The sequence below is a fragment of the Panthera onca genome, chromosome C1 (assembly GCF_046562875.1).
Source record: "Panthera onca isolate mPanOnc1 chromosome C1, mPanOnc1 haplotype 2, whole genome shotgun sequence".
In the NCBI taxonomy this organism is placed as follows: Eukaryota; Metazoa; Chordata; class Mammalia; order Carnivora; family Felidae; genus Panthera; species Panthera onca.
This window is the reverse complement of record NC_138346.1, coordinates 123,118,287-123,189,789: the sequence shown is the minus strand read 5'-3', so window position 1 is coordinate 123,189,789 and position 71,503 is coordinate 123,118,287. Positions and strand designations below refer to the sequence as shown.

At 48.6% G+C, this 71,503-nt stretch overlaps 1 protein-coding gene across 2 annotated transcripts; it reads right to left on the bottom strand.

Moving 5' to 3' along the window:
• Positions 1 to 11,911: 11,911 nt before the first annotated feature.
• NGF (nerve growth factor) lies at positions 11,912 to 68,436 on the bottom strand. 2 transcript variants are annotated; one of them, XM_060625706.3, is made up of 3 exons: positions 68,223 to 68,436; positions 22,558 to 22,681; positions 11,912 to 15,326 (listed from the first exon to the last, which is right to left on the bottom strand). In XM_060625706.3, exon 3 carries the CDS (start codon positions 15,312 to 15,314, stop codon positions 14,589 to 14,591), a length of 726 nt encoding a protein of 241 aa, XP_060481689.1. In that variant the 5' UTR covers positions 15,315 to 15,326; positions 22,558 to 22,681; positions 68,223 to 68,436; the 3' UTR covers positions 11,912 to 14,588. The 2 variants fall into 2 exon arrangements, with proteins under 2 accessions (XP_060481689.1, XP_060481690.1); XM_060625707.3 differs by lacking the exon at positions 68,223 to 68,436 and adding an exon at positions 68,062 to 68,134.
• Between the last annotated feature and the right edge of the window lie 3,067 nt (positions 68,437 to 71,503).

The window sequence follows — 71,503 nt, the reverse complement described above, 5'->3', positions numbered from 1 at the left end:
AGTTAATCTCTCTCGACTGTGGTTTCCTCTTCTGTAAAATGGCAACAGTAGTAGTAACACGTAAAGCATTTAGTCCAGCGTCTGGCACAGTGTAAGCCCTCGATAAATGTTGTCACCATCTATGAGGTCACAAGCACTTGGAAACTACGACGGTAATATTTGTGGCTTAGATAGTGTGAGCTGGGAGGGGGAGGGGACAGGTATGAAGGCGACAAGACTGGATGTGGACACATCAGGGAGGAAGCTATTACCATATTCCAGGCAAGAGATAATGAGGCTTACCACAGGGCAGTAATTGCTGGGAGAGAGGGAACAGGTTTGAGAAAACCAGAAGCTAAAATGATGGCAGGATGATTGTTGATTCTGAGCTGTATTTTAAGGTGGTTTAAATTCTCTTCACTACCTCAGCGATCCATAGTTGGCGGCCCCAAGGGGGAGCGAGGCACTATGGCAAAGCAGTGGTGTAATGGCTTGGAAGCAGTGGGACCCCAATATCACTCCTCTGCTCCCACCTTAGCCTGAGAAACCCTGGAGAGGGTGGTGGAGGGGGTGGTATCCTCAGGAGATGTCAGACTTCGGCTAAAAGGCCAGAGGGAACGAGTACATGGGATGAAGTTTCTGAGGGTGCAAAAGGATGAGAAGAGGGTCCCAGGGGAGGCTCATGGGAACCAGGGATGAATAGCACAGTGCCACGAATACTTACCAGTGGATTTGATTTGAAGCCACCCCCCATACCCCCTGGGCTCTAGATCCCCACAGGAGCGGCCAAAACCTGCACACAGAAGGTCTGACGGTTGCCAGTTCTTTGACCACAATCAGACCACGAGTGTCTGGTTTCTCTATGTGGTCTTGGGATCGTGCACGTGGCATGGGGTCCCTGTCTGATCAATGTTTGTTGAGTTGGAAGGAAGATTTAAGAGAAAAGGGAAGATTTTAGAGATTTTAGAGAAAAGAATGAGCCTAAAGAGCCCTCTTCCCAGCCAGACCTGAACACTAATGTTGGACGAGGACACTAGGCAGTGTCTCCACTGTCTGAAGCTGGAGAATTTGCAAGTCTGCCCTTGTAAATTCTTCCTTAGACATTACATGCTGTGATTTTTGTCCTTGTTTGTCTTCGAGCAGGGCCAGGAGTGTCCCTGAGCAGAGGGTTCCCTGGACAGCCTCCCTGACAGGGAACTAATAGAATTTCAGAGGAGGGTTGGTGGGAATGAGCATGTGGAAGTATCTCTATGTCGCTGTGTCTCCAGAACAGCTCTTCCTACTAGGAGCAGCTGTGTGCTCAGAGACTACCAATATCAGCCCATTTTAGGACCAGTCCAAGGAAAGCAATCATAGAAAGAGAAGCAAGCGGCTATGTTTACGTCTGTAGCTACTTGCATTTTGTCTTCTTTGATGCTTTCTGGAGAAACACAGAGGCACTTTCTTTCCTTTATTTCCTCTGGGTTACCTATAAGGCCACTCTACTCCCTATGGGTAGTAACCCAAAATATCATTTCCTAGAATGTAATTGACAGATATTCCCCCTTGCCCCCACTACTTAGCGCCTAGTAACACCCCATACAACTAGAGCACATTCTGGGAAGAACTGAGCCAACTCTAGCTGTATTTCCAGAGAGTCTGGGATTGTCATTGATGTTAAGATTTTCTATCAAATAAATCAAGGTAACAGCTCGTGTGAACAGCCAAATGCATATGGGCCAACCAATCACTGATGTCAGGTGGGTTAAAGTTCTCTGTGACTTTTCATGATCACATATTATGTCTCTACATGGCTGCCTGGGTGATCTTCTCAAGTGCAAATTGGGGCTTCCCAGGCTTGCCTTTGCCTATGGGACAAAATCTAGATTCCAGAGAACAGTGTTCAAGGCTCCTCACAAGCAACTCCTAACTGCTTTTCCAGCATCATCTTTCTTCTGACTCCTAAGGACATCTTGGACTCTGTTCAAGCCACCTTCCTCCAGTTACCCACAATCCCAAACTCCCCTTTGCCTCCATGCCTTTGTAAATGCTGTTTTCTCTGCCTGGGACTTGCTTTTGTCCTTGTAGTATGCTTCTACTCATCCTTTGAGCCTCAGCTCAAATTCCTTTTCTTGTAAAAGGCCTTCCTGGCCTCCATAAGCAGAGTTAAAAGTTTTCTCTCACCTCATGTTACCATTTATCACATCCACATCGATTCCATTACTTACTAATTAGATTGTGTCTGGTTTTCCCACTAGACTGTGAGCCCTCAGAGGGCAAATACCCTGTCTTATTCATGTTTTTCCCCCCAATGTCTAGCACATGGTAGAAACTTAATAAATGTTTGTTGAAAGAATAGCTGATTAAATAAAAAAAAAACAACAACAGTAAAAGTAGGGGATGTTACTGCCCAGTTACAGATTTGTAGCCGGTGTTCAATAGTCCAGGAATGAAGGAAAATGAGCTTGAAGTTGCTTGGCCACCAGCTGATATTTCTTACCAACAAGGAAAAACATTGAACAAATGGAAAGCACTGCTGAGTGATGTGATCCTTAAGGAGTAGTGAAACTATTCAGAGAAGATATCAAGCAGGCACCCAGTGGTTCCTCAGGAAGGACTTTGTTTTTCACTCACGTCAAAGCTTCTCTAGCATCCATAGCTTCTCCCTCTTTGACTCCTTCCCTACACTTCTAAGTATGTTCATACGTTCCATGTTAAACAAGAAAAGTGAACAAGTAACCTCTAACCATGCCTGAAGCTCTATCTCTAAGATCCGTGATGGAACTTCTCAGGGTTGTGATAAACACATAAAGTATTTTGACTTCCTCAAGGCATTTGACCACGTAGCTCATGAAATCCTTGCAGAGAGGATGAAAAAGAAGTGGGTTAAAGTTTGACGACAGTCGAATTGAAGGAGCATTGGCTGTAGATCGATACTACCCTGGAGGCAGGTCTTGGTGACAAGCCAATGGCTGTCTTCCATGGCCTCATCTTCCTGTAGGCTTCCTTTTTCTGCATTCATTCCAGCCATGCTGGCCTCTTATCAGCTTCCAGTACTTTCTGGGCTCTCTTCACCACCAGATCTTTTGTAGAAGGCCTTTGCCTGGAAACTTCTTCACTCTCTTCACCTGGCTTGTCCCACACATCCCTCACCTCACACATGACTTCCTCCTCTCCACCCAGGTCCAATCCCTTTATTGTAGTGCTCCTGGTCCCATACACTTCTATTTGTAGCACTCCTCATGGCTACAGTTTATTTATTTGTGGGTTATCTTTCTTCTTCATGAGACCCTAAGGAGAGGTTTCTTTTCCCATGTCTGAGTTTTCTTACTGGTGCATTCTCAGTTCCTGTAAAGTCCTTGGCTTGGATGAACAAGAACAAAAGAATGAATAGGAAAGCTAAAGTCCAAGTTAAGCAAATGCAAGCTTTGAAAGTATGTGGGAGGCTGCCCGGGGTCCAAAGCTGACAGGAACAAGCAAACAAATAAAGAGAGTGTTCAGACAAAATGAGTTTGCAGTGAATTCCTTGGACCACGGTCACATACATTGGTATTTCTTTTAAAAGTTCCAGGTTGCTGTGATTCTTCCTCAAGTCACAGTTCTCTGGAGGCTGAGAGAATTGATCAGTATGTTGGATCACCGGATCAGTATTCAGAAAGAACACAAGACCAGTGATCCTTCAAATCATTGAGCGTCTCTTATCAGTCCTACACTCTAACCTCTAGGGGGAGCTCAAGGCTTCTCCTCTCACCAGGTGACCAAAGGAGAAGGGGTGGGGCTCCCAGTGGGAGGAATAATGTGATTATAAATGGAGCTGGACTGAGCAAATGCCCTTTTATCCACCCTCCCTGTTTCACAGTTTGCTTTTGCTCTTGGTGTCTTTCCTTTTCTGCTGTGCTGTGTTTGTCCATCAGATGGGCTTGTCTGGATGAGTTCACATAAGTTCTACAAAAGCCAGAGATGCTCCAGTCAAGGTTGCCAGGATGGAAGACATTATAGGGATTTGGGGGGCAATGCTATAATTAGGAGGAAAGATTAAGCTTTTGCCTCATGCCTTCTTGGTGCTTTTATGCCTTGAGCTGTCATCATGAGGAGAGGCAGCCCGTAGAAGACACACCCAACATGTCAGTGAGCCAGGCACTGTGCTAGGCTCTGCAACACCATGATGAGTTAGACATAGTTCTTGCCCACAGAGGCTTTCGGTCTTACTGTTTAGTCCGCCACACTCCCGTGTTTAACTTAAATATTCGTTGGCAGAAATACAAGATGGAGGAGTCTTGGTTTAATAATAGTAAGAAAACAAAACACAACAAAACCCCAAGGAATTATAATTTACCATAAACTCAAAATGAAAATCTAGAGTGATGTGGCAGCTGCAAAAGTTTTTGTAATTTTAGGCTCCATTAATAGAAATATACTATGTGGATCAAAGGAGTTAATAGTCTCATTGTAATTAGTGCTGGTCAGTCCACATCTGGAGTATTGTGTTTCCTTCTGGACACCACATCTGAAGAGACACGCGGACAAATTAGAGTGTGTCTAGAGAGGGCTGCCCAGGATGGTGAGGGGGCTGGCAACCCTATCATACACAGATAATTGAAGGACCTGGGAATGTTTAGGCTGGGAAATAAAAGACTTAGGTGGGGGACATAATAGCTATTTTCAAAGATTTGTCATACAGAAAAGGGCATAGGCCAACTCCATGTGTTGTTATAGAGAACGCTTCTCAGGAATAGCACTTGGGTGAACTAGTGGAGATGTTAGGGAAAGATTTTTAGTTTGACACGGGGAGAAGCTTCGTAGCAACCAAGCTGTCCAATGGTGGACCGGGTGTTCTCTTCTCTCAGCATTTTACTTTCTTGTCTTTCTTTCTTTCTTTCTTTCTTTCTTTCTTTCTTTCTTTCTTTCTTAAATATATTTAAGTTTATTTATTTTTTGTTTATTTTTAAGTGTATTTAATTATTTTGAGTTTATTTTTTAATTTTTTACAGTTTATTTATTTTGAGAGAGAGTGAGCGTGAGTGGGGTAGGTGCAGAGAGAGAGGAGAGAAAATGTTAAGCAGACTGTGTGCTGTAAGCACAGAGCCTGACGCTGGGCTCGAACTCAAGAACCGTGAGATCATGACCTGAGCCGAGATCAAGAGTCAGACGCTTAACCGACTGAGCCACTCAGGTGCCGTCTGCCTCTCTTTCTAAGAACTGGTTTGCAGGTTCCCTTTTCCTCCCTAATGATCTCAAATCCCTCATTCTTCTTGGTTATGACGGAATGAGGCCTTACAATTTACTTCTGTGTGAGTGAATGGTAATATTGACAACCAACACTATGCTAAGCACTTTACAGAGGTGATATTCATTGCTTAGTGCGAAGTATAGAATAAATATAATCATCATTCCATTGTATAGAGGAAGAAACAAAGCTTAGATAACTTGTGCAAAGTCACATACCTAGTGCTATGGATTGAATGATGTGCCCCCTAAATTCATATGTTGAAGCCCTAACCCTTAGTGTAGCTGTATTTGGAAATGGAGCTTTCAAGGAAAAAAATAGTTAAATGAAGTCTTAAGGGTAGGACTTCAATCCAATGGGGTCAGTGTCCTTATAAGGCCTCTTCTTTTTCCTCCCCTTTCCCCCCCTCCTCTGTCTTTCTCTTTCCTCCAAGGGAGGACATAGTGACAAAGCACCATCTATAAGCTGGGAAGAGAGCCCTCACCAGAAACCAAATCAGCCAACACATTGATTTTAGACTTCCCAGCCTCCAAAACTGAAAAATAAATTTCTGTTGTTTAAGCCACCCAGTCAATGGTATTTTGTTAAGGCAGCCCAAGCTGAGTAATATAGTCAGGAAATGGGAGAGCCAGGATTTGAACCCAGAAATTCTACTTTCCCAGCCTTTTCCTGCTATACATGCCTTTTCTCCACCAAAATATAAACTCATGAAAAAAAACAAAACAAAACAACAAACAGGTAGATTAGAAGTTTGAACCTAAGTGGATTAATGGAGTAGAATACTTTTCCCAGTGAATTAGGGGCAGAAACACATGGCAGACATAAATACGTAGCTTGTGTGCTCAGTGTGTTCTCCCAGACTTGCCACTTTTTGCTACTTTTACTGTGCAGAGGGTCTTTGTTAAAAGAAAATGGTACTCAGATCCACCCCGTAGTCCAGATGGCCTGCACGTGTCACCAGGCTGGGCCTTCTTTGCTCAGTGGCACAGCCAGGATTCTGATTTAAACATTGCCTTCTTTTTCTGACACTCTCCCCTGGTTCTGTGGGGATCCGGGTATTCCATTTTAATTGTGTCTTTATTGCTTTACGTAATACAAAGTCTTTTATAATGAATAAGACAATTGAAAAGCTCTTTCCTCTTAAAAGCCTCTATGACTCACCAAATACACTCAAACCACAACTCAATAAAGCCATGATTAAAGTCTATGTCGAATAAATCCCTCAATGAGCAGAGTTTTGCGTGCTGTTACCACAAGTCATCGAAACCCTTTGATGTATGTTGGGCCCTCTTGCTCATAGACCTCTGTCCTATCATCACTTTCCCCAGCCATGAATCTTATGCCCATATGATTTCTCAATGGAGAAGAAGTCTTGTCTAACGGGAGGCACAGAGGGAAGGCTTCCTGGAACATTGGAGGAAAACCAGGAAAGTGACCCAAATGAAAGGTAAGACTAGAAGAAGAAAATCAGCAGCAAATGGATAGCTTTCCCAGCTGGCATCCTTGCCTGTGCTGAATCCAGAGGCTGCTGGAATAAGTGAGCAAGACTGATTTAGAGGGAGTTTGGCCCACATTTTCATCTTCTGGCTCTTGTTCTGTGTAGAATCATGTTGTGAAAAAGAAAAAAAAAACACACCCTTCAAACCGTGTCTGAAACAAAATTCTTTCCAGAGAGACATTTATATTTACCACCTGAGGCTTCCAGTCCCAATACCAAGAGGTTCACTGAATTACCTGAATATACAATCTTGGTATACACGTACAACATTTGCTTTGATTTTATTGCTTCCAGCAACTATTAATTCAGAGAGAACTAACTGGCCATCTGTTCTGATAAACTTGAGGTGGCTTCAATTCTTTGAAAAATTTTTTTCCAGCGAAGCTTCTCTTCAGGCCATTGAAAGCCTCATTTCTTTGTGTGTTCGTGATATTTTACTCAAAATAGTGATCTTTTTACTTAATGGATAAAGGGGAGATTGTAATGATAGCAGCAACCGTTAGAGATCCAGCAAGGAGCCCCCTAAAGAGAGAAGACTAGAACTGCTTGTTGTTTCTAGTCTTCAATGTCGGCCAACTGTAAGCTGTATGTTGCCCTTTAAGGGCAAGTGCCTAGAGGTGCAAACTCCACATATGAAACTCCATCCAGAGATCTGGCTTGGGGTTTTCAAATGCTTTGAGTACTCCTGACACGGTTGGGCTATGGAATTCATCTATTTCAAGCTGAAGGGAGACAAATCCTGAGACCAATGGGAGCTGCTTGTTTTACACACTTAACTGTGACATTTGTCATTTTTACAGCCATTGCCGATAGTTATATTGAGTGTTATGTAAACTGTCCCGGGTGTGGTAAAGACAGCCCCTCGGGGAAACTTTAAGACAGACCAGAATGTCTGACGCCGTTGAGGATGCCTTTTCATTCCTCTGTTATCAAGATGAAGAAACAGAGGGTCAGAAAGGAAAGGACGCTCACTCAGATTTACTTTGAGAGGGAAGGATTCTGCATCAACCTTCTGTTGTGGTGCTTTGCTGGTCACTGAGTTTTTCTGCAAGTAGGACCGAGCCTGGGTGGCAGGATCTGCTGGGTGGCAGATACCTCTTTTTCTGCCTCGCTGCTAAACATACCCCTTTGAGGTCTGACTCATGAGACCCTGCCTTGGCCACTGGCTTCCCTTTGGGATGAATTTCTACCTCCTCAAGGCTTGGTTGGAGCCCCTGTTACGCTTTTCCCAGTATTATATGTGTGAGTCAGGTCTGCTCCCTTCTGACTTCTCCCCATCAAGGGAGGAGGACTGCGGGGAATCAGATCCCCAGGTCATTCAGGTGAATATTAAAGTCTGAGAAACACTTCCCAGGGCGGGACCAAGGTCAGGGGCACAGGCAAGGAGTTTGGAACTCAGTGGGGGTGAGATGGGAGTAAGCGTAAGTCAGGACAAGCAGGTGGGGCCAAGGTGAGGGGCAGGGTGGTTACTGCTGACACCAGGGGGTATTTGAGCTTGCCGCCTTGTGCTGTGGCGTGGGGTACGTGGATATATCCAGCCGAAATGCTCTTTTCGGCTTTCACCTTGGATGTAGGGACCTGGAGGGTAGCGACCTACCTTACCCTCTGTCTCCTCGGGGCCTAGCATGGCACTGGCACATCAGAGATGTGCAGCTCGTGCCTGCTGAACTGAATAGGCCTCCTCAGCCCCTCCTGAGCTTGGGGTGATTGTAATGGAGAGTCGCCACTGATTCTGCATTTCCCCCAGGGCTCTCCTGCTAAGATAAAGACGTTTTGGTATTTAGTTCAGCAAAAACCATCCAGCTGGATCAGAGAGGCTCCAGCATCATATCCCTTGAAAAAGCCCAGGCAGTGCCCAGAAGACCCAGCTTCCCACCCGGGTGTAGACCCATCAGCGCGCCACCCCTGCACAACGGAAAATGGACCTGCGGGTTCTTGCTCTTATTTCTGGAAGAGTTGGTGCCGGACGCCAAAGGCAGAGCCCTGCTGGGCACTGGGGGGGATCGTGAGTGCCAGCCTCTGCAGAACCTCAGGAATGAGCCCGGCTTGCCGCGGCCTTCTCCTGGCAAGAGTTAACGCGAAGGTGCAGCCGAAAGAATGCGAAGGAGGCAGAGCCGGCTCGGGGGATTGCTATTGCAATCAGAAGACGGCCCAAGTCAGAGTTCCAAAGTCCTTTGAAGGGATGCCAGCTTGGACACATGCTTCCAATTATCATACGCAATCTCGAGACAGTGTGCAAGTTGCACTTTCATTATGTCAAAGCGAAAGGAATAGCGAGGGCGAAATAAAGGGGGGGAGGCCGCCAGGCCAGAGACAGCACTGAGCTGTGGCACCAAATGTCAGCCCAGGCGCCTAGCAGGCCTCCGACCCGGGTCTGTCCCCAAAGCCAGGGGCTCGTTGGGCCCACTCTGAGGGCCAGCCTTTCTCCTACTTATTTGGGGGGGTTAAGGAAACCCAGCTGATAAGGCTGGAGGGGGTCCCATCTTCAAGAAGCTATTTGCCTGCCCAGCTCTTTGGCATCTGGGCTCAGTACAAAGATTTTGTGGGTAGCATGAACCTTGTGAGCCTTGTGTTCATCCGCGGGATTTCACACCGTTCTTCCTCGGGTTTCCCCAAGGTCTGTATTTGCAGGAGAAACTAGTTGCTTTGCCAGCTTGTAGCTCAGAATGAGGCAAGAGAACAGGGGTGGTTCTTCCATCTCTCCCGCCTGGGGCCGGACGACCTCTTGGGTGGGTTTTACATTGTTTGTAAATCTGGAAAACCTCCTAGCACAAACAATAATTTCATTCAACTCCTTTTTCCAAACACAGTTTTAAAAGTTGTTTCCTTCAGGAAGTCTTCCCTGATTCGCTCTTTCCACCCCGTTGCCTCTTATCAGTGCAGCTTTGGTTTTGAGTGTTTATCTGCACTGATTTGTTTGTTGCTCTGTGTTTTCAAGTCAGTGTGTGGGTGCATGTGAGTGTAGAGGTATGCTTCCTGGCCGCTTCTTAGCTCTCGGGGGCTCTCTTTGTGTGTGTATTTGTATGTTGTGTCTGTATGTGGACATACATGTACGTGTCTTTGTATGTATTTGTGCGTGTATTTGTATATGTTTTACATACGACAATTGACAACATGCCAAGCATTGAGCTAAGTGCCTTACAACTCAACAAAGTAGATTCTATTGTTATCATCCACATCTTCTGTATAAGAAACCAAAGTGCAGAGAAAGAAGGTAATTTGTCTGATATGGCTCAGTCAGGCTTGAGGTGAGGCCAGGATTTGACTGTGGCAGTCTGATTATCCTCGTGGCCATGACACCACCCTCTGAAAGCTTCTCGGATAACTCTCCTGCAATGGCCTCAGGACGGACCTTGTCTTTAACCCCTTAACCCATTTATTGCTGACACAGGGGAGGCACAGACAGGGTGGGGGTGGCGGCGGTAGAGAAAAAAAAAAAAGGAATTAAATGGTTTTACCTGCCCTATTGCCCTGATCGAGCGGCTGTCACGTGCAAGATCGGGCCAGGTGCCACGGGGACGCAGATGGAACGCATCCTTGATTTTAAGGAGCAGTCCGGGGTTGGAGGGATTCTCTTCAGGCTTCTGATGCAGGAGGGCCCGCCCGGTTTCGTCTTGGCTCTGGACCTCCTGAGCCACCTCCACAAACCCAGGTGAATTTTGAGAAGGTCACAGCCTTTTTTGTGGCCGACTCAAGTGAGCTGGAGCGAAACAGATCCCATACGTGCTTGCCACGCGGAAATGTTCAGAGCCGATGGTCGCTAAACTTGCCAGAGGCTGGAGGACTAAACCCATCCCAGAGAACCGAGAAGGAGTCCTCTGGCAGTGAGGCAGGCAAACAAAACGCGCAGACTTCTGGCACTCTTCTTAAGGTGGTCTTCGTGTTAGAACCCAGACACTTGCTCAGAGCTAATCCGCACGAGCTGCTCGGTACTGAGCTGGCACATAGCAAGCTCTTAGTAAATGCTCACAGTCACTATGGCATGTCACGGAACGAACCGGCGATACATCTGCAAAACTGTTCACAAACCTCCTCGCCTGGTTGAAAGCTGTTCCACCCTCTTCTAACATCCTATTAGGGGTCCCCAGCCAACTCGACTTTTCAAAACTAAATTTTATTACATACTTCTCAAGTGCCAGGCACAGTGTATGTATTTATGTATTATCTCATTGAATATTATATATTATCTCATTTAATCAGCTCTAGGCCCTCTGAGAAAAGTGCTATTATTATCCCCATTCCACGGATGAAGAAACTGCAACTCAGAGACGTGAAGCAACTTGGCTAAGGTCACACAGCCTAAGTAGAAATCCTTTGCTTGTGTGGCTCCAGAGCCCATACCCTTTACCATGAGGCTAGAACCTCTGGAATGTACGGGGCTTTCCTGAGCCTGGATTCAAACAGAATCTGAAGCTGAAGGACTGCTGTCCTTGCTCTTGACCTTCTGGGCCTGGCTATGCCATACCCATATTCATTTTCCATGACATCCGCTGACCAGAGGGTTTCCCTTACCCAATCCATGCCTCTGCCAATAAACCAATGTTTAGTGAGTGCCTTTCCTACACCCAGTACAGGAATAAAGTAATAAATTACTTTGCCTTACACTTGCATGGGATGTGGCTGTTTACTTTCAAATATGTGGTTTTGCTTCCTGGTCCTAACTCTGGGAGATAGGAATGATTATTTTCATTTCACAGCTGCAGGATCTGAGGTCAAAGAGGAGCCGAGGCTTGCCAAAGTTCACAGATAGGAATGGGGGAGCGGGGCCTAGAGATAGCTCTGTGGACACCAAGTCCTTTGTTTGAGGCATCACACCAGCTGCTTCCTCAGCACCAGGGGCCTGGGGGCTCCCATGGTTCCATTCAGGCTGCTGGAAGAAAGACTGAGGTCACTGCCAAGTTGGACCCCTGTGATCTTCATAGCCCACCCTTGCACTCAGTTCCGCACCGCCCCCTTCCCTTTTCTCCAAGGAGCAGGCAATATGTGGCCCAGGGCAGGGGGCAGACCCTGCCCCTGTGTCCTCTGTCCTCCAGGTCTGCGGTGGGCCCTTCTCCTATAATGCAGATTATACTGAGGAGGAAGTGGGGAGACCAATGAAGAACATTCCCGTGTCTCACGGGGGTGAAAATAGCCGTGCACTGGCTGCTGAAAATCTGTATCTCTGTTCGTAGGTGTTTTGCTAGTAGCAGAAGCAGATCTAGGGGAGGCTGGCGCTCTGGCTGGGGGAGGGGAGGCCAGCAGGACAGGCTCAGAATTTAAACTAGAGTCAGGCACCATGTTGCTCTTGTCTCCCAGAACCAGGAGATTGGCTTTGCCAGAAGGGCTGGGCCGTGTCGGGCTGAGGATGAGCCAGGGTCTGCACTAGTTTTCTCTGGCATGCCGGAGGGAGGCCCTCTGATGAGGCTGCGAGGGGAGGCTATCTGCGCTGACCCTCCCGGCTTTGGGGGTGCTGGGGTGGGAAACCTCAGTGAGGCCAGTGAAGGAAGGGCTTGTGCGATCTGCAGCTGCCACCCCCGTAGAACACAATGGGTGGGTTCGAGCTGTTGTTTCAACATGTTCGAGTGTCTGGCTCCCTGATGACCTAGGCCAGCCTCTCGGAGGCTGGCCCGGCTGGGTCCGGAAGCCAGAGCTCCCCCGCTCTGTGTGTGGGGGGGGGTTGCAGAGTCCAAGCTGCAGAACCACCAGGCTCGGGGTTGATTTTGGACTGCTCCAGCTCCGTTCAGCCAAACTTCAGCCAAGCCGAGAGCTCCAGGCATGGTGTGAAAACCCTGACCCCCACACCGTGACTCCAGAGGTGGGCCTGGAGCCCCGGCACCTTCGGGGAGGGCCTTGGCGTTAGTGGGGTGAGGGGGGCCTCCTTTTACCTGACCCTTGGCCTCCATCCTTCCTTAGAGGTTTGAAGGCTGTCGGCCCTCCGGGCAGGCCAGGAGAGTCCCAAAATATCTTCTTGAGAGGTCCCAGCGGCCCGTAGTGCCGGGAGCAGCTCCCCAGACCCTTCGTGCTGGCCAAGCTGCTCACCAATGAAGCTTTGTGGCTGGGAGCTTCCTAGATGCCTCCCTCTCAGGCCTGCCAGCCCCAGGAGGAAGGCCCCCCAGGAACTGTTTGCAGGCGGGGCCAGGGGGGCTGAGGGCACTGGAGCCCAGCAAAAAGCCGCAGACACAGGCCAGTGGGAGGCTCCCTCCCCCAGGTCTTTATCTGACCAAGTATCTCGGCACACAACGTTCTGGTTGGTGTTTCTTGAACATAAATCTTTATTCCAATTGCAGTAGCTTTGATGGAAAAAAACAGGGCACACTTCATCGTGCTTTTACCCTAATCAAATGTCTCTCTTGCCAATGCTCTCGACGTTTCTAACTTGCCCTATTTGGATTGGGTTGGGGGCGGATGGGACAGAGAAAGTTCTAGAGGAATGAATAGGACCATTTGCTGTTTTGTTTTGTTTTGTTTTGTTTTTTTAACCAGAGGGACAAGCTGGATCTAAAAACTAGAGCAGGGCTTTCACCCCGTGCAGGAAGGGGATGGCTAGGGAAGTGAAAACTTGGTTTCAGTGTATGTGTTCTTCTGGGGGAAAAACTGTGCCTTCAAGGAAAAAATTAAAAAATCGCAGGGGAAGGTGGCAGCTTGAGGATGGGTGGAGCCCTGGGCCAGGCTGCCCCTGGGGTCTGTCTGTCACCCCCATCTCTTTCTAAGACCTCTTGAAGTAGTCAGTGTTGATGAGGACAACCCCCTCAAAACATGACTATTCACGGTGTTGGGTTTCTTGGAAGCCCGGGATCCTGATGCTGGTAAATATGACACACCTTCCTCCTCTTTCTGCTCCATCGCCCCCCTCCTCGCCTGCCTCTCCTCTCCTCTCTCCCGTTAGCTTTCCCATCAGGGCAGGCAGGAAGCCATTGTTCCCTCCTGGTGTGACCCCCCCCTTTCCTATGCATCTCCCTGGCTTTTGTGTTGGTTCTCACTGTTTCTTTTTCTCCCCCGCCATCTTCTCTGCCGGTCCCATGACCCCGTCCACCTTTGGTCACTTGTGGACATCACCCAGTTAGAAATCAAAAAGTTCTTTCTGGCTCCCTGGCTCGTAGGCCAACGCTGGGGCCCCTGGAAGTTGCCGTGGGGCCGTCAGTGGGTGGGAAGAGTGTTGGAGGCCCTCCTGTTTTCTCGGATAATGAAATCTTTCTGCAGGAAGCCACTGGAGGATGAATCGAGGACCAGCCAGTAGTACTAAGGCAATCTTAACATGAAATCAGATCCACCATGACAGCTCTCATGAGATTATCTCGTTACCGCTCCTCTGGTCAGCATTTCTGCAAAAAGCAGCTCTCCCCCTAAGAACAAGCCTACCTCACAGGTCTTTGGTGCACGTCTCCTCCTATCTAGATGGTGAGGGCCTCCAGGACCCAGGCTGGGCCTGAGGCGGGGGATCTGCTTCTGATGAGGCTCCACAAACCTCCCCGCGCGAAGCAATCAAGGCTCCTGCATCGGGGCGGTGGGACAGGTAATCCAAGGATTAGGTAGCTTTGGCTCTGGAATGCAGAGCGAAGTTGCAATCCAGCAGACTTCCCTTTCTAATCTTGTCCGGCTTAGGCTAATATCTGAACCCAGTCAGCCTTCCCTGAAGTTTTTGCAGAGCTGGCTGGGGTGGGTCGAGGGTTCCAGCCAGGGGTTGCTGTGGGCAATTCACCCTGCAACGGCCCAAGCCTCGTAGGTGGTCACAGTGGGGCAAAATGACTGGAGCTCCGGCACAAGGGATGCTTCCAAAAATTTAATAAATAATGATTTTTTAAAACTGTATAAACTATAAATTACCATGCAGTCCTTATAATTTAAAATAATTTACAGGTTGAGGTAGGGAGGGGCCCAGGAGGGTGTGGAGGGGGAGCTCGGGGAGGGTGGGGGCTGCCCTGCAGGTCAGGCTCTTCTCCCAGCCTTCCTGCTGAGCACACACACACAGGCCGTGTCGATCCGGATGAACCGCCAGGCGGCCTGCTTGCCGTCCATGGTCAGCGCCTTGACGAAGGTGTGCGTTGTGGTACAGTATGAGTTCCAGTGCTTGGAGTCGATGCCCCTGCATCCACTGTCCACAGGAGTGGGGTCCCGGCACTTGGTCTCAAAAAAGTACTGTTTGAACACACTGTTGTTAATGTTCACCTCTCCCAGCACCATCACCTCCTTGCCCTTGATGTCCGTGGCGGTGGTCTTGTCCCCCACCCACACGCTGACGCTGTCGCACACTGAGAACTCCCCCCGGTGGAAGACAGGGTGCGACGACGACCGCTTGCTCCTGTGAGTCCTGTTGAAGGAGGCAGCACCACCCGCCTCCAAGTCCAGACCCTGAGTATCTGCAGCCACAGGTGGGGGGTGCGTGCTGAACAGCACGCGGGGTGAACGCAGTCGCCGCTTTTTAAAAAGTTTGGGGTCCACAGTGATGTTGCGGGTCTGCCCTGCCACCCTCGCGGCTATTGCCCCAGCCGGGGTGCTGCGGGCTCTGCGGAGGGCTGTGTCGAGGGAATGCTGAAGCTTAGTCCAGTGGGCTTGGGGGATGGCGTGTCCTGCTGGGACATTGCTCTCTGGGTGTGGTTCTGCCTGTATGCCGATCAAAAGAGCTGTGATCAGAGTGTAGGACAACATGGACATTACGCTATGCACCTGGAATGAAACAGAAACGAGGATTATTCCACGGTGCACTAAGTTTTGAACAAAGGCAGTTTCTGGGTCTTGACCTCCCTAGAGGATCATGAGGTTTCACCTGGGAGTCTAAGGGCAAGGTGACCTGGGATTTACCATTCAAACCGGGATACCCTTGAGAGTGACAGGGGCTGCGAGCTACAGTTATCTGAGCAGGCATGGACAGGCCGGCTCAGATGACCTGGGGGTATGGTCATGCCATCTAGGGGTGGGCTTTTTCGGGAAGGGACAGAGACCTCGAACTTGCCAGCAGCTCTTACCAAGTCCTTTGAGTTGTCTGCCTGCCAGCCTGGGGCAGCTGTGGGCGGGCAGTATGCGTCTGACACCTGTTCCCAGCACTGTGTCCTGCCCGAAGGCTTGGCTCCCCTGGGAAGGCTGTGGGAAGGGCTGCCGGGGACGTATCTTGAAGCCTTGGCACCGAATACACTTTCTTCAGACAGCAGTACCGGGTCAGATCTGAGATCTGGTGACTCGGAACCCTTGCTACAAATCCATGAGGCATCACATTTGGCAAAAAGGTATAGGGCTCTGGGACTGTCATCGCCAGCCTATTCAGCCACCAGCCAGCACACACAGATACTGATACTGATAATAGTTCCTGGTCGTGGGACATTCTTAAACTTTTCAAATGCATTCATTTCGAATTTCTCATTAATCTGTGAGTTAGGTTAGGATTCATCATCTTTCTGTCATGTACAAAGAGAGTGATCCACACAAAATTAATGAACAGGCCTAAAGTCATCGGCACAAACTAGACTAATAGACGCCAAAGCTGACCTTACTAAGCCAATCTACCCTTCCTCCCTCCCTGTCCCCGCCTCCCTCCATTCCTTCTTTCCTTTCCCTTCCTTTCCCTTCCTTTCCTTTCCTTTCCTTTCCTTTCCTTTCCTTTCCTTTCCTTTCCTCCTTCCTTTCCTTCCTCCCTTCCCTTCCCTTCCCTTCCCTTCCTTTCCTTTCCTTTCCTTTCCTTTCCTTTCTTCCCTCCATTCCCTTCCCTTCCCTTCCCTTCCCTTCCCTTCCCTTCCCTTTCCTTTCCTTTCCTTTCTCTTCCCTCCCTTCCCTTCTCTTCTCTTCCCTTTCCTTTCCTTTCTTTCCTCCCTTTCCTTTCCTTTCCTTTCCTTTCCTTTCCTTTCCTTTCCTTTCCTTTCCTTTTTCTTTCCTCCCTTCCCTTCCCTTTATTTCCCTTTCCTTTCCTTTCCTTTCCTTTCCTTTCCTTTTTCTTTCCTCCCTTCCCTTCCCTTCCCTTTCTTTCCTCCCTTCCCTTTCACTTCCTTCCTTCTCACTTTCTCTTTCATTCTTAAACATGCCTTTTCTTTTTATTATTTACTTTTATGTGAGTATAGACCAAATGGCAGAAATCCATCTGTCCCCAAGAGGCAGTACTAGCCTCCCCTAGAGCCTGGGCCAGATAGGGCTCCACACTGCAGTCGAGTGACCACCCCCAGGCAGCTAACTGTGGAGTTACCTCTGCTCTTGAACTCACTTCTGGTGGGGTCCTAGTCACACCTGCAGATGTATATCAAGTGTCACCCCCTCTCTTGGTAGGGTTAGAGGCATCCCCTGGAGAGGGTGCTCAAACTTCCTATTCCATCCCTTCCCCCCACTCCTCCCCACTCCCACAGGTCATTCTGTGACCTGCCCTCTTTTCCAGCCTGCCTGCCACAGACACCACCTTCTCCTTGAGGCTCCTCAGATCACCCTAGGAAAAGTGATCTCTTTCCACGCTCAACTGCTGAAGTGCGTGTGCACACGGGTGTGTTCTCTCCTACTAAATCAGTGCAATGACAGGAACTCTGCATCGGATCTGGGGTTAGAAAGCCTTGTGTGGATTCCAAACTGGTTAGCAAAGGGGAAGTCATTTAATCTTTCCGAGCCTTAGTTTCCTCGGAAAAAAAAGCTAAAAAAGCTAAAAAAGCAGGCAAAAACTATGATTTCACAGGGTTATCATGAGGACTGATAGGTGCCCACACACCTGCTTAGTCCAGGGTCCTGCCAATGTCCTGTGGTCAAGGACTTTGTCTTCTTCAGTCACATTGCTGCTCGTTCACTCTCCAAGCCTACTCCATTCACGTCTTTTCATAGCACTGACTACCCCGATTGGGCTGTTTTTCAAGCCCAGTGATTTGAGCCCGTCTCCCCACTGGCTGCAAGGACCTGGAGCGCAGAGCCGCGTCTCCTCCACACGCACTAGTCACTCCATCCCTCGGTGTGCACCTCTCTGATCTTCCATGATGGCTTGTGCGTAGCCCTCTCACCTCTCCTCGCGCTGTGGGCAATCATGAACATGTCTGTCTCATAAGAGCACTTCAGACGGTGTGCCATTTGAAGTTAAGTATCTCGGGGACCATGCGTAGTTCTGGCACACAACAAATAAAAGGAAAATGAATGGAAGAGTGAATGGGGATGGCCCGAGAGGCTCACTGCCTGCCTTCTCTTCGCTGCGGTGCACGCCTCCTTTTGGATTTTGTGGCTATGGCTATGTGCTGCGTTCCTAATCTGTTTTCAAAGGGATGCATTCTTCTCCTCAACTGTGCTTTATTTCAGCTGGCAACAGGCAGCTCTTTGGTGAGATACCAAGAAAACCACCAAATTCTTTTCTCTTGGGTTACTTAGGAAAACATCGGTGTTTCCTCCAGGCCTCCAGCCGGCCACGCAGAGCCGGGCTTCTGACCGCCGCTGGTTCTGCTGGCTAATGGTGTGATAGTCCAGCCAACGGCCACAATCATTTGTTGGTAGCTAAGTCAAACCCCTTCGTGGGCTCCTTTCCTTTCTTCTCAACACACGGTGGCTCTCCTCAGACAAGAAGGAGAAGAAAGGAAACCGAAATTCATCCCTTTATAACCAAATTAGTAACACTTAGAATTTGGTTGGGGAAATGGGAAAAAATAACCACTAAGAGTTAGGGTTTTGACGGTAATAAGGGACCTACTGCTCCCTCTCTCCCATGACCACAGGTCCCCACCCACTCCTACAGTCTCCCCTTTGGTAAGCTCATCCTCTTGTAAGAGTCCCGTCTTCTGTGGGGCTGACGCCCATACCGGGACCTCTAGACTAACTGCTCGTTTGAAAGCCAGTTCCGAACCTCCAGCTTCCTCGTGAGCAAATTTCCACGGATACTGACATTTAAAAAAAATTTTTTTTTAACATTTGTTTTTTGAGCGACAGAAAGAGACATAGCATGAGCGGGAGAGGGGCAGAGAAAGAGAGTCACAGACTCCAAAGCAGGCTCTAGGCCCCGAGCTGTCAGCACAGAGCCCAACGCGGGGCTCGAACTCATGAACCGTGAGCTAATGACCAGAGCTGAAGTAGGACATTCAACGAACTGAGCCACCCAGGCGCCCCGGATACTGACATTTTAAATGCAAGGCATCCCAAGCAAAAACCTTCACACCCATTCTCCTCATTAGGACAATCATTCCCTGCCCCTGGCTTTACTCAACAACAGGAGCTCCATTTTGGACCACTTGATGGTTTATGATGGAGTTCCACAGCTGCTATCTCTTGTGAACATCTCCCCCCATACTGCTAAATGTGTTTCCCCAACCTCTTCCTATTTCCATCACTGGAACCACCATCCCTTTGTTCACCAGCTCCAAAACTCCACTCTTCGTTGGCCTCAGCTCCTTCCTCCTGGCCTCCCCTCCAGCCCTTTGTCTTCTGCTTCCGTAGCATCTCTTGAAATTCTGTTTTATTCTCACCTCTCTGTTCCTAGTTCAGGTCACAGAACAGTCTCCCAACTGATGTCCTGGACCCCACCTCTCTTCTTCCAGTTCCTCCTGTCCCTGGCCACCCGATTCAACCTCTTTAGCACCACTCTGATCCCATCACCCTGCTCAGAGGGTCCAGGGGTGAGCAATTGTCTAGGGAGTCAGGAACCCATCAGACCCTGCCCTCCTTCTACTCCCCTCCCATATATTTTTTTAATGTTAATTTATCTTTGAGAGAGAGAGAATGAGAGAGAGCAGGGGAGGGGCAGAGAGAGAGGGAGACACAGAATCAGAAAGCAGGCTCCAGGCTCCGAGCTGTCAGCAGAGAGCCTGATGCGGACCTCGAACTCACAAGCCGTGAGATTTGACTGAGCCACCCAGGTGCCCCTCCCCTCCCATATTTTGCATTCCAGGCAAACAGAACTCCTGTCGCAGTGCCTGCCCTGCGCTTTCCCACTATTGCCCTTGGTTCAGACTCTTCTCTGCCAGGCATACTCCCTCACGCCCTCCCTGTGCCTTTCCTGTTCCCCACCTTTGCTGGTTGGAGTCCTGCCTGTCACCTTTTAACACCCGACTTAAATACCACCTCCCCTGGGGACCTTTTTCTATTTCTAAAGAGATAAACTCTCTCCCTTCTCCACCTCTGTAGAGTATTTCTTTCACGCTGTCTTAGGGCCATTGCATTCTCGTATCCTCCCACCTACAGGCAAACTCCCCGGAGGCCGAAAGGCCTCCTGTTCACCTTTGGTGCATCCAGGTGGCCTCTAAGAATCAGCGAGTGTGTGGACAAGTCTCCTTGCTTCTGTGTTCTTTCATTTCTCCACGTGACTGCTGATGCTTAAGGCATCTTCCAACTCCGACATTCTTCGAGTTTAAGCAACCATAAAGGTTGCTGCGCTGCCTAGCACTCTGCAGGCTCAACTGAATTGACTTCACAAAGTTCATAAAGTCAAATTTTACTTCTCAATTCGCTGTCAGGATAACCCGTGGTAGCTGATGGCATTTAATCACCGTAAAGATTTGCACCAGGGACAGATTGTTTCATTAAGATTTGAAAACGTTGCAAATATGTTCTCACATTTGGGCTCTAGATTAAAAGTTGGTTTTTTTTTTTTTTTTTAATTGGATCACTCATCATAGCATGCCCCTATACCATAATCTTTTAAAAATTTTTATTCATTTTTTAAAAATATTTAAAATACACTTCCTAGCTTTTCTTTTTTCCGAATGAGAATATTGCCATGCCTGACATTATCTCATAATGCAGTGACAATATCAAATATCTGTATTTTTATTTATTTATTTTTATTATGCTTTTTAATTTTTTTTTTAATGTTTAATTATTTTTGAGACAGAGAGAGACAGAGCATGAACAGGGGAGGGGCAGAGAGAGAGGGAGACACAGAATCCGAAACGGGCTCCAGGCTCTGAGCTGTCAGCACAGAGCCTGACGCGGGGCTCGAACTCACAGACCGCGAGATCATAACCTGAGCCGAAGTCGGACGTTTAACCGACTGAGCCACCCAGGCGCCCCATGCTTTTTAATTTTAATTCCAGCAAGCACACAGTGCTGTATTAATTCCAGGTGTACAATACAGGGATTCAACAATTCTATACATCGTGACCAGTGTGTTCTTCAATCCCCATCACCTCTTTCTTTTTAAATTAAACAAGTCTTGGGGTGCCTGGGTGGTTCTGTTGGTTAAGCACCTGACTCTTGGTTTTGGCTCAGGTCATGATCTCACAGTTCTTAAGTTTGAGCCCCACGTCAGGCTCTGCGCTGACAGTGTAACACTTGCTTGGGATTTTCTCTCTCTCTCTCTCTTTGCCCCTCCCCTGTACACGCATGCTCTCTCTCTCTCTCTCTCTCAAAATAAATAAATAAACTTAAAAAATAAGTTAAAGAAGTTTTTCTTTTTAAAAGCCATCAATGGATAGAGAAAAAAAGAAGAAATGAGTGCTATGTCTATTCCAGTGGTGCCAGTGGGTCAAGGGTCATTTTCGCTGTCCACTTGGCCTTGCTCTAAATGTAAACATGCAGCTGACTTCAGCTGTGAAGACTGGGACGCCCCCAGTTGTCAGGGCCTGTGTGGAGTGCGAGAGGTGTCCTGTGGCTCCTCAGCTCCCCGGGGAGGTACCCCTGAGGCCGCAGCAGAGAAAAGCCTTGACAGGATAGAGCCCAGTGAGCGCCTCTGTGGGCATCTCCCGGGGGAGGCTTGGACTGGAAGGGGCATTCCAAGATGATCAAGTCCAGAGGTTCGGGGCATCGAAGCACCTGGCGGGTCTGCCAAACAGCAGACTGCTGGGCCCCACTCCCAGAGTTTCTGACTCGGCAGGTCTAGCGTGGGGCCCAAGAATCTACGTTTCTGACAAGCTCCCAGGTGATAGTGTTGCAGCAGCTCCGGGGGCTGCATTTTGAGAACCACGGGTCCGGTCCGATCCTTGAACTTGACGGAGGAGAGACATGGGTGTCAGAAGGCTGGGGGGGGGGAGGGGCGGGTCTGAGTGGCTTGGGACTCTGCAGCTGAGTGGCAGGCTCTGCCTGTGGGCACTTGGCGCTGCTCAGCCCCAGCACCTTCCAGAGGAGAGAGCCCTGAGGGGCACGCAGGCCGTAACTGATGGCAGCGCCTTCCCAATCACCGACATCAAAATGAAAATTCCGTTCAACAGACGGTAAGTTTTGCCTTCCTCGCGCCACAAACCTGGACACCGGGGAACCCCTGGATAGTCAATTATTTTTACATTTGGCTTATCAGGTTTCCGGGCATCAGGCAGATTTGGTCCAAGAGCACTTAAAGTGCCCATGATAGAAATATGCCTCCAGAAAGCACTCGCAGGTACCTATGGCTTTCCTGGGACCAGAACCTGCTGGTCTGAATTCTTAGACACACATCCTTAAATGAAGGAGGTGAGATCATAATGATCATCATTAGCATTTATGGGGCACAAGTATCTCCTTAACCATCACAACAAGCCTGGGAGGAGGCCTTATTCTTCCTGTCGTACAGAGGAGACACAGACGCAGGAGAAGGAACGCGATGTGGCCGCACACCCAGTAGGAGCGGAACTCAGAGCTGGCCTCTGTTCCCAGACCTGGAGCTCCATGGCCAAGAGCATGACCGTGATCAAGGACATTTCGTCTCACAGGGTTGCCAGTGCAGACAGACCAGGAGCCGTGTGGAGGGTCTGACTGTTGTTCTCTGTCTGTCTATTCGAGGCCCTGTGTTCTGCTATTTCAGGGGTGGGCAGCTCAGACTCTCAACATGTTCCTGGAAGCCGTGGGGCCAGACTGAGAGCCCGGGGGAATTTCTCTTCCAGTCGGACTAGGAGGGCCACATGTGTTGGATCACTAGGACCCACCCCAGGCTTCTGCTAGTTAGCAGTTAGATGTGACTTCCCTTCTTCAGCCTGGGGCACATTTCCAGCTGTCCTGGATGCTCCAGAGCCAGGAGCCTTGGCGAGGCAGAAGCCCCTCAGGCGCTTACCTCAGTGTGGCCAGGACAGAAAGCTGCTCCCTTGAAAAAGCCGTTATTGGGCCCGGACGCTGAGCTGAGCTTGGGTCCAGCATGCCATCCAGCCCCCTGGACTGCACGACCACGGGCCAGGACTCTGCAGGAGGAGAGAGCTGGCATTAGATGGGCACTGCACCGTATTCTGCAGCGGGTGGATAGCTGTACCCTAGGCAGGAGGGGAGGGATGTGCCAGCGGGACAAACCCGATTCCCTGAGTTCTGGGACTTTACCAGCATCAGAGCCCAGGCAGGAGAGAGTGTCTGGCTCCCGAAATTGCCACGGGCTGACCTTGCATGGACCTGTGGTGGCACCTGTCTCCCACTCTTGTGCCAAAGCCCTTGGTTTCTGCCTGGATGTAGTCCACAGGTCCCAGTGAGATGCTTGCAGTCCCACACCAGAGTCCTGCTCCAGGAGACCCCTGACCCAGCATCAAAATCGAAATTATTCTGTATATCACACACACATGCAGGTGTAGCAGACCCAACTTTGGACAAGCCTAACTTAAGATAAATTATACAGAAGGAGCACCTGGGTGGCTCCGTTGGTTAAGCGACCAACTTCAGCTCAGGTCATGATCTCATGGTTCGAGCCCCACGTTGGACTCTGTGCTGACAGGTCAGAGCCTGGAGCCTGCTTCCGATTCTGTGTCTCCCTCTCTCTCTGACCCTCCTCCACTTTCTCTCTCTCTCTCTCTGTCTCTATTTATCTCAAAAATAAATAAACATTAATTGCATGGGTCCACTTAAAAAAACAGATAAATTATACAGAAGAAAACATCCTGACAGTTGAGAACAAGTTGGTCCTTTGATAAAGATTCACAGAAGTTATGGTGGCAAATATGACAATCTTGATAACAGAAAACTCTTATCGAATTAGGTTGTGGCTCTCAGAGAACCAAGCCAAAAGTCAAAATTTATCAATCGGAAGATATACAGATGATACGGTGTGAAAAAAAATGCTCTTCAGGTTTAGGTTGTGGTTCCTAGGAACAGTGGAAGGGTTCTATTCTCCTCTCCCTTCTATAAACTTCATACATGTAGGTGCTTCCTTCATTCATTCAACAATATTTCCTGAGCACGTGCTCCATGCCAAGTACTGATCTAGGTGCTGGGGACCCAGCACTGAATAAGACACACAGGTCGCTGCTCCTATGGAGCTCACAGTCTTATGTAAACAAACAAGGTACCTTCTGATTCTTTTCACGTCACGGAAGAAATAAACAAGGCAAGATCACAGAGGGTGACTGACTGCAAGGTGGAATGAGGTCATCCTGTAGACAGGCTGCTCAGTGAAGAGTGCTTGGAGGAAATGGTGTTCAGGTTGAGATCGGAAGGATGAAAAGGAATGAGGGAGAGAACTTGCAAGTCAGAAGGAATGGCAAGTGCAAAGGCTGTGAGGCAGAAGAGGTCAAAGTTGCTGAACATGTAGGGAAATTAAATGGAGAGGCAGAACCAGGTCTGCAAGGACATAGCTGGAGCTATGGCTTTATCCTAGGGGTAACGGGGAGGGGCAGTGGAGGGCTTTAAGCAAGAGAGTGGCATCACATTTTTAATAAATGAATGAATGAACTATTATGTCCATTGTAGAACTTGTAGGGTTCAGGTACCCCCCCCACTAAAAAAAAAAAAAATTCAAGAATGACATCTGTAGCTTTCCTGTCTATATTCTCTCCAATTCCCCAACCCCTTTGCCCCATCATGTTTTTTTCCAGTGTGGACCCCACCACTCATCCTCCTTCAACCCCCTCTCATCTTGTACTATAGAAGCAAATGTCAAGGAAGCCATCGAGTCGCTACTCACATAGAGGAGGTGGCACGGGACAGGGGGTTAGAGAGAGCATCTGGAGTGGTTTACCCGCTACTAGATGTCATGAAATTAAGGACCGAGGTGCTTTCATTCCTCTTCCTCACCCACTCAGCTCAAAATATCCTTCTTGCCAAGAAGCACCAGAAAAACCTTCCAATACTCAGTTGGGGTTCAGGTCTAGAGATGGAAATTTACCCAAACGCCCTTTTAAAGGGTTAGATTCCGTGGCAAAGTACACAGTCACGCTCTCTCAGGGTCGGGTTTAGCCCTGGAGGAGCATGACGTGTTCCCAGGGTTAAGAGGTGGGCATTGTGGGGCCTTCCATCGCTCCCAGGAAAGAGGGTCTGGATCCAGTCCACAAATTGTTCAGCTGGCCGTTTGGCCAACACTGACTGACCACTAGTGGATCCCACAGAGCTGCATCTGGGTCCAGTTCCCTCTGATTCCCGGGTAAATCACTTAGTATCCTTAAGCATCTCTGGGCTTCCTTGTCCCGACGGCGAACTGCTGTGATAGCTAAGGTCTCCAGCTCTGATCATCTGTAGTTTTCCGAGGTCAGTTAACATTTTCGGGCCCGTATCCCTCCTGGATTCTTAAGCAATGCTTTCCCCCACCCCAACACTAGAACTCATTTTTTTTTTTCTTTTAATTAAATAAAACTCGCAGGCCCTGTGCCAGCCACTCTGTTAGGTGCTAAGGACACAAAGAAGAATATGACTTAACTTCTAAGAGCAAATAATCTAGAGGTGCGGAAAAGCAAGCATATGAACACACATTTAAAGCACAGTGTGGCAGGTATGATGTGTATGTGACATGATATGGAAACCTTGTGGAAGGAGGAACTTCAGCTTAGGTCACGATCTCACGGTCCATGAATTCGAGCCCCACGTCGGGCTCTGTGCTGACAGCTCAGAGCCTGGAGCCTGCTTTGGATTCTGTGTGTGTGTGTTTCTCTCTTCCCCTCCCCTGCTCATGCTCTCTCTCAAAAATAAATAAAAATTAAAAAAAAAATTAGCTGGAGGTTCAACACAGCTCAGGACGGGGTTTCAGGTTGGGTTTAAGAAGCGGTGATGGGCCGTATATATCAGTAGGTGCCTGTGAGCTTGGGGAGCCCACCACAGTGGCTTGCCCACTGACTGTAACTTCCTGTGTGAATGAAAAGGCCTCCACTTTCCACCCAGGGAAGAGTGACTTTCGCTAGAAATATTCTGGATATTCTACTATAAGCCAGGATGGCCTCCAGTTTAGATCTCCATAAAAAATCCCCTAAATTCTAGGCAGAGCTACCTTCTTGGGGATTTTCCCTAGACCTATCACAAAAATTTCCCTGGCCCTGTGGATGCAACCTGGGCCAAGCCACCCTGGTGCACCAGGGTCACCTGCCAATCTCATCTAGATGCCTGAGTGCTATATTTGAGACCCCATCTCACATCTCCTATGCTTTTGACCTTCTCTCGATCAGCATAGGTATAAGTAGTTTGCTTTTGGAGAGAACAATTCACTGTCAAGAATACTGAAACACTAAATTATTTTTTTTTTTAATTTTTAATGTTTATTTTTGAGAGAAAGGCAGAGCGTGAGAGGGGGAGGGGCAGAGAGAGAGGGAGACACAGAATGAAGCAGGCTCCAGGCTCCGAGCTATCAGCACAGAGCCCGATGCAGGGATCGAACCCACATACCTCAAGATCATGACCTGAGTCATGATGCTTAACCGACTGAGCCATCCAGGCACCCCTAAATGATTTTCACAGAAACTGCTATCATTGTTTTTAGTCTTATGCTAGTGAAGGTTGGGGCTCTAAAATTAAATCTGATTTAAATATCCCCGATTTCTGATGCAAAGATATTAGGGGCAACCAACCCCAGTGCATATCTATTTTAAAATGCTGTCTGTTCTCATGAGGTAAGCACTAAATCAGATGGCTCTCACCCTTTTACAAATGCATGAAAATAAAGCCAAGCTCATTGCAGACCCGTGTTCTATTCCTTCTTACAGGGCATGATGGAATGCTCTTGAAGTATAGGGTACTTCTTCTAGACCAGGACAACCCTGGTCTGTCCAGGGCCCCCTGTTTAAAGCAGTGATTCTCAAAGTGGGAGCCATGGTAGTATCAGCAATGTCTTGGAACTTCTTAGACATGCAAATGCTTTGGCCCCATCATAGACCTAGCAATGCTGAGTGAGACCCAGCCATCCGTGTTTTAACCCCTCAGGTGGTCTGTGCACACCTAAGCTTGAGAATCACTGCTTTAGAAGGTCCAGTGTGGCCCTCCTCCGTCTGCAATCTCCCCATGGGGTGAGGGAGCCAGGGCCAAGAGAGAGCCAACCCAGAGGAGTCTACTGCACTGGGCGACCTGCTTGATGGAACTTTCCATATTATAGTCCACGTTATGTCTAGACCATGACCATGACCATGGGGTCCAGAACCCCAGAACAACCAGCCTCGAGTCAGCTAGAACTAAGAGGTTCTCCTGAGGACCTCCTGAGGTTTAGCCTATTTGTATGGCTCTCTCTGTTGATGCCTATGTCAGTGACCCCTTCACTTTCTTAAGGTCTCAGTGATATTTTGGTCAATTTTAGCCAAGAAGCTTAGAGGAATGCAAACTGTTGAAAACCCAATTAATATACAATTGGAGGAACCCATGCCTCTGCTGGAGAGTTACTGGGGAGTGAGAGGCAATTGCAACCTGCTAAATGTCAATCAGCATCCTGCGAAGTTCTCCATGCTCGAACTTTGTGGAAGATGTCATCTACCTCCTAGCTCCCCCATTCTGCTGCCCTCCCCCCGCTCCCCAATCCTCTACAGCAGTGATCTTCCACCCAGGCTGAACACTAGAACCACCTGAGGAGGTTTACAAAGTCCTGACACCTGTCCCACCTCCAGAAATTCCAACTTAACTGTTTTTTTTAATGTTTATTTATTTTTTGAGAGAGAGAGAGAGAGACAGCAAGCAGGGGAGGAGCACAGAGAGACGAGGACAGAGTGGGCTCCACGCTGACAGCAGCAAGCCCGATGCGGGTCTCAAACTCGTGAACCGTGAGATTATGACCTGAGCCAAAGTCAGATGCTTAACCGACTGAGCCACCCAGGCACCCCCCAACTCAACCGTTTTGGAGTGCTGCCTGGGGATCAGTATTTTGTGAAGCTCTCAAGGTGATCCCAAGGAAAAGGGCTGAGAACAACAGTCATACAGGATGAACAGGAAGCTTGACATTGGCTTTGATGAGCTAGCAATTAAGAGAAATTATGAGGAAATTAATATAGCTCAGAAAACGTAAAGTGCAGGTATGGTCACTTTGAGGCAACAAGAATACAGTGTCCAGACTCTCTGGGGGATGTGAACCCCTTCTCACCACCCTCTGCCCTGCCAAGTATCTAGATATAATTGACATATGTGAATTGGAAGGTCTCCTCTTTACTCCTTGCAAGCCACTTAACATGTTGTTTGATGGTTGGAGTTACGGTTAGCTTCTTATTAAGCCCAAGGATTACTTGCTGGCATTTTTAATACCAAAGATTTGGGGATGCTCGACCACAAAGAACTCTTGGACGGTTCCTTGCATGTGCTCGGAAGCGACGGCTGGTCCCAAGAGCAGTTTCTGCCACATCAAAGATGCCAGAGCCCCTGGCATGAACTACAGTCTCCTTTCCCCTAGCTTCCACCTGCCAGAGGCCTGTGTTGGGGAAACTCACGGGGGATGTTGGGCATTAAGAACATGTAGTTGCGGGCATGATAATAATCACTGTTGGTGCTCTCTCTGTGATTGTCATCATTATGACTGTTCTCCCTTGATTCTCTCCTTTTCTCTGGTGGTTCTTGCTCTAAGCCTGCACACAAAAAGGAAATTTGGAGTCTTTCGCGTTGTAAGTCTGTTTTCCTAATTTTTAGCCTAATCAGAAATTTTCTAGTATGGAATACAACCATGAGGTTTGCTGACTAAGAGTTCTTGTTTGGGTGGCGGTGGGGAGGGGATTCAATTTGACCATTTAGAGATGATTTGATGTGTTTTAACTATTTAGTGGTTTTGGCAAGTCCAATAGGAAAATCGTACATCTGGCACCAAGGACTTAGGAAGACGTTAAAGTTCAGCAAAACTGCTATTCTTTTTGACTGGAAGTATTCAATGCTAACAATTCTAAAGAGTCCTGCCACATTTTTCTAAAAGAGAAATGGGCCTCTGGCTCTTTGGGAGATTCTGAGGTAAATTACAAAACCCTAGCATTTCTCCAGAGAGACAGGCAGCTTAAGGAAGAAACCACCAAGGTTGGCTGACCTTGAACTTCAGAACCAAAGAGCATTTGCTATGCATGTGCAAGGCCTCTTGGTGTGTGCGGCTGGCCACAGTCCGCGTGGTATTTACCTGCCTGGATTCATGAGCTGTGCAATGCCAACACCGCAGAGAGGTTTTCATAGCGTGGGTAATTACAACGTCAACGTGGTGGTAGGAGACAAGACATCTAAATGCACAGCGGCCTTCCATTACAGAGCTGAGGGCAGCGTACTTTTGCAAGAATGCACTTCTAAATAGCAGTTCTTGTACTATAGCCCATCGGCTTAGCAATACTAATGATATATCTATAATCTATGCTTCAGTGCCAAAAACAATCCAATATGCTTTCAAACTTCTCTGCAACCCTAAGAAAACATCTCCTTGGTTCCAACTGGCTGATCCTTAAACCACAAGAAAAAGATCCATTTCAGCTCTGCTTTTGGCCTTTCCCTGCCTGCCGTTCCCATACTTAGGACTAAGAGCAGACAGAAGTATTGAGGGAAAAAGGACTCTCAGGCTGGTTGGAGTCAAAGGTTGCTTTCGAGAATCCTGGCACCTAGCAAGGTCTCTCACCCGCTGCAGACCTCGGGTGGCCACCTGGGAGGGAATGCGTGAACGAAAACAAAACATTGTCAGTGAACGACAGCTCAGATTCAAGTCTCACTCTTCTATTTGCTTTATAGGATTAAATGTCCTCAACTCCTCTTGAGCTAGCCTTTTCCTCTCAATGTGTGGTATGTTTTCCGAGCAATAGGTCAAGCAACGTTACAGCACATAAGTCTGTAATGCAATTCAGATGTAACTTCAGAAATAAAGACAAGCTAAAGATCTATAGTCTTGTAACAGACCGGCAAATATCCTGGCCTAACAGACACACAACATTCTAGGGCTTTTTTTTAATTTTATTTTTTTAAATTTTTTTAATTTTTTTTAACGTTTTTTATTTTATTTTTGAGACAGAGAGAGACAGAGCATGAACGGGGGAGGGGTAGAGAGAGAGGGAGACACAGAATCGGAAGCAGGCTCCAGGCTCTGAGCCATCAGCCCAGAGCCTGACGCGGGGCTCGAACCCATGGACCGTGAGATCGTGACCTGAGCCGAAGTCGGACGCTTAACCGATTGAGCCACCCAGGCATATAGGGCTTTTAAAAAGGCAGGCAGGCCATCTTTCAATTGGTGAGGGATAAGGGATGAGCTATGGGACTTGAATGTAAGGATCCTGGTAAAATGTCACCCACACTTGTCCCTGAGACACCCACATTTGTCCCTAAGACACCCTCACTGTCCAGGAGACACTCACACTTGTCCATGAGACACTAACACTTGTCCCCGAGACACATTTGTCCATGACGCACCCATGCTTGTTCATGAGACACCCACATTTGTCCCCGAGACACCCACACTTGTCCCTGAGACACCCTCACTGTCCATGAGACACTCACACTTGTCCATGAGACACTCACACTTGTCCATGAGAAACACACACTTGTCTATGAGACACACTTGTCCCTGAGACACCCACACTTGTCCCTGAGACACCCTCACTGTCCATGAGACACTCACACTTGTCCATGAGAAACACACACTTGTCCATGAGAAACACACACTTGTCTATGAGACACATTTGCCCATGAGACATTCACGCTTGTCCCCAAGACACACTTGTCCCCGAGACACATTTGTCCATGACGCACGCATGCTTGTTCATGAGACACCCACATTTGTCCCCGAGACACCCACACTTGTCCCTGAGACACCCTCACTGTCCATGAGACACTCACACTTGTCCATGAGACACTCACACTTGTCCATGAGAAACACACACTTGTCTATGAGACACACTTGTCCCTGAGACACCCACACTTGTCCCTGAGACACCCTCACTGTCCATGAGACACTCACACTTGTCCATGAGAAACACACACTTGTCCATGAGAAACACACACTTGTCTATGAGACACACTTGTCCCTGAGACACCCACACTTGTCCCTGAGACACCCACACTTGTCCATGAGACACCCCCACTTGTCCCTGAGACACTCTCACTGTCCATGAGACACTCACACTTGTCCATGAGACACTCACACTTGTCCCTGAGACACACTTGTCCATAAGTGTGTTCAAGGCCACTTCTGTTTGAGCAGCTGGACTTCAGTCTCACTGCAAAAACTGCCGCACCTCAATCCCCCTGCATCCACGAAAACCTGGATCACCCGTAGCCAGCACCAAACACATCACAAGCGGAAAATGAGTCCCAAAGATGGGTTGGCCACCTTCCCACACCACAACACTCTGGAGTGACAGCTGCCACCGTCTCTCCTGCTCCCTCGCTCTTCCGTGCTGACATTTCCTGGCTTGTTCACTGATTTCACACCCAGAAAATCTGACTCAAGGCACGAGAGAGGTAGCTCAGCCCAGCTCTGCCCAGGCATGCAGCACATGCAAATCGTGGGTAACCCGAGGCTAAGAGAAGAACTGGGAAGGAAGAATTGATTTCCACGTGTGTGTTTGTCTGGGGGCTTTATGCTGTTTTAGCTACTTCCTGTGTATGGCTTTAACTATCCCAGTCCCGAGCGGGCTCGTACCACACATAGATGCCCGATGGGGGATGTCGGAACGTCACTAGGGTGGTTAACTGTAATGAGGGGCTATTTGATGGGCCTTTTTCAGCTTATTTGAAGGAGTTCCATCTAGCTCTTTCATTATGTTAGGAAAAAGGTCAGGGGAGATGAAAACCTGCTGTCCCTTCTAAAGTCACTTGACTCACATATAATTATATTTCAGAACATTCCCAATCTTCTAGTGTTTCTTTTTTAGGTTTTATTTGACCATGACATCATGAACAAAAGAAAAACTCGGCACTGGTGCATTTCAGTCCGGAGCTAACAAGAGACCCACAGCGCACCTCTGTCTCCGGGGACCCGGAACACTGTGAGTAATTAGAAATTCCAAAGATGAGGGCAGACGGTTTCTCCCGCTCGCTCACCACACATGTGCACACGTGTGTGCACACACACACACACAAGTACCTACACATGCACAGACACCAGAAGCTCATCCCGCGGTTTCTAAAGAGGTAAGTCCGGATGTTTAAGATCCAAAGAACTATACATGACCTTATTTTAGACTCTCAATTGTTATCTTAATGATAGACTGTTAGAGCTGTAGAGAAAGGGCCACTGGTGATTCTGCAGTCCAGGTGCTTCCCTTGACAAGCTGGCCAACTGATGCCCTGAAGCCTGGGGTTGGCTGTATTTTAGCCCTACCACTTACCAGCCGTGTGACCTTTGGCAAGTGCCTTAACCTCTCTGTGCCTCGGGGTCTCCTCTCAAAAATTACAGTGACTCTATCTTCCACACTGGGTCATTGAGAGGCTTAAATAAAATAAGCATTTAGCCCAGTGCTTGGCACCTGGCTATTAGCTAGCATTGTAGCTATTCTTATGAATACCACTGAAGACATTCAGCTAGAATCAGGCAATCAGTTAGTGGCAGGCTGGGTGCAGAACTGAAAGCGATGCCTCGTGTCCATCTCGCGTCCCCACCTGGCTGTCTCTGGCAGGAAGAACCCTGCTTTTTGTCCCAGTCTTGGATGGAATGGCTGGCCATGCACAGGCTCAGTGGCCCCGTCTGCAGCTGCAGGACAATTATCTGCAATCGCTTCCCAGCGAAAACGCTGAGTAACGAACTGAAACGTGCGCTTTTGGAATGATCCGTTTTCTTCAGCCACGTGGCAGTCGGAGGGAGGAAGCTGCTCTAGCTTTGACTGCAGTTTGGGGAGCACAGTGCCCGCTCGCTCTTTGGCCATCACGAAAATGTGCCGGGCCCCGCAGAGTTAACAGCATCTTTACTTAGGGTAGTTGCTGCCTTACAGGGAGCGTGGATCACAAGTAGAATACGACACGGAGGTATCCTCATGGTCAGATTCACGCTCCGCTATCCAGGCACTGGGGACAAATTCAGGCAGCTGCTTGACTGTTGACTTCTCGAGGTCTTAGGTGCTTTTCTGACCATGGGCTGTCCCAGGGTAGGCACTTAACGAGTGTGTATTCAACAGAATCGACAACTCTTCCCACGGCTGCACCAGTTTATTCAAAGTAAATCATGATTTCGTATTACATTGGGAAATAACAAGTGCTCCCAATTTATATTTCTGGATACCTGGGGAAGCCCCCCATTTCGCTATGGCGAGTCTTCATTTAAGAAGGAGAATGCCCCATTGGTAGGCTGACAGGTGCACTGCCGAGGAACTGTCTTAGCTCTCAGCGGACTCTCATCCCGCCTCTGTTAGCAGCACGAAAGAGCACACACAGGTGTCGTGCAGAACAAATTCCTCACTCCCAGCATGCTCATTTTTCTCACTCCCAGCATGCTTATTTTTCTCATCCAGAATTTACTTGGGGAAAGCTATGCTCCAACCCAGCCACTGGTGCCATTGTGCAATCCAGCAGGATGGCAGTCACCTCGCTGTTTAGTTACAACCCATGAAAAGATGAAAAAGAAAGAAAGAAAAACACAGAGCATACACACACAGAACGAGGGTGGAGGCTGCGTGATGATAATGAAAACCATTTGTCAGGATTTCGCTCCTTTCTTTCTGAATCGGCCGAGTTCCTGGCACCAGGCCTCTGTCTGCGAAGGGAGCTGCACCCCTAAGACCTTCCAGGGGCTCGTTCACCATGTCCAGTCCATGTCACGCCGTGTCCTCAGAAAGGAGGGCACTTGACTGACTGTCCCGGCTCCCTCTGGGCCACAGCCTAGACTGGGCCTGGCTCCAGTCTCACCTCTGTCCTAAGGCGCCTCCCCCACCCTGTGGAATTGGGCATTAACCTCCGTTTCCAGCTCTGCCTTAGCCAGACTGCGGTTTGCTGTAAGAAGGGCTCTCCCCTTGCCTGCATTGTGTCCACCGGCAGTCCCCGCTTCCTTTTGAGCTGTTCTATTTTCCTTCTTTCCACAGACCTGATCTCCATATTCCCAAAATACAGATTCACGCCTTTTTTTTTTTTTTAGGATAAAAAAGCAAAATAAATAAAAATTTAAAACGAAAACAAAAAAGTGTCAACAACCACCCCCCCGCCCCCAATTTACAACCGGTGGAACAGTGTGTATCTGCCTGAGCATGTTTGTGGTGCTTGCATCGTCCCTGAGAGAGGAATGGCCTCGAAAGACGTGTGTTGTAGTTACAGTCATGTGCACTTGGGCCCGTGAAGTCCTAGTGCCTAATTGTCCACCTCTCGATCTGCCCCTTTCTCAAACCCATCACGGCATTTGCCCCAGTCATGTCTCATGGCGGCATTCTCTCCAACCTCCGCCACCACCACTCCCACCACCACCACCATCACCACCATGACCAGCTCCTCCTCCATCACCAGGACCACTACCCTTACTGCCATTGCCGCCTCCACCAACATTTCCACCACCAACTCCACCGCCATTACCTCCAACACCGTGACCGCTACCCTTACCGCCATCGCCGCCTCCACCAACATTTCCACCACCAGCTCCACCGCCATTACCTCCAACACCGTGACCGCTACCCTTACCGCCATCGCCGCCTCCACCAACATTTCCACCACCAGCTCCACCATCACCATGACCATCACCATCCTATCATCACTACCATCATTTTCCCCAGCACCTCCTCACCACCGTCGCCACCACCACCAGAGGACTCCAAGAACTTTCTGGAGTCAGGGAAGTCTTGCCAATGTTCCCCCAAGACCTCCTCCTAGGCTGTCAAGAAAACCAGCAGAACCAGAAGAGAGCCACACCCGGGGGGTCATTTATTGTCTCCAGAGTTGTTAAATGAATTGTTTAGGTCCATATTGCTTCCAATGGAGTGGTGAATAGAGCCATGTCTAGAAATCAATATTCCTGCTTTCCCGTCTCTTCTATTATACTGTTTTCCAGCACCTATTCTGGAAACTGCTTTTTTCCCCTTCTCTCTCCTGAGATTTTCTTGTTTGTCTTGCTGTTGCTGTTACCTTTGCTTTTCTAATAATGTAGATGACAACATTATTCAGTTTAGACCTTGATAAAATTATATCAAAAGAGGAAGATCTATGATTGTCACAATGACATTATACACACACACACACACACACACAAATTCACAAAGGTAAATAAGGAGTTATGTACCTTGGCCCTCCAAAATGAGGCGGGTGCTTCCATATGTCTAACGCAATGTGTTAAGGATAAGTGTACAATTTTTGCTAGCCATCTTTGAGTTTTTCTATTTCTTCACATTTGAAGCCAAGTGGACTTTGTGTTTAGGCCCATTCAGGCCTCCCTGACCCCTCCCAGCAGCCTCCAGAAGGAGGTATTCCTCTGACTAGTTTGATTCCATAGAGGTGATTGGCTCCCACTTGTAAGAGGGGAGTTCCCTGCGGGCCCATGTAAGGCTCTCTCCTGGCCCTTCTGTGCCAGAATGAGAAGAGGCCCATCAGCTGGACCAGGAAGAAGCTTGGCCAACTCCCTGCCATGCTTCTTCCTCGGCCACAAAGGTGAGCACACCAATACTGGAAATCTGAGTCTGGGCTTTGCGAGGAGAAAAGGCAAGGGTGGGATAGAAATACCCCCGAAGATTCCCCTTAGGCCTCTCTCTTAGGCTGTCTGAGAGGCGTCAATAAAGATAGCACTGCCTATATGTTAGGTGTAAAATTAAATGTAATGTAATATGATATATTAAAATATGTCAAGCCCTTCACTGGCGTAAACTGTGGGCCAGAAGTGAGTATAACTGCTACCACCGATAATATATGCCATTTATTGTGTATTATGTGCCACTCTACTAAGGGTTTTCTATAGATTAACTTCTAAAATACCTATTAAAAACCTCTGAGATCAGTATTATCCCCATCGTACAGATAAGGTAACTTCCAACTCAGCATGAGGTGGAGAAGTGCAAGGTGACCCTGCTTAGGGGGTGGTGTTACGGACAACAGCCCGGCCCTCTTGCTCTGGGATCCCCTCCTCCACACCTACTCTAGATTGCTCACAAGTCTGACCATCCAAAGGGGCAACAGCTTCATCCTCTGGCTTCTGGACTGAGGGTCGATTTCTGCTTCTGCGACATGGGTAATGGATATGTGGAATGTAGCTATTCTGTTATTTCCCACATATTTTTCATTCTCAAATTTACCTAACTGCTTTTAAAAATCTAGTGCTGATATCTATAATTTTCCAATTATAAAATACCTTGACTTCTCCACTTCTCTGTCACGAGACTCTCCTTGTTTACAAACTTGAGAGAACCCATAGACCATACTCCCGCCTCACGAAAATAACCACCAAGAAATAGACTCAGGAAAGACCCACTATTGACAGAAATGTAGGCACAGAAGATAGATGCTTGGAGTAGGCAGCCGTTTCTTCCTGAGTAATTTACAGACACAGGAATGGAGTTATTGCACTTACTTTCATATATTTTGTTTGAGATTTACACTTCATTGTGAGACCATGAACAAAAACCACAGGCAGGACAAGAACTACTCACTCTGGGCTGGGATGTGATTCTCTGTTAGTTGGCTTTTTGGGTGTGAAGACCAAGCCAGAGGCCAATGGAGCCAAGTGGAGTCTGTTAATATTTCCATTCATGGACATGCAATAGAAAACCATCTCATACATTTACAGGAAAACATCGAATATAATATCGTTGTGGAGCTTAATCAGAACCAGAGTAAAATTCCAGTCGCCAAGAATAGAAACTTACCCTAATGATTTCATTTTTAGTCCAAAATATACAGTGTTTTCTCTGCCTGCTCTGTTTGTCACTTTCTAAAACAAGAAATTACCAACCTATGACTTTGGTTTGAGGGATGGGTGGAAAGTAATAAACACTGAACAGAAATGCAAAGAGATCGAATATCAAGGGTCCTTGGTGAATGAGCATTCAGAAGTGGATTCAGTCTGTGAATTGTTGACTTTATTTCCCAGAACTGTGTGAATTACTCAATCAGGGTTCAATTGTCCAGGCTTCATGCTGTCAGCAGTGAGTACTTCTTACAACAGGAGTCAATCAAAAGGCAAAGAAGAGGAGGTTGAGTTACCACCAGTGTTTTTGTGTTTTGTTTTGTTTTGTTTTTAGGCAGACATGGCTGTTTTCACTGTTAGCAGGTGAAATGGTTTTTCCTGGGCGAGTGAGAATCTCAAACTAGGAAAAAACAGGATACCTATTAGGAACCTTGCTGCTATGTGTGCAGCTGAGCGGGGGTTCCATCTTAAGCTCTAGAGTGTAAATCTGATAGTCTCTTTAGCTCACCAGCCCACTGCCTCCAGAGACCCTCTTGAAAAGACACAGGGTCTCTGTCTTCTTTTAACTTCTCAAGAATAGCATGAGCAGGAAAGTGCAAATCACAGGAAGGCTCTTCACCAATGAGCAATGGCTGTCACCTATAGGCTGACAGTGACATTTTGGCAGACACATTAGAAAGGCACACACTGGCCATGAATTAAGTGGCTTGGCCCAGTCCCCACAGGGCACCATGGGGGATCTGAATAATGCTGGCACGGGGATGGCCCTGGCTCTGGTGCTGGACCTGCTGTTTCCAATTAGGGGCCAACCTGGGGCCGAGCCCAGGTCAGGGACAGAGGGAGAAAACGCCTTTCTCATTTCCCATCAGCTGGGAGCCTGAAGGGTGTTTGCGGCATGAATAGATGAGTCCTGAACAGATGGTATCAGACCAGCCAAACACCTGCAGACAGTGGGACAAATTGGCACAAGTGGGCTGGGATTCGCCCTACCCTGAGGAAACCTGATGTCATTGTAGAGGGGAACTGAAGACGCAGGGTGAGAAAGAGAGAACTAACTATAGCCAACCTTTGAACATCATGGGGCAGGAGGGCCCCTTGTGCAGCTGAAGATCCACATGGAATTTTGACCCCCCCAGAACTTAACTACTAATAACCTACTCTTGACCAGAAGCCTTACCGATAACATCAACAGTCAACTACCACATATTTTGTACGTTACGTGTATCACGTACTGTATTCTTACAATGAAGTAAGTTAGAGAAAAGCGATTGTAGTCAAGAAAATCCTAAGGAAGACTGGGGCATCTGGGTGGCTCAGTCAGTTAAGCGTCTGACTCTCGGTATTGGCTCAGGTCATGATCTCATGGTTTTTGAGATCAGTTCCGTGTCGGGCTCTGCACTGACAGCATGAAGCCTGCTCAAAATAAATAAATAAACTTAAAAAATAAAAGAAAATCATAAGGAAGAGAAAATACATTTACAGTACCATACTGTGTTTATAAAAAAAATCCATGTATAAGTGGATCTGTGCAGTTCAAGGGTCAACTGTATAGTAAAAAGCAATCAGGAGAGGAGGGGAGTGGGCAAAACAGAAGGAGGGTGAAGAGGGAGACCCAAAGGGCAAAACAGCAACAGCAAGGAGAGGGAGAGTAGCCTGGGAGAGAAACCAGAGAGGGCAAGCAATGGAAGAAAGAGAGAGACAGACAGAACGCATTCAAGATGGCCTCAGGCTCAGCTGTAGTGAGGTGGAAGAAATCCCCGGCCAAATCACAAGCAGATTCACACTCCTCACCCTAGAGAAAAAATCCAAGCAACAGGTAATCAGAGCCATTTCTAATTAGCAAGTCCCCCCAAAGAACCCAGATTTCATCAAACTGGCTTCTGGTAACCTTACAAGATAATCCTGACGGTGTTTCAATTAACAGTCTATTACAATAGGATTTTTGCTGGAAAACTTCCAAATATGAGCCCAAACCCAATGATAACATTGCCTTGGCAGAATGACCCAGTGATTTCATTCCATAGGGTAGGATAAGGCCACATCCCAGGGTACACAACATCTTCCACACAAAATCCTTCATCACAGAGCCGTCGTGCTGGGAGTGCCAGACTGGCCCTTAAAATAAATGAGATTGGATGACCTCACCATTATCAGATTCAGAGCAAATGACTTGGAAAAGAAATTGTGAGGGAGAAGGGCGAGAGGACAATATCAGGGGAATTGGGGCTTCCCATTGATGCTCAGATCCAGCTGGAGCTGGTTATAGTGGAAACTTTGTTTAATCAAATCCTCTGTCATTAATAAAACCCCAAACCAAATCCAAACACAGACAACTGGTGATGTACTTGGATTTCACATGGGCTTGCCTCATTGCTTCCCCAGGTGCCATCCACAAATCTGGAAATCGGGCTGCTGGAGCGAGAGGTGCAGAGAGGAACCAGAGTCATTCCGCTCACGCCCTGCCATTTCCCTGTTACTGCTGCTTAGGCCGCCAACGAACTGAGGGGACCCACAGTCCCTCCTCTCCTGGGCACAGCAAGCATTCAAGGCAAACCAGGAAGGCGAGGCAACTGGAAACCACTCCAGAACAAAAATGACTGGAGGAATTAGAGATGTTACAAATTCAGGAAGGCTTTCACGGGCAGGGAGCGAGGAGCTGCTCTCCATCGCGCCAGGAGACACAACGAGTGGCCCGCTGAGGTAAATTCCCTGTCAAGAGCCGTGTTCAATGCAGGCTGAATAACTGTAATGGCCTCTCATTACAAAAGCGTGAAACCTGTGTGGATTCAGTTGTAAGCGATTAGAACAAATAAAAGGAGGAGGGAGGAAGGAAAGAAGGAAAGAGGGAGAACAGATGACCCCTTCACAGTGAGGGTGATTCTTCACATGGCCCCACCCAATGAGCACACGAGATGGAGACCATTCTTTCATCAGTGTCAGTCCCCAGTGACCTCTCATTCTTTGAGCCTGTGTGTGAATTTACTGTCAGAGATTTGTATGCTTTTTTTTTTTAATGTTTATTTATTTTTGAGAGGGGGGAGGGGCAGAGAGAGAGGAGGACAGAGGATCTGACAGCAGTGAGCCCGATGTGGGGCTCAAACTCATGAACTGCAAGATCTTGACCTGAGCCGAAGTTGGACGCTCAACTGACTGAGCCACCCAGGCGCCCCAGAGATTTGTATGTTTTACACAGTACGGCCCCTTTGCAAGTCAACTATTTCATCTGGTGCTCAACCAAAGGAAGAGCGATCTGTTCTCACACCAGAGGAAAACTAGCTGGTTGGACTTATTGGGGGCATTATGTTATTCTCCAACATAGGAGACCCCTTCCTTATGGGTTTTTGAAGGTTCATGTGGCTATACTTCACAGATTTCTTCCACAGTGACTTTATTTTTTTTTTTTGTAAAATATGATTTATTGTCAAATTGGCTTACCTACAACACCCAGTGCTCATCCCAACAAGTGCCCTCCTCAATGCCCATCACCCATTTTCCCCTCTCCCCCACCCCCCATATCCACCCTGTTTGTTCTCTGTATTTAAGAGTCTCTTATGGTTTGCCTCCCTCCCTCTCTGTTTGTATCTATTTTCCCCCCTCTCTTCCCCCCATGGTCTTCTGTTAAGTTTCTCGAGATCCACATATGAATGCAAACATATGATATCTGTCCTTCTCTGACTGACTTATATCACTCAGCATAATACCTTCCAGTTCCGTCCACGTTGCTGCAAATGGCAGAATTTAATTCTTTCTCATTGCCAAGTTCATATATATTCATATATATGAGATTTGTTCCTATATATTCCAACCACATCTTTGTCCATTCATCAGTCGATGCCACACTGACTTTAGAACATAGCCCCTGCACGAAAGCAGTCAGGGCTTTGTCTGATAGGAGTGCCCATCCTAGAGAAGGTTGGCAAGGAGGGCAGATAGATGGCCTTTCACAAAAGGTGGATGATGTGGAGGAGGCTTCGGGTGTACTGAAGCAATTATGGTAAACCCCGAGCCTCCTTCACACTCAAACAAGACCCCTTAACTATTGAATTACTTGAATACTGAAAATTACTCGAATATTGAAAACTTGAATTACTCCTCTGACTGTCTTAGTTGAGGCCAGAACCATCTATAACTGCTTCTTCAGAAAGCCCTATCTTGACAATATTACCACAAAACTAATTTTAAATAGTTGCACATATTAAAGACAGACACGGAAAACACTAGAAGGAAATGTAGCACATGTTAGCAGCAGTTGGGTTAAAGGATTAGGAATGATTTTTGTTTTCTTTTGTATACTTTCCTCTATTTTCTGAATATTTTGCAGTGTGCCACTGATAGCTTTTATAATCAGAATGATGCATTTAAAATTTTGGACAATCATATTTAAAACTGCAGAGAAATGTTCACAGATTTTACCTATGAATCCCACCTTTGAGACTTGATCCTAAGAAAGTAATCCTAAAAGGGAAAAAGCTATATTCATGATTTTTTTTTCTAAATGATTTATAATTGCAACATCAGAAGCCAAGTGTTCTTCAGCAATGGGGTAGTTACTTCGTGGAAAACCTTTTCCAAGAATGTCTCAGTAGTGGGGCGCCTATGTGGCTCAGTCGGTTGGGCATCTGACTTTGGCTCAGGTCATGATCTCGCGGTTCGTGAGTTGAGCCCCGAGTCGGGCTCTGTGCTGACAGCTCGGAGCCTGGAGCCTGCTTCGGATTCTGTGTCTCCCTCTCTGTTTGCCCCTCCCCTGCTCATGCTCTGTCTCTCTCTCTGTCTTGAAAATAAATAAAACATTAAAAAAAAAAAAAAAGAATGTCTCAGTAGCCATTAAATAAGAAAACTGAAAGTAATAAGAACAAAGGGTGGGGCGCCTGGGTGGCTCAGTCAGTTGAGTGTCTGACTCTTGATTTTGGCTCAGGTCATGATCTTGCTGTTCATGTCTTTGAGCCCCATGTGGGCAGAGCCTGCTTGGGATTCTGTCTCTCTCTCTCTCTCTCTCACTCTCTCCATCTCTCTGTCTCTCTCTCTCTCACTCTCACTCTCTCCATCTCTCTGCCTCTCTCCCCCATGTCTCTCTCTGTCCCCCTCTCTCACTCGAAAGAAATACACAAAAGAACAAAGGGGAACACTCGTGTATCTAGTACAATATGGGGGGCAAACAGGTCAGAGAAGACTATGCATGAAATCATTGCAGCCAAGGGAAATCACACGTGCAAAGGAACCAGGCCTAGAGGTAAATATGTAAAATGAGAACATTCGCACTGAGTGTGAGAACTTTGGGGGACCTCCTTCTCTTCTCCTCCATATTGCCAGTGGTTTGTAATGTTGTTATAATGCCTGTATAATGAGAATAAAGTCCATAAACCTTTCCAGGTGTTCTTTCTGTAAACCCTTCAGGTGTGGAGCGATACCAGATATGCTCCCATGTCAGTCCTCCCTCCCCCCCGCCCCATGGTGCCTCGTCTGGGCATCTTCATTCTAGACTGGTGCTGTCAGTGTCACTGAATAAGCCCCCAGGCTTATTCTACGGCTTTGGGTAGGTGTGGCTTGGGGATACGCTCAATCTGTGAGCAGTATCTACTGCTTTCTTTACTTAAGTTATAGTTTTATCGCGTCGAACAGAGAATAAGAAACGGATGAATGGTTCCGATGTGTGTGGACACATTCCCTATATTTGGCAGTTCTTGGGCATGGATGCAAAGGAGGACTCCGATTCTCCTTTATCTCTTGCTGACTTAGGCGGTTCCATCCTCCAAAGCTCACATAAGGTTTGGATAAAATGTCAGCTCCTGATTATCTGTTCCATGGAAGGAAAGAATTGGAAACAAACCACCAAGCTATTTGTAGTGCACATCATTTGGTTGTGTTCATCCCTGACTTTGGGGAAAGAGGAAGAGCAGAAGGAGGAGGAGGAGGGGGAGGTGTGGGAGGAGGAGGAAGGGAGCTACCGACATTTAATACATGCCTGCCACTTGCCAGGTATTATACTAGGGGCTTTTCAGCATGCTGCTAACTTACATTCATCAGACAAGGGAACTGAGACTCTGAGAGGTCAGGTAACTTCTCCTAAGCCACACATGCTAGAAAAAAGGAATCATCTAGTTCCAAAGCACAGTGAGCCTTGGTCTCCATCCTCTGGGCACATACTAACGGACAATCCACAAAATGAAAAATAGCTAGAACTGACTTGAATCACCAGGGGGTTCTTTTATCATCGGTGGTTCTCAAGCAGGGGTGACTTTGACCCCCAACCCTATCCCAGGGGGCATTTGGCAATCTATGCAGATATTTTTGGTGTCATAATGGGGTGGGGGGTTGCTGCTAGCATCTTGTAGGTAGAGGCCATGAATGCCGCTACACATCCTATTGTGCAGAAGGCCACCTGCCACAACAAGGAATCATCTGGGCCACAATGTGTTGAGGTTGAGAAGCTGTGCCATGTCGTAATAGAGCCCATTGTAACTTATCCCCACTACATTCACTTCTTTGTTCACTTACGAAATTAAGTTTCTGTGGTTCTGAACAATTCTGAAATACATAAAGCATCCGAGGTGCTGTCTGTTGACTGATCATACAATTAGGAACCACTCAGCATACATAAATCAAGTAAATGTGCATAAAATCTAGACGACAATGCCGAGTTTAAATCTAAAATTTATGAAGGGAGTTTACAGTGAAATTGCCAGCCAGAAATTAACAACTCCCCAAGTGTTACCAATTGTGGCTTAACCCTAATCTGTATTAAATTCTACAATGAATAGCTAAACATTCACTTGAGTGTCAGGATTCCCATATGTAAAATCAGAAACTTGGCTGTTTTCCGATTACGAGGTCGAGGCACTAAATTTTAACACTTAAGATGTGTCTATAAGCAGAGAGTAAATGGCTTTAGTTTGCTGTGGCTTGCTTATTTGGAGGGGTAGCACACATTAATTTTGATACTTCTATGGCATTAAGACAGCTCCTGGAAAACTAGAGCTATGAATTATTCAATATTTTTATGGTTCACCATAATTTTATAGGCATAGGGTTGTACCAATATTTGACAAATGCTCTTAAAAACTCTGCAAAACTAAAAAGGACTAAGGGATCATCTAGTTTAGGCTTTTTTATTTGTTTTCATTTGGTTAATGAAATCAACTAGTTAATCAATCAACTAGTATTCACTGGATGACCTACTATGTGTCCAAATCCATGCTCAGTACCATAAATACAGACAAGTATAAAGCATGAGCTTTGCCTTCAAATAGTACACAACACAGGGAAGGAGATAAGACCAGTGCACAGGAAATATTTAGCGAATAACTTGGGTTCTAAATTGTGCTACATAGACTGTCAGCAGCAATGGGGTGCAGAGAAGACTGTATCATATGAAATTGTTCATATTTGGTCACATTTATCATTCCCATTACATTGACCGGAGTGCAGGGACCTAGATACTTTCTTCTTTGTAACTGTCCTGGAGTCCAGACAGAGCCTGACCTGGAGAGCCCATTAAATTAGTGTTCACTTAATCAGTGAATGAATGATCTTGGTAAGAAGTGGACCTTGATCTCAGCCTTGGGGTCACAAGAATGTCTAAACCAGGGTTCCCACCCCTAGGATGTCAAAAGAGGTTTGGTAAAACAAGGGTTCCATGGTCAAAGGCATTTTGGAATTATTGGGTTGGAAACAGCTCTCTTTATCAAAGCATTACATATGCCAGCATGCACTGGGACTCTCCAGAAGGATTCGCTTATGTGAGGTCAAACTTACTTGATCATGGAAACATTTTTTGCTGAAGATTTGGTAACATAAATTTGAATCAATATGCCAAAAAATTCACTTTGAGAATAATTAGCTTAAACTATCCAAAGAAAATGGCTTCTTGAATTCACCAATGCTGTGATCACCAGTATAATGGAGCCTCGAAAATTGCGATTTGGAGGTTTTCTAGAGAGAGCAAAAAGGAAGTCCTGCTGTTCTAAGCCAGGCCCATGTGAAGGGAAGACCAGGCTATTTTTTACACCGCCCTTAAGTAGCTTTTCTAAGTCACCTCTTTGCAGCTCTGGCTTATAAAGTCTTGCTTTGGCTTGTAATGGCTTGAGCCCTGGATGCACATTTTTCAAAAATTTGGATGAATCTATTCTTAATATTCCCAATGGGCCTGTACTTTTATTTTTTAAATGTCTTTTGACCTGAACTGCTCAATTGGACTTGATAAATTCTCAGCAGATTGCTGGCCCTGGAGCCCTGGATGATTTGGGACAGCTGCTGTTTGTTTCTCTGTAAATCTGCACTTGCTTTCATTTTGGTGGGTTTCCTTGCACAGTTTCCAATGATAAGGATCACTTACGGGCACCAACCCACTAAAAAGGTAAGAGCAAAAATACCTAGCATATTAAGTTTCTTTACCTTATTAAAGCTTTTCCTTTTTTTTTTTTTTTTTTACTTTAATATACCTTTCAAATGTATAGTTGTTTTTCCTCTTCTCATTAACTTTGGAAACAAGCCTTCCAGATCCCAAAGGGTTTTTATTCAAAGTCAGAGCAGTTTAAAAATAATTGACGGTGAACTGGAGGGTTGAGTAACATTCTGCTCCCACCAAGAGAAAAAACACAAGCAGTGACACATTTTGTGAATTATTTCTATTTAAACATTTGAGCCTGAGGATACAGTCGAGGCAGAGCTAAATCCATTCTCTCAAGTAGCTTTGATTTTAAGATAAATTTGTAAAACGATTCCTAGTATATTGTGTCATGTTCTATCCCAACTTATAATCCTGAATTTTGTTTCTGGATGCCTTCCAAAGGCACTGACTGGTTATTGGGAAAGGGGACTCATCACAGCACAGCCTCACCCATACCAGGGCCTCCGGGGATGGGTCCTGAGGGTGGCATTGTGGAATGGCCCAGTCCCCTACCGCAAATAAATGGGAGAGACTTCAAAGCCGAGGAACGAAGTTGTCAGCTTCCGCAGTAGTATAGCAGAATAAGACAGGAGCGCGAATCTTGGTGTGTCTGACTCACCGAGGTTTGTCTGCATGGTGCTGTGGCGGCCGTGTGGTTTACCCTTCCCCTCCAAGACGGACCCCGTGACCCTAGTGGCTCAGGTCTAATCAGCCCCTTTGGTCACATTTGCTTCTGCTGCTTTCCCCAGAGCTTGGCTCTGAATGCTCAGGCTTGGCAAAAGGTCGCTGCAAAGAGCTGTGCTGTGTCTGTACCTCCCTGTTTTCTTGATCGCACAAAGCTCCATTTGTGTCATACCTCCCCCCTGCCCCGCCCCCCCCGGCCCCCAGAGCCCCAAGTTCTAACGAAATACCGGGACCATCTCTCAGGAAAATTAACAAAGCCCTTGGGCAAAAGGCCTCCTGGAGATGATACGAACTGGATTTAAGTCACATAATTTGTGGCTAGTGGTTGGCAATTGTTCAATTTAATTCAACAAACATGTCAGGAGCACCTGTTCCATGCAGGTGCACTATGCTTAGAAGTGCAGGAATTAGAGGGGAATAAGGCTGGTCTAGTCGGGGCACGAAGAGAAGTACACAAACTAAACAGAAACACAAAGTATATTGTGGATTCACTGATGCAGCAAATATATACTGAGCACCTACTGTCTGGCAAGGCGCTGCTTCAGGTATGGCGATACAGTCGTGAACAGAGTGGAAAAGTTCTCTGCTCTCAGGGAGCTTAAATTCTAGTAGGGGTGGACAGAGAACTAAGAAAAAAAAAACAAAAAACAGCCAATAAAATGTCCCGTGGTGGTAAGTGATGGAAAAAACAATGCATGGTAAGGCGTGGGAACTGTAAGTCAGGAAAGTCCTAGTTTGGTCAGAGAAGGTCTTTCTGATGAGGTGAAGTTTACAAAGAGACCTGTGTGTATGGGAGAGAGCTGTGCAGAAATGTGAGAAGAACATTCCAGGCAGAGAGGATGGCCCGTGTAAAGGTCCTGAGGCAGGAGCGTGCTTGGCAGAAAACCGTGAACATGCCCCTGTGGCTGGGGCAGAATGTTTGCCCAGGGGAATGCTGAGGATGAGCTCTGAGACACAACTGTGGCTAGCTTTTCTAGAACTTTATGGACCCTGGTGAGGCTTTGGACATAATTCTAAAGGAGAAAGGAAGCCATTAGAAGGTTTCGAGCAGGAAAGTGAGCTGAGGTGTTCAGTTTTTAAAGGAGCACTCTGGCTGAGCCTGCAAAGTCGAAAACAAGAGCAGAAGTGGAAAGACAGACGGCTCAGGTGGTGCCTGTCATCATCTGGGTGACAGGTGGTGACTCACGGTCAGGGCTAGGATAACGATGTAGGGGCGGCGAGAGGTCACTGGGAGTGAGCTGTGTGTTAGGAGAGAGGCAAATAGGATTCCCTACTGGATTGTGAGGTGGGAGAGTGAGGAAGAGGAGAATCGAGGGTGGCTCTGAGGTTTTAGCTGCCAACTGGGCCGAAGACACTGTGGAAGGAGCAGGTTTGAAGGACAGAACCAAAAGTTTCGGTTTGGATATGTTACACTTGAGATCCCTATGGGGTCTACAAGTGGAAAGTCTGAGTGGGCAGCTGACACAGAAATCGGGAGTTCAGAGGAGAGGTCAAGGGCTGTAAGTATACATTTTGGAAATATCTAGCTGTGGAACTCATCTGGGATAAGGAGCCTGGAGAAGTGCACTGAAGTTTATTACGTGATCTGATTTCTGACCTTCAATCTTCTGTAGAGGAAATTAAACAAGTCTCCCCTCTCTGAGAACCCCCCCCCCCCGCCACCCCCTGCTGTGCCTTCCTGGTCTGTCTTTGGAAGCTTCCTGAAAGCAGAGATTGTCTTATTTAGCTTCCTATCCCTTACACTGCAGGGGTATGTACCTGGCAACTCAGAAGCCAAACACCATTGTTGAACTGGACCGGCAGACCATATACCAAGACCATACACCATATACACGCACAGGGCTGTGCTGAACGCTGTGCGATATTACCTAGTGGTACAAGGCACCAGTGGGGAGTCAGTGTCATTTGGAAAATGGTCTGGATCGATCATCTCTAAGATTCCTTGTGGTCCTAAATTCTGGCCTCCCCAGATTAAGCATTACACGGAGTCCGGAGGGCTCGAGCTGGGCTCTGGATATTCGTTTTACACTCACATCTGTTCCAGATGAGAGACATTCAGAAAAGGAAACAATATCTGCTCTCTGGCTCACTTATTGCTCGCAGCTCTTGGTAGCATCTTTAAAAGAAAACAAAAACGAAATATGTATATTCATTTCATCCAAATGAAATTTTCGTATATACATATATATGGCTAAAGATAGCTAAACTTTACCAAATACCTGGTATGTGCCATGTATTAGAAACACTTTAAGTAGACCATCTCCCTCAATGCTCAGAGTAGTTGTATGAGTGCAGTTGTCTGCTTTGTGCACAGAGGAGGAAACCGAGGCTACTTATGTATTTGCTTAGGTAAACGTCAAAAATCAACCAAATAACCAACAGAGTCCCACCAACTTCACGTTTTACCCAGATTACATAGTTTTAACCTAGACAATCTCAAAGAAAAGTCAATATGACTTACACTTCTAATTCTTAGAGCAATTGAAATCATTTATTAACTCGCTAGAATTTTAAGCTACATTTATCTTGAAGGATGTTGCATATTAAAAAAACAAAACAAAACCAGGAAGCCTCGGAAAATTCTTTGGGGATTGAGTGGAATTTTCTCGAACAAGTATGCGCAACTCCAGATACGCCATCTTGGTTTTCTGTCCCAAAGCCACCTACTCAGAGATAACTAATATTAACATTTATGGCACAATCTTCTAGAATCATCTATGGCATTCACATTTTTGTACTACTTTAGCTGTCTAGAAGGACTTTCTTTTCTTTCTTTTTGACGCAGCCTTGGGCCCTCCGAGCGTGTGCTAAGAGAAGGGAAGTCCTTTCTTCTTGCCCAGTTGGTAAAAATGGAGTTTCACATGGCAGTGAGGAGATGTAGTCATGGCTCTTGTAATTTTCCAAAGTGGTGGCGCTTGCGTGGAGTTACCATCTGTTTGCAGGGCAGCCCTGAGGGCTGGACATCTGATTTCAATAAGCCTGGAGAGTGGTTCCATCCTACAGTGCGTTAGTGGGCAGCTCTCTTTCCACACTCCAGAAGCCAACGGAAAGTTGGTCTCGTGGAGCCCGGGGTCCGGGTTGACAAGAGAAGACAGTAGTTGCTGTTGGATTTGGTCCAATCCCTACGGAGGTCAGGTTTTGACCCAGAGCCTTTCGGAGCTTAGATGCCAGGCTAGCATTGTTCTTTATCATTAGTTATGTTGTCTCAATTAGAAAAAAAAAAATCTATGAAGTCTGGATGCAGAATTCTCAAGTCTGGAATTCCTCCCACGTATGGAAAACAAGACTCACTCAAGGACACAATGCCACTGTGTTGATCACCCACATACTTTGGGATCTGACTACGGAGAAGGGGGCTCACCCTGTAACTGGAAATGCATCCCTGCCGCTGGCAGGAGCCCTGTGTTCACTGTGATCTCCGGATAATTATCAGCAAGAAGATGTTTTATTTAATAATATTTAGACAATAAACATAATAATATAAACAACTTAACTACTTCCTTGTTAATGGGGATAAGCCACCCTTCAGCCTGCATTTCACCGGAGTAAACAGATAAGCCTATTCTGGCTCCAGGAGTCATTAAGTGAGCAACACTGGTCTTCACCTTTCCCTTCCAGAAAGGCGGCCCCTTCCCTGTCCCCTGAGGTACCTGCCTTCCCCCTTCTCTGGACTTTCCATCCTCTCCAGAGGCCTCCCCTGCGGGGTCCGAGGGGTTTCCCGGGATCAGGCTGCAGCGGGGCCATATGGAGCCTTTGTGTGAATTAGGAGAAGGTGCCCCTTCCACAGGCAGCCCCAGGCCAGTGGGGTGGCTGGGTACTCGGAGTCCACACTCATTCCCTTGGTTAGACACGCCATACAAGACACAACCTGCACAACCGTACCGGAGACTGCCTGCTGTCCCTCCACCAGTGGCTTGTTGGAGGGCCCCTGTGGACTTCCTCTCTGACTAGCGGTGGCCGGGCCCGGACCCTCGAGTGGCCAGAAGCGCCACTAGACACCCTTGGGCCCCAAGGCAGTGTCAGGAAAGCTACGGGGGTGGGGGGAGGGGGAGGCGGATGTAGCTTCCCTACAGGGCAGCTGGGGGCTTCACATGCACCTGCCTTTCCTGCGTTATTGGGGCGGCTCCCCTGGCGCCGACCTCCTTCCCCACCACTTCTGCGATCCCAGCCACCCTCTCCTTCGCGGTCTCCCTCGTACTCTGAACACACAGCACCTACAAACGCAAGTGCTCCAGCAGCAGCCCCTCCCCACCACCCTGGCAGCCCCCACTCCTGGCCTCCCTCCCACACCCGCTTCCGGAGGCCTCTCTCCCTCGGTGTGCAGCCTGATCCTCCGAGAAGTGAATCCGATACCTGGTGTTAGTAGTAGGTAATGCTGCCCTCATCACTTTTGGCTTTGCTTTGAATGGAAGCCTTCTGGAGGCTCACCGTCAACCCAGGTGGTGTTGCCTGGAGCGGGGCTCCGGGCAGATAATGTTGGGTGGCTTCACCCCGGGACTCAGTCCCTGAGTGCACAGGCCCGGCTTTCATAGCAAATCCTGGCCGGGAGACTTCTTGGTGTCACCGAGCTTTCGAGTCAGATTAGAGGTCAAGGAAGTACTTGCATAGCACCTGGGGTTCTTCCCCAGCATGGGCCAGCTGTGGTAGTTACCGGCTCCTGCCCAGGAACTGGGAGAGATCAGTGGGAAGGGGCTTCCCTCCATCTCCAGTGCCCAGCTTCTTTTCCCAACCGGATGCCATGGCTGGTCTCTTCCTTTGGGATTCTCCATCTCACAGCCCCGTCCGCCTAACGTGCACCTGCACCACCATCCACAGGCACCGTTTGTCCCCTGTGTTCTGCATGCACAGCAGACACAACACACACACACACACACACACACACACACACACACACAGGTGCACACACGCCCGGGAAACAAAGGTGATCTCCGGCAAATCCCACCCCCCGGGACGCCCACCCGGCCTTGCTCAGAACCCACTTTTTCTTCTGGCAGCTCTCAAGAGGGCTGGCGTGGCAGTGAGGGTGCTGGGGTGGCAGCATCAGTTGTGTTTAAAACTTGGCCATGTCACATATATGGTGAACTCCGACCTCTCTCTGCTCACTCGGGGTTTCCTGTGCCCAGGAACAGACCAGGGGAAAGAGCAGTGGTACCAGCTCTCAGTCTCCTTCAGCCCCTGGTTCTTGGGTCCTGAGCAGCCCAAGTTATGTTAAGGAAGAACAATGTCGGCCTAGCAGCCTCGGCCAGGCCCCGAATTCCTGAGGGGTCAAAGCCTGACTTGAAATCTGCCTGGCCAAGTGTCTCATGCAGAGCTGGGCTGGCGTGGGTGGTTGATAAAATATCATTAGATGGCAGGGGGCGTGACGAAGACCACAAGAATGGGCTCTTTCTTGCTTTCTAGTTGCTTGCTATTAACTTGCTGGGGTGTCCTGGATCCCAGGAGAAGCCAGATGGCCCAGGGTCTGAGATAAACAGCCCTAAGGCTCCAGTTGCTTGTTGATAGTCCTTTCTGGGAATAGGCTCTTGGTGGAGTTTCTCAGGAAGGAGATCAGGCATTTGGTTAAAAGGGCAGGGTCTGTGCTACCCACAGTGAGGAAGCAGGTGGAAATAGGCGGAGCCCTGGTGTCTTGGTAAAATCAGCTCTCCAGAGAGAGAGAGAGAGAGGCGTCTTGATTGGTAGCACCTGCTGCTTCCCGTGATGTGACTACTCCCACCGTGGCCAAGTGCCAGCTACCGGTGTGACCTCACTGAGTGTGAGCCGGGAAGAGAAGCTCACAGGGGAGCAGGTGCAAGCCCGGGTGAGCCGGCCGCAGCCCAACGCTGTCCGAATGAAGCGTTTTCCTGGACGGGGAAAGAGGACTTTCCTTTATCTTGGAAGCACCTCCCCTTCTCCCCCTGCCTGCCTTGGAGGTCTCAAACGAACCTCAAATACCTTCCTGCCGGAGCTCCCCTGCCCTGCTAATGCACCCTCTCTAGGGGCATGTGAACCTCTTATCGTGTGACTGTTGATCCCTGTCTTCCTCGCTCGTCTGTGAGCCCTGCGAGGAAGGGGACTCTGTATAGTTGTGTCCCTGGATCGCTGGTGCCCAGCACAGCGCCTGCCACCAAGTTGGTGCTTAGTAAACAGCTGGTGACCAAGGAAAGAAATGAGGTGAGGCCTGACCTGGCCTTTGCTCCGAGCGGTGTGATCTTACCCAACCAGGGCACTTCATCCTCTAGCTTTTGGTTTTTTTTCCTTCTTTCCCTCCGCCCCCCATTGCATATACATATTTTTAAAAAGAATGCAAGATTTCAGAAGGGCAGTATGATTTGCAAATGTTTGCAGCCCACCTTAGCAACGTGTCCACTTTTTTGTGTGATGTGTGTACGTGTGTGCGTGATGTGCATATAGCATATGTGTGTTTGCAAGTGTGTGTGAGAGAGAGAGAAGAAGGGAAGAAGAAAATCTTATAATGAAATGTTTTTGTTTCCTTTTCATGTCCAAGGTCACCGGGTCATAGGAGAATCCATCTGACAGCCAGCCCTGCGGTATTAGATTCATCTCCATCATTGTTTTCCCAAAAGACTCAAGGCTTCCTTGGAATTCAAAGAGAACTAAGGGGTGCCAGTCAGCTCGTAAGTGCCTGTGGGCAGGTCTAGGTCTTAAGTGGCCCTGCGGCCCCCTAAAGCCCAGAACAGGGCAGTGCACACAGTGAGAACTCAGAGGCACCTGCTAAACACTTAGCTTCGAGACAGACCTCACCCTGGCAGTGAAAATTCGTCCTCAATACCAGTTTTGGAGGGAACAAAAAGTCCCTCCATTTTTTACATGTTTGCTTAGGGACACATGAACTGAAACATCTCCAGAACACTTGATAGGTTTTGGTAGCTTTGATCATAAAGGCGACCACCTACAATGTATTTCTCCCCGGAGTCTAAGAAACACAGAAGATGCTTGTCTCTGGGATTTCTCTTCTGTCCCGGTCCAGCACTTTCCGGCAAAGCCAAAGGCAAAAGCTAAGTTTGGGGCCACCTTTCCCTTTGCTGGCTCATTTCAAGGGCCACGGCTCCCTTGCTTTTGTGACCATCCCAGGAATGAAAGGTGAGGGCCAGGTAGGACCACCCCCAGGTCCCTGGTAGGAAAGAAAAGACAAGGGGCTGTTCCCCATGTGTGCAGAACATGACATTGCCTTTCCATGGGACAAAGCCACATGGAGGCAGCAAGGAGTGGATCCCAGAAATCTATGGGAGTGATTTTTAGCTGGCTGCAAATGCCCGGTGGCAGGAACAGACCCCGACGGTGGTGGGGAGCGGTCCTGGCCTAAATTCTGGAATGGGGCTTAGGAACCTGGTTGCACCTGTGTATGTAGAAGCTGGATCCGAGGAAAGGGTTGAAAGAGGAAGTGGCATGAGGAACACAGGTTGTGATTAGGGTAACATACAATGCTAGACCCTTCAAGGCTTAAGGGCCAGGTGCTATGTTAGCCATTTCATAAGCATTACTACCCCGATCTTACAGATGGCTTAACTGAGGCTCACTCTACAAATGAGCAGTAAATCACAGCGACGCCACGACACTGACCTTCTGTCTTCCTTGTTTGGGGATTTAAGCTCCATTCCCTTCCGTCTCGCTTTACAAAGACCTTAAGCTCCAAAATATTGCCATGAGTCATTGACTGATGTCTGAAATTTAACTTTCTAAGATTGTAATAATTCAAGGAGAATATCTGCTGTCTGTTGAAGAGCTTTTAAGTGCCAAATACTGCACGATTACATATTTTCTCTCATTTAACCACCACTTCAAAAAGGGGGTATTGTTATTATATTCCAATTGTACAGTTGAGGAAGCTGAGAATCAAAGGGAGAGTATGTGATGTATTTAAAGTCACCCATCAGTAGGAAGAAAGGACCAAGGCCAGACTTTTGCTTGCGCTGCTGTCTGTGAGTGGTTCACTGCCTTCCAATGGAGACAATTTGACGGCTGCTAAAAGCATTTGCCCCTAACAGAAGCATCAGGCTGAGCCTTATCCAGCATGCATTTCTTAGTACGATGAAGGGTCAGAGATCACCTTTTGATGGAGCCAAAGTTTGAAAGCATCAAACCTCTGCATACCAAGAAGGGGACCTAATGATGGAAGGGGGCCCCACCGGCAAGTTGGCAGATAGGTTTTGTAAACAAAAAGCCAAAGTCAGCGAGCGGTTCTCTGAGGGAGTCGGAAAGGGTTGGTCAGCTCGAGCGTTTTATGACTTCCGAAGCTATGTGACAGACAACCTCATCACCTTAGCCCTACAAAGCAGCTATGAGACCACGTCTGTGGGGAAATACATATTTCTATGGACTGAGTCAGGGCTAAATTAGACATTAGGGTAAGGCAACACATCTGACTTTCATCACCATGACATCATCCTTTAGACCTTGTAAACGTTCATAATGATATTTTTGGTAGGCTGGAATAAGCTGTCTCCATCTGAGGTGTATTACTTTAAACCTACATTTAACAGACTAATAAAATGAGGTGTCGGCCAGCTAATCCCCTGTAGTCATATCCTCAGAAGTATCCAGGCAGCAAAATGAACCAGTTATGAGTAATTGTCCTGAGGTGGCCCTGAGGGCACAGACCCTGACCATCCTGTGTCACTTGGAGTAGTGGATGACCAGAGCTGTGTATCTGGGACCGGGCATTCCCCTCCCACGGGAGACTCCATGGTCTACATCCCTCGGGATCCTGAGACCTAGGAAAAGGATCCGTGGTCTGAAACATCCCCCACCCCCACCTCAAGAACAGGGGTTGACCTAGGGCTGGGGGACGCCTGCCTCATCTACCATGTTTTAAACACGGACCGTCCATCATTGCAGGTGGCATTATGGGAATTCCTCTTTTTTAACTGAAGCATAGGACCAATGTCCGACACTGAAGGCTCTCCTGGAACCACAATTTTCATAATTATCGCATGATAATTATACTAACTCAATACAGGCCAGTGTGTCTGTTCAGGACCCAGTCTCTGCCGGGCTGTGTGGGATGCTTGATTTCACCCCTCATTGGCCTTTCCGGTACACTTGGTCCTACTCAGCCCTTCACTGAGCTCCTGAAAGTGATGGCATAAGATCCCCCATTCCTTCCCTAGGAATGACCAGTGGCCTTTCAGAATAAACGGATCCAGAGATTTCCCCTTGGAGATGGCCGCTCTTCCCTCCCGGGTCTCAGCCTCCCTTAGGTAGAGGGAGGAAGGGAGGTCAGGCTCTGCCCCTGACCGGGACCCACTTGAGTTTAGATTTTTCCCTCCTGCTCCTGTCCTTCCCCCACTCACCTCCCTTCTCTGACTCCTCTCTTCAGTCACACGTCTCAGAGCCTTCCAGCCTCGCTCTCTGTCCTGCTGAATATTAAAGCTCATGTCCAGCCCTGGTCTACAACAGCTCCCCGGGCCACCGTGCATTTACCAGAGGCAGCCAAGCCTCCACAGCCCTGCTCTACCTGCGACCCCTTAGCTGAAAGGGACTCCACAAACTATTTGTGCAGCCCATGTCATGCCTCCTCCAGGAAGCCTTCTCCAAAATGCAGATCCCACGCATCTCCTTTCCTAGCCTTCTGTCACAATCCACGTCTATGCCACACTTACCAACCTCATGCATTCAACCAATGCTTTTTGAGCTCAATACAACCTCAAAGGAGGTTGAGCAAAGCTCCAACCCTCATTCTTACATTCCTGTGGAGGAAACAGCACACAAACAGACGAATACTAGAATTAAGTGCTGTAAAATAAAGCACGGGAAGGGGCTAGCTAGAGTCTACCGGTGGCTGGGTTTGGTAGGGAGTGGAAATAGATATTTTAAATTAGGCAATCAAGAGGTGACCTCTGAACAGAGGTTAACAAAAGTTAACCATGCAAAGAAGACCTGTGGGCAGAAGAGTCCCAAATAGCAAGCGCAAAGACCCTGAGATAGTAAACAGATTAGTGTGCCGGAGACCTAGCCAGGAGATCAGTGTGGCTGCCACATAGCAGTCAAGGAGAGGAGAAATCCAGGATGTTGGAGACAGGGGCAGGGTCCAGACCATGGAAAGGCAGGGCTTCTCCCAGTAGGGTTTCAACCCTACTGACACCTGGAGCCGGGTAACTCTTTGTTGCAGGTGGCTGTCCTGTGGACTGTAGGATATTTAGAGCATCCCAGGACTCCACTCCCTAGATGCCAGTGTCACCATCCCCACCTCCCACTTGTGACCATTAAAATTTATCTCCAGAGCCTGCCAGATGTCCCCCGGGTGACAGGGGACAGGCAGAAGTATGGATTGTATTGCATGTTTAGTGGGACGACATTGGAAGGTTGAGGCCTGAGAAATCATGGGACATGACTGACACCGTTAAAAAGGCACACTGACTGCAGCAGGGTTAAAAGGGTGGAGGCAGGGGGCTCCATGAGGAGGTTCTGGAGTAGTCTGGGGGACAGGTGATAGCGGTCTGGACCAGGCAGTGGCGGGATGGTAAGCAGTGATTGCATTCAGAATTTACTTTGAAATCAACAAGACTTGCTGGTGGATTGGATGAGAGGTGACCAGGAAGGTAGACACAAGGATGATTTCTAGCTTTGGGGTCCGAACAACTGTGGGGATAATGATGTCATTATCTAAAATAGGGAAGGCTAAAGTAAGACCCAAATCTGCAATATCCAAGTGGACGGGGCAGTAGCCCATAAGACCTAGGGGCTCAGGGGAAAGGTCCACATTGGCAACAGACACTCAGAAGTGGTGGACTGTATTTAATGCCTGGGGAGGATGAGAAATCCAGGAAGAGAGTGATACAGAAAGGGAAAGAGCCTGGACTGAGCTCAGGACATTCCAACATTTAGAGGTCAGGAGAAGGCAAAGCCACCCAAGGGGACAGAGAAGGGAGAAGGGACATTAGGAGAGCTCATGTCCCTGCGGCATTTGACCCTGTAACTACATGCACCATATCCTGTCCACGGCCGGGTCGACAAGTAGCTGAGCAGCTCCTGAGGCATCCATTTGTGCTCAGCGTCAACGACCCCTACAACACCAGGTTTTGGGCAACCAAATGACGTAGCAGAAGTCACCTTGTCTAATCCTTCCCAAGAAGTTCTGTTAGTCCCATTTACAGCTGAGGAGACTAGAAGTCAAAAAGGTACAGTAACTCACTCTCAATCACATGTGTTTTTAGCCCCCCCCTGGACCTGGAATCCTGGAGGGGCTGATTCCACGTTCCCACTTTTTCCACAGTGCCCTTGGCCTCTTGTGTTAGGCCCGTTCAATGCCCAGCACAGGCTCTGTTCCCATTGTGGCAGGAACAGCTCATCTCTTCCCAAGCTTACGCGAAATGCTTTCACATCTGCTGCTGCGTTTGGTATGGGCGGGAGGGAGCTAGCATCACTCACGTAGGGCAAGTGACTGTCAAGGTCCCCTACCCAACCAAGGGCAGAACCAGCGCTGGTACCCGGAGCCCCACACTCCTCGTCCAGGGCTTTCACACCTCACTTTGTTTATCCACAGCCAAGGTGCTTCCCCAGCTGGCAGCCATAGTCAAAGCAGCAGCCCTACGCGGTACAGAGGGGCAATATCATTACTCTCATTGTACAGATTAAGACTCGGAGGCTCAGGGAGGTTCTGCGATTTGACCAGGTTACACAGCTAGAGAAGGCTGAGCCAACGATAAACGCCTGGTCTCCCGAATCTGAGTATGACCGAGGTGAAAGAAGTAATCTATACCCGACTTAGCCATTTTTTCTTTCTTACATAACAACCTTTCCAGCCCACGAAAGAAAGAAACTCCAGACAGGTTTGTGGAGTTCTCCCAAGCGTGAGTTTGCCAGTCAGAATTCTGTAATAGGGCCATAATCATTCAAGAAGTTGACATGATGAGAAGGGGACCTTCTGTGTGCTGTGCCAATTTAAATTATTATTTTGCTTAACCATCAAGATCCTTTAAAAAGAACCTTTGAAACATATTTTTGCTTTATTAAGCCGTCCACTTCCTCACATGCCCTGCTCTTTTTTAGAAAAATTCAAAACAACAACACTGAAAAGCCCTTCCCCCGCCCCAAATATTTCCTTCCATTTCCAAGACACAGAGATGCTGACACACGGGCGTGAAGTCTGGAGTCAGGCTTTGGGTGTCTGACCTCTTCAGAAAAGAAAATGAAAACATTTCTGGGTGTTCACACTTTCCCCCAGAAAGGACAGACACCACACTCTTGAACCCAGATGAAAAGAAAGGTAATTCATTTCATGCCTAAGAAACATTCTTGGTCGTGTGTCATGTTCTGGGACAATTGATTCCATTTGTCACTGCAAGTTTCAGGAAGGGTGGAAATATGCTTCCCCCACCCCCGCCTTTGGGGCACAGAAAAAGTAAGTCGGCGTTTATTTTTTCCTTAAAAATAAAAACAACCACAAAACCAGGTGTAATGATGATGTATTTAAACAGCGTCTTGGCTGTTTCGCCTGCTGTCCGCGCAAGCTCCAGGGCTTGGCTCAGTATAACCCACCTGCTTGGGGGAAGGGACTGGGTACAAGCAAGAGTGTCCCTCTGTTATAAATGTTAGTTACAATGTGCAACTGACCTGGTGATGTTAATTTCATAGGGCATAGCCCAATGGTGGTGGAGGGGAGAGAATTCCCTTACAGAGACGGAAATTAACACTAGGACCAGGTCCCTTTTCTCCCCTTCTGCCCCACTGCCCTGAAACCTCAAAGAGAGATGTCTTAAGTGCCCGGAAAGGAGCATTAAATCTTTGGTCTGGACAGGAATTCAGCATTTGAGGAGATGTCACTAATAATCCTCTTTGAGTGTTAGTGGTGAAAATGGGGCCCAGGGGGAGAGCATTTTATGAGGAGAGAGCTGGAATGAGCCCCAGGGGAGCACGAAGAAACACAGATGAGGGGGGGAAGGTGACAATTCCACGTGAACAAAGAGGCAGGCAGTTTGTCATCACTGATCTGTCTTCAGGGGCTGCATTAGCCAGGCTCTCAAGAAAATTGGGACATTTCACCTTTGTGGCCCCAAACTAGGATCCCGGTGTGGGTCGCTCAGGTACCCCCTGCCGGCAAGGGGAGGTCTCGGGTCAGTGATAGGTTGTGGGCCAGGGTGAGGGCTGGAGTTAGGATTAGGGTTTGGTTTGCCCGAAGGTGGCTGTCCCAAGTGTCCACATTAGGAGCCTTTAAGCTGTTTGTACCAGGAGAGAAACAAACTCCCAGCATTGGGGCAGTCTGGAGCCTCGCTCATGAGAAAATGTTAGGCTCCCTCGTCTGGGCAGGAACTTCTTTAGTATTTTGACAATGTCAACATTTTAATGGTATCTTAGCTCTGCTGCCCTTATAAAAATATACTAAAGGGGAAGGATGTGATTTGTGGGAACAGAAGCTCCCTCCAGAGTCACTGCATCCGCACTAGGACCAAAGCATTTGTCCTAGTCCCAAGGCCAGGAAAGGCGGCGATATCCCTCTGGTGGTTCCCAGTGACAGGGAAGGATGCCTTGTGCCCCTTGGACAATGAAGCCATGGTCATGAGTGGGCAACAGAATCACAGGGAGATGGCTCTGCAAGCATGAAATGGGAGAAACATGATCTAGAAGGTGGGAACGAAGACAAGCTTGGTTTGCCAGAGAAACAACAAAATTCAGGGATGATAAAATGGAAGTCATAGTTCTGATGAGGTTGAGTAGTGATAAAGGAGGAGGAGGGGGCGAGGAGGAGGAGGAGGATGGGGAGGAGGGGGATGGGGAGGAGGAGGAAGAGGAGGAGGAGGGGGAGGGGGAAGGGGAGGGGGAGGAGGGGGAGGAAGGAGAAGACAGATGATAACAGCAGCTCTCACTTACAGAGGGCCACTTTGGTGGCAGGCACTTCATACATCTTTGTCACTTAATCTACACAACAGCCCTATGAGGATGGAATTCATCTGACCGCCCAGAGAAGGACACTGATGCTGTGAGAACTCAGGTTACCCAACATCACACAACCGGGAGTCACAGAGCTGGGGCTTAACTCCAAGTTTGTCTGGCTTCGGAGCTACGCCCTTTTCTAAACCATGCCGCTGTCTATACCAGTAGCTTTTAAACTTTTTAAACCATGACTCGTCATGAAAAAATTCATTTTCCATCATGATCCGGTTTGCACATACGTACGTGTAAGCGTGCATACCACTAAAACATAAGTTTCATGAATACTTTTTGCTACATGCAATGCATTTTGATTTTTAAAAATTTTATTCTACTCTCTTGCATTGAGAGAGAGAGAGAGAGAGAGAGAGAGAGAGAGAGAGTTATACTACTAAATTAGTTTCATATCCCCCTGATGGGACTCAATCTGTATTTTGAAAAAAGTTTTCCTTTCCTCTACTCGATGGCAGTTGATTTGAAATGTTTTTCAACTTCCTGCTTGATCTTGCTGGATGCTGGGCAGCATCTCTGCTTCTGAGGCATGCTGCTACTCATGCACTCAGGACCATCCCTCTGGTGGAGGGGGTCATCATCAATCAAATATTTCAGAAATTACAAATATCTGACAAAGCCATTTGCTTGGAGAACAGTCAGTCCAGGAAACCATCCAGAAAACATAACCGCTGATCTCAGGCACCAACTAATACAATATTTTAGGCAGTTGACGCATGCTTGCAAAAGAACTCTTTTCACTGCTTTCGGAGCCTAAAGGACTCCTCTCGCCTCACGAGGCAGTGTGTGCTCACCACCTAACAATAACGCCAGAGGGAAAGAAACACACAAGGTCACGTGGGGAATCCATCCACCCACCGTCAAGACTCACGTTGCCTTTCTCAATTTTTCGTGAGCACACCTAGGATCTGAAATTGGACTGCTCTTTAGGGGAGGGTGTGTGTCTCCACCCTTGTCTGGGATTTCGGGGACAAATCTGTTTCGACAGCTAGGGACAGTGACAGGGTTGGTTGCATCAGGGTCGGGTCATGGAAAGTGAAGTCCAGATCAGATGGCTCAGCACGAGTCAGCCCTGATGAGCCGTGGACTCGGTGACTTCACTCCAAGCAATGTGCACGCTAATTGAGAAAACATGTTCCTGTGATGGCCTCATGCAAAAATCCAGATTTACGAATTTTTTTTTTATTCCTAAGAATTCCTTGAATATTTGCCGTGCGTGTCTATACAGCCTCCCGGAGTCCTTTTCCTTCTTACTGAGTAGAGCTGTGTTTTTCTGCTGTGGCTCAGGTCAGGTTTTTAAAAGGGTGGGATCCTGATGGAGAACAAGTAGGCAGGTGGCCACAGGCCGTGGGGAGAAAGAGGAGGAGGGCTAGAGATGAGAAAAATAACTACACCTTCTGTCCTTTTTCTGGGGCAGAAAAAGCGACTGAGACCCAAGTCCTTACAAAGCAATGATCCACAAAGCTCAGCGAGGGGCCCTTCTCCTTCATGCTTCTGGCTCTGTATTCTTAAAGCCCCCCCTCGAGCTGGCCAAACCCCCACCCACCCCAGCCAGCCTGAGGAGCAGGCTTACTGGGCACTCCTGCATTGCAGGTTCTGGGCTAAGTTTGGGCCTTCCAGCATCCACTTCTCTGACCTCGAGACTGCCCGCTAAGATTGGCATTGTGATTCCCTCTTACAGATGAGGAAACTGAGGCACACAGGGATTAAGGAGCGTGGTCAGAGAACCAATAAGAGGTGGAACCATGGGATCGGGAGCTAGTTCTGTCTCTTTGTGTGCCAAGGTTCTTTCTATATCCAGCCCTACCCCCCACCTCCAGGAAGCCCCCCTGGAGTGCACCACATCATTCAGACCGCTCCCCTCCTGGGGCTCCTACAGCCACCACATTAGCACTTCTTCAGCTAGCTCCCCTGGTCCCATCCTCATGCTGCCCTCGACTGCTCCAAGTGTGTTAATCTAACTGAGAAGATAAAAAAGCCTGCTGACAGATTCTGTTGGGTCTGCATGGGTGTTTTGAAAGTGAGGACATAATACATTTAAGCTCAAAGTTTTGACTTCTCTTGAAAAGTTGGAAGACCTGGCCACATTGGGCCTACAATCCCGCAAAGCGACAGACGGCCTGTCCCCTTTGGACGGGGTGCACTCTGGAGCTCACCGTGGTCCCCACCAGCCTCTGGACTTACCTCACTTACGTTATCTGATGAGCCTGTAAAGCCATTTCAATCTCGACTCCTGAGCAAACTCCTTGATGAGATGGGATCATGATTTATATGGATCGTGAACCCCCCCATCGCACCCAGTCTCCCTGGTTAGTGCCTCAATAAAGAGGCTGAGAAAAGGGAAAATCAATCTACAGGCCTGACGTCTGGGGGACCTGCCTCCCCAGTGGGGTGGGGGCTGTGTCCCCTTTAACCACAGGCTATAGGTGGTTCAGTGACAGCTACTCAGCCAGGGACCCTTGGTCGGGAGAAGCACAACCGGCCTGCTGTCATAGAAAAATTCACTTCCTCCTTCTTTCTCCTCTTGTAAACTTGATAAGATACATAAAATCCCCAAGACACAAGTGGTTGGAGGAGGAGGCGTTGGTATGTGGGGTAAGGAACCAAAACACTGTTAAAGCTGCCAGTGCAAATGGCCATTCTCAAGAAATGCCTTATTTAGAGAGCACTGCCTAACGTTGCTGAAGTAAAAGTCTGAGGAGAAGTTGGCCTCTGAAAGAAAATTATCCACGCGTCGTCTTTCCCCTGGACGTTATGAGGCAAAAAGAATTCAGAAATGAAGGCTTTGGTTAAAATTCTATCAAAATGAGTCTGTTAATTACAGAAGGTCCAAATATAGGTGAGTAAGTTCCTAGAAAAGCCTTCAATGCTGTTAAAGAGATTTCTTCCCTCAATGCAGCAAAGCTTTAGATAGAGACGCAGAGATCTCAAAAGCGTAAGGATGGGTGGCTCAGTAGGTTAAGCGTCCGACTCCGGCTCAGTTCATGATCTCATGGTTCATGGGTTCGAGCCCCACGTCGGGCTCTGTGCTGACTGTGTGGGGCCTGCTTCGGATTCTCTCTCTCCCAATCTCCCTACCCTTCCTTCCCTCAAAATAAATAAATAAACTTTGAAAAGGAAAAAGCGCAAAGCTGATATTGTCTGACCTGAAGTGAAAAAGCATGATGGGATGACCTCCTCAGATGAGTCCCTCCGAGGGAGAACATGAGGGAAGGAGAGTCGTGCCTGCGCAGTGCCTCCCGTGTGCCCAGCAGGTGCTGGCGTGCGTCCCACTTACTATGCACCACAGCCTGAAGGAGCGGGTACTACTCTACTGTTACTTCTGTTTCATGGAAGAGGACCCCAAACCACAGGTGACCCCTTGCAGCTCTCTCTGCTGGGTGGTCACCCCTCTCCCCTCTGTCACCTGTGTCACCTAGTCCAGCATCTCGTAGGCAGTTAGAGCCCAGCATGGCTCCAACTTCAAAACCACCGTCCAAAGGGACCCTGCCTCTCTTGGCATCTCCCACACACCTCGGGGGTCCGACACCTGGTTATTGACAAGGATGAGGTGGTAGCCCAGGGACTCAGCCTCCGAGCCAGGTCTGCCCGAGTCCAAACATGGGATGGCGTGTCACCAGATTGAATGCAGCACGTCACCAACCCCGGCTACCGAAGGAACAGCCAGAGGAACTGGGAGACTCAGCCCATCTGTACTAAGTGGTTATCGGGAAACGATTCCGGCAGTGGTGGATCCTAACTGCCCTCGGTGTGGGGTGGCTTGGGCCGTTCCCTCCCACTGACTCGGGAGCCAGGTCCTTGCACTTGCAACCCTCCACCTGCAGAAGCCAGTGCAGGAAGGTGCCAGAGCATCTCCAACTGCTTTGCCTTGTGGTCAGTTTTCGGGAAAACCCTGACTGACTCTGACTAATCCTACTACTAATGAAAAGACTCTCTGCATGTGGAAGGGGTTGGCCCAAGTCTTGGGCAACTTAAAAAGCCACTGCTGCTGGTCCCACCTGACAGACTGCATCACCAGACCATTCTTGGCCTCATCAGGGATCTCCTTAGGTCTCCTATGTCCTTCCCCCACCACCTCATTAAGAGTCAACTCTAAACCCTGCCAGCCCTTTTCTATTACTTGGGGGCAGGGGGAGGGGTGTAGCAAGCAGGTGTTTCTAGAACACCCTCCCAAGATAGCATTCATTTCAGCCCTCTGCACTATGAATAATCAACCGGTTCCATCTTTTGTCCTACAGTGAGAGCTTGGGGCAGGGGTAAGTATAACATGAGCTGTTCTCCTTGAGAATAAACCCAGTGTTCCAAGCACCACCCCCTCCAGTGTAGCATTGCTGGCTGACTTTTTTCAATCAAATGTCACATTTTTGATTCCCATTTATTCTCACAGCTTGGGCACAGTTGTATTAATTTGCTATCAACATGGCCCCATGTTGTATTAAGTGCCGGCAGTGCCGGAGAGGGTTCTGCCTTCTCATTCTCTCATTCAGGAAAGGGACCTCCTGGTGCCAGAGTGTGATCCATTTAGTAAAGGAAGGAAGGATTCCCTCCCAGAGCTGTGGACACCCGGGGCAAGCAGTCTGCCTGTGTTTTTAACAGCATATGGCAGGGAAGGAAAGCTGCCATGCTCTGATACCACCTGTCCCTTCCCCCCACTCTTGCTGGTTTTCTTTTCATGTGGGTCATTTGTAGTCATACTCCAGTGACAAAAGGGACAGAGTGATTCCTGGTGGGACCACAGCACTGAGGTTCCTGCCAACGGCCTCCTGGAGACTGATATGCTGGTTCTTGGAGATGAAGCCCCAAGTCAATGATTAAATAACTGATGCCCCGAGAGTGGGGCCTGGAAGAAAGGCACTTATTGGTAATTCCCAAGGGAATTTTTGACCGAGAAGAGTATTATCCTTCTAATAGGCATTTACCCATATACGAGGGGCAGTGGCGGGGGGTGGGGGAGGTGAATTTTTGGTTGTCGCCATGACTTCTGGCATTTATTTAGTAGGCAAGATAGGGATGCTAAGCTTCCTGCATTATGTAAGTAGGTCACACTTAACCAAGAATTGTCCCCAAAGTAAGTCCCATTGGGAAACACTATTAATTCAATACAACTGTCCTATAGATTGGAAAAGTGAAGCCTGACAGGTTGAGTGACTTGCTCAAGGTCACAAAGATTTTTTCTCTCCTGTCTCCCAACTCAGGACTACTACAGAACATTTGCCCACATTACAGCAAAAAAATGTCAAGAGATCATCTCAGTGTTTCAATCTGATTCCTACTATGTCAGAGTCTGAGGCCAATGGTCTATAGAGGCTCCTCAAAAACATGTAAAGCAGCCAATAGAAGAAGAATAAAAAACATCAGGAAGCTTGAGAAACTTTTTTATTGTATATTGTCATTATTCTGGTCTTGGCCAATCATTGTGGCGGAAGGTCTAGCCTCCTTGGTTCTAACAGTGACAATTCCATCCCTGTGCACACCTGATCTAAAGGCCGATGACTCCAAAGCCTTGGTTTCCCCAGCTGCATTTCTGCCTCAGGGCCATCCTGGTGTTACTGCTCTTTGGAGTTAGGATGTCAACCGTGTGCTCACTGTCAAGACGCAAGGTCCCTGGGAATGGGTCGGGGAATGGTCTTCCACCTACATTTATCTGCCTAATGCCCAATGCCACCATAAGCTGTTCTGTGACACTGGTCCATCATAGAGTTGATTTCTCAAGACTGGGTGAGCTTGAGAGCTGACAGTTTAGGTGGTGGTTTGCAAGATCGGAAGTGCCAGTCAAAGAAAGAGAAACCCTCTGGGAACATAGGTTTTATTTTGCTCAGACATAGCCAGAAAATTTTTTAAATGTTTTATTTATTTATTTTGAGAGCGAGTGTGACTGGGAGAGGCAGAGAGAGAATCCCAAGCAGGCTCCACACTGCCAGCACGGAACCCGACAAGGGGCTCGATCTCACAAATCAGGAGATCATGACCTGAGCAGAAACCAAGAGTCAGATGCTTAACCGACTGAGCCACCCAGGTGCCCCTAATACCCAGAGATTTTAAGTGAATCCTCAGCAAACCTTCCACTGCCTCCTAAGAGCAGAGTATTTGCTGCCAGCAAAGGTCTCCAAGGCCTGCTCGGGACCCCAAAATCCCTACCAGTTCTTACTGGGAGCAGATCAATGGCTGGGGCTCTGGTCCCTGGTCTTGCACTGATGTTGGCTCAGGGGTTTGGGCGTTGCCTCCGCTCCAGGCATAGTAGGGAAGAGCAGTAGGATGTCTCCTGGTAACTTCTCTGCAGCTCAATGCAACTGCCGCTGCAAAGGGCACTCGACTGTGCCGCAGGAGTGCTCAGTGCTTGTTGCAAAGTGAAGAGGTGAGACTTTCTCATCAGTTTCATCTCAGTAATGATGAGAAACTTCCCTCAGGCTCCAGCCCTGCCCTGCCATGCCCTACCCTCCCTGCTGATGTCGGCAGGCAGCCGGGGCCCCCTTCCTGGTCCTGGCCACTGCCAGGATTTCTCCACGGAGGAGAAGAAGAATGTCAAACCTCCCTCTGGGCCCCCAGCTGGGGGTGATGAGGGGTGGGTAATAGGAGGAGGTGAGAACCTCACTGCTTTGAGAAGGACTAAAGGTGCAGGAAGAGTCACCCAGACTAGGATGACTGTCCCCAGCGGACCCAATTTTCCCACTTGCTGGTAGGCTTGGGCTGCTTCAGGGGTAACAAGGCTGCCCAGGGAAGGGGTGGCCCCAGCAGCTGGTTATAAAATCCTCTGAGGGACTCCTACAAGTCCATCCACACATGAGTCCCCACACTCCTGGGACCTTGGTTTCCCATTTGTGGTGCCTCCTAACATTTTCCCCTTCAAGGCTGCCCTTTCTTTCACCTGCATAAAAACATTGGGGAAAGGAGGAGGGGTTTGGCAACACGTGACGCGAACCCCACCCCCTGCAACTGAGGGACCCAAGTATGAGGAACACCACGCGCTTCTTCAGGGAGTCAATGCCAGCAGCGCCAGACCCAGCCCCCAGACCACTCCTCCCCGCCCTCTCTGCCCAGTCCGCAGTCCCCTCTGAACCTCCGGGAACACTGCCCAACATGGATTGACATTTGGGTTGCCGAGGCTGACATATGACTTATTCCAGAATAAGATCCACAGAAGGCGCCCATCCAGATCTGATGTAGCCCTTTCCTCTGCAGAGGGAGAAAGTTTCAGACGTTCGGTAAAAAACCGAAAACACTGCGCAAGACGGGCGGGCAGGGCCCAAGTGCTGCTGCCCTTTCTGTGCTGCTCTGGGAGGGAGAAGTATTCCCCTCCAGCAGACTGAATTGGCAGCTTCAAGAGCCTGAAGACCCTGCAACGATGTCACTGGTGGGCCTTCCACCATCATGTGTGAATTTGCAGAAGGCAGCTGGCCCTGCACGTGGAGGGGAAGAGGGGGCTGGCCCTGGCAGTGGGTGTGCCCACAGGATGGAGCCAGGACAATTAATCAAGTGCCTTTTCTCCAGGATTTCCATTGGCCTCAGATGACAGATGGGGCAGAGGCACCCAGGAGAGCACTATTTCGGTTTCCAGCTGGGAACGTGCACTAAGTTTTCCTTAATACCCACAGCACCCAACAGGCTTTGCTGTAACACACTTTAATGCATGAAACACCCATAAATTATCCTTCAAACTGTTACAACTTCCAACCTGGAACAACTTGGAAAAACCAGCCTAGCAAGCAGGATCTTTTTTAATCTCTCAAGTCACAAGGGAAGAGAAAGTTCAAGCAGAAAACACCTTCCATGAGAATCTCAGAGATTTTTTTTTTTTTTTTTGAAAGGAGAGTTGTAATCAAACACTGCTAAGCCGCTTGTTCGTGTTGACCCAAAGATGCCGCTTCGTGACCTCTGAGTCCTCTCTCTGCCTCCCCTCTGTCCTTGCCGTCTGGACCCAAGGCGCTGCCCGCCCCACCCCTCCAGCTTCTCCTACACCTGGCAGCAGACAGCTGGAGGTGAGGCCTGTGACCCAAGTAGCCGGGTTAAGCTTTGGCGACTTCGGTCCAGCGCGGCTCCTTGGAGGTCCCCTGGTGCACAGGCTCCTTCTATCGAGCCCTGGGGCCCTCACTAGGGTCTCCCAGCCCTCCAGCGACTCGCGGAGGAGCCCAAGGACCCTTACTCGGTTCCCTGCACCGCTTCCAGTGAGCCCTGCCCGGCTCATCCCCTCACCTGGGGGCGACGTAGCACTTTCCGGACTCCGCGCACACACCAGCCCGCGCGCGCTACGCACTCGCCCGCCGCGGCGCAGACCACCATTCCTCCCGCCCCGGCGCGCTCGCAGCCCGCGCATCCCTCTCTCTACGCTCTTTCGCGCTCCCTCACTTGCGCGCGGTCCCCTTCTCCCTGGAGCTGGTAGTCCCTGGCACAGCCGTGGCGGCCACTGCAGGCTCCAGGGATGCCTCCCGGACTTCGGGCCATCGGGAGACCCGGAACTCCTCGACCAAAGAGCTAGAGAGAGCGCTGCTCTCCCGGACTCGCCCGCCTGCCCAGGCTCCCGCGCTCCCACACCCACTCGGGACACTGCTGCACTTCAGCCCGCGGGAGCCTCGGGGGGTGCCCGGAGATCTCGCCAAAACAGGATCCATGCACTCTCTCCCGGGGAGCCCAACCGCGCCAGCCCGCGCCCCCTGCCCGCGCTGCGCCCCTCTCCGCGCTCGGTTCGGGGCAGCCTGACTCACCGCTGCGCTCCCCTCCGGCTCCCAGCGCTCTCTGCTGTGCATGAGCGCCGAGCTGCTCTAACACAAGCTTCTTGAATTCTTAGCCCCTCCTCCCGGACTCCTGAGTCACTCACTCCAAATCCTTCCCCCCACTGCAACCCTCCCCAGCCCCGGCCCAGCACCTGCTCTGGTGGGCGGAGGTGTCGGGCTATCAGGGGTCCTGGGTGTTACAGATCGATAGCTCCCGGGAGGGCCGGCTCCACACAGCCAGGGAAGGGTTCAAGTCTCCGGAGGTCAAAGGGAAACGCACGGGGGTCGGAGGGGCCGCGCCCGCAAAGCCTGGACGGGGATTTTCTGGGGCATCAGGCGGGGGTGCAGGCTCCGGACGCCAAAGGGCCAGCAGGCCGTTGTGGGCGGAGTTGCCCGGAGCTCCCCGCACCTCCCCGCCCTTGCCTCGCGCGTCGCCTGCAGCCAGAGCTCCCGGGGTCCGCCCGACGTCACGCTCGGTGCCCTAGGCTCTCTGGCTGCCTCTGCTCCTAGCAGCCAGAGAAAAAAGCCAAGAGAGCTTTCCGCCTGGGACGCCACCCGACGCCCGGGGAGAAAAGGGCACCCAGGGAAGCTTGGCGAGATGCAGGTGCGGGGCTCCTCTGATTCAAGGGAAGGAGGCGTCTCCGAAAACCAGAACCAGCTAGAAGGCCCCCAGGCAGGGGCAAGTCGGCGTGGGGACAAGGGCTAGAGTACTTAGGCAGCAGGACTTAGATTCAGGGCTAGAACTTAAGGGCCCAGATTCCAGAAGCTTCCTTGCTGCGATCACTGATCCCTCTGAAATTGTAGGCGAATTTGTATGTCTGTGTTTGATGTGTGGATTTTTCTGGGTAGAGGGTCTGCAGCTTTCTTTAGCTTTGTAAGCGTTTGTCACTCTAAACTGATCTAGGCAGAAAGAGCCTCTGCCCAGCCTTAGGCCCTAAACAAATTCCTTCTTATCCTCACCGTGTGGACTTTAAGTGAGACAGGATCTCTGGGATTTCTTGGGTTCCTGGATTCAGAGCCTGACAGGGAAGCTCATCTGGATCCACAGCCTGCCCTTTCCCACCCCAGCCCCAAAGGAGCAAGGCAGATTTTTCACCAAGTGTACGTCATTAATTGCAATGTGCTGGGGGATCCATAGGTCTTTGAAAATTCACGCCCCCTCTCCCTCTGGGGTCCAGCTCTTCAGATGTCTTCACTTCTCCCTTGAATAAATTGTATGCTGAACCCCCACCCCGTGCCTGATGTCACAAGGAGGAACAGATGTGGGGACAGAGACAGAGAGAAGCAGAGACCCCCTTTTTGGTGAAGGCATGCCAGCACAATACAGGCGAAAGCCACCCTCGCGTACTGGGATTTAGTGAGACCCAGGAGTGACTTCTGTTGTCAATCCAAGAGTAGCCCTTTACCCCCAGTGCAGGTCACTTGAACACAGCGAGGCTCTGCTTAGGCATTTCCAACCCCCTTCACACATATTGGCCTGGGGTCTTCACTTCTTTCTGTTTTCACCTTTGCCCCCATACCTAAGTTCACTCCGTGGATGCATATTCTGAGAAGGATGAGGTAGGAAGAAAGCCCCAGAAATTAAAAGTCAGCTTTAGCTTTGGTATGACCTCGTTGTTTCCCAGCAAAGGCTCTTCCACTTCTGAGTTGTTCAGATACAGACTGGTGGCTGAACACACTTTGGAGGTGGGTGCAAACGACTGGGGACACCATAAATGGCCTTTCTGCAAAGGCGGCATCAGACTCAGGGTGATGCGTTAGGAAATTAGCATCGTCAAATAAACAAAGGAATTTCCAGACAATAGGACAAATTCATTCATCAATCGTGTCATGTAGAAACTTGTTCCAAAGCACCAGCCCTACCTCTTACCTAATAGCTGCCTGAGAATTTAGGGATGAAGTTGACAATTCTAGAATAACAGAGAATATGGTTGTTGAACGCGGAGCTTTTGTGTGCAAACTTGTGGCGTCACCCAGAAGGACAAAAGGATTTGGGGCACTTGTGGTTCTTTTTCATGTGGTGTGTAAGAGGGAAATTTAAAATGATGTAAGCAGAATATAAGCCTAGATGCCCCACCCCCCAAATTGTTGATTGTATTCTGATGGCACATGTTGGTTTAATAAGAGCTCTTTCCAGCCCTGTGTAACTCTGCTTCTGTCCCTGGACTTTAAGGATCTCAAGTAAATGACATGTAAATGGCATGTAAATGACAAACAAATAAACAAACACTCCAAAGATTACTTTTTGAGCACTTACTGTGTGCCAGGCACTGTGAGATGGCCGTAGTCCCTGATCAGAGTTCATGTTCTTGTAGGAGCTGGATTATTAGTCCCTACCCACGTGTATCACAGTCTCCCCAGGTCCTGGTACGCGGTAGGTGCTCAGTACATGCTTGCTGAATCCAAGAGTGGTCAGAGCCATCTGTGGCTGTCAGACAACCCATTCACACTGCATCGGTTTCCAGCAGGTTGAGGATCAGGCTGACCCTGGCACAGAGACCACAGGCAGGTATGTCTTCGCTTGCCTTTTCCGTTTCCACGAAAGGCCCCAAAGGAAATGTCCTTCTCCTGGGTAATTGAGACAAGGACTTTAAGGCTTGGACCGGCTATGTTTATAGGAATGCAAAACAGTTGAGGGACAGCGGGCAGAAGGAATGGTGCAGACAGGCAGAGGATAAGAATGTTTTTCTGTACTAGATTTTCTCGAAAGAGCTTTTTATCTAGGGTATCAAAATAACCAGCAGCTGATGCATTTGCTGCCTTGGAGGACAGATTGTGGCGTGTGCAGAAATTGTTGTTATTTCTGAGGATTCAGAAGCCTGCAGCCGTCGAGTGCCTCATCAACAGCGACACTCAGCCTAGCACAAGGCTCCTGCCTCTCCCTTGCTTCATTCCAGAAGCCAGGACGAAGTGCACATGCTATTTAAAACACCAGGAGGCTCGGCAGCGATCTGCCAGCACTGATGGAATCGCCGGATCTGCTCGCAATACGTGTGAAACAGAAATATTGTCCCGGTTGCTGGGGGAGGTGGTAGCTTCGGCTCCAAGTTGTTTGGTTTTTTTTTTTTCTTCCTTCTAATCAGCGTGGAGAAAGGCTTCAGAAGAGAAAACGCTTTGTGATGCTCACTGAGATGACATGGCCCAAATCAGAGATGATTCCTTCCTCCCACCCCCTGCCACCTCATTGACATAGGAGGAAGCAGGGGCCCGGCAAGGACGAGGGCTCAGCCAAGTACAAATGGCCAGGGTCAGGGCCAGAACTTGGGCCTCTTCTTTCTACCACCCTCTCTGAAAGAGGCCGAGGGAAAGACCTCTGGCCCTAGCCTTCGTGGGGAGGCTGGTACCTGAGCAGAGGCAGGCCAGTGTGCAGAGAACAGTCAGGGGCTCCACTCCGTCTTCTCATCTGGGGGCCATCCCTGCCTGCTCCCCGGGC

Coding starts and splice junctions, on each gene's coding strand:
- NGF (XM_060625706.3), bottom strand. CDS start 15,314: ATGTCCATGTTGTCCTACACTCTGATCACAGCTCTTTTGATCGGCATA.